We start from the raw sequence: 60,948 nt of genomic DNA, 5'->3' as shown, positions 1-60,948 counted from the left end.
CCACCTAACTCACAGGATGAACCAGAGCGGTATCTGCACATAACAGACAATATAGAAAATATTTTTTTGTAAATGTTACTAGCAGCTTTTTGCAAAAACTCATCAATTGTTCATATTTGTTTTATTTTCATTCAAAAAATGCCAAAGATAACACAGTTTAAGAGGCAAATAATAATATTTTTCCACCAACAAAGTGAGTCTAAACTTATCTTCCAATGGTGTGCTGTGTGTCCTTATAAATTCTCTGGCATTTTCATCCTTGTTTCACTAAATTGTTGCAACTATTTCCATTTTCCTAGCAAAATGGAAAGAAATTAATGTGGCTCAAGATCTTTGCACAGTACAGTATATACAAACGTCCAAGCAGTACTAAAAAAAGAAAAGAAAAAAAAGGCTGTGTCTTCAGCTCTCAGGCTGAAGACACAGCCTTCTGTGGAACAGCTTCCAGTTTAGATTTGTGAGACAGACACTATTTCTACTTTTCAGATTAGACTCAAAACTTTCCTTTTTGATAAAAGATACCGTTAGGGCTGGATCAGGTGACCCTGAATGCTCCATTAGCCCCTTAGGCTGCTGGGGGATTCCCATGATGTACTGACTTTTTTTTTTCTTCAGTCACCTTTTTCACCCATTACCTTACCTTACAATATAAACAACCTTGAGTCATTTGTTGGTGCTGTATGAATAAAACAGAATTGAATAGAAAGGTGTATCTCTGCTAATCTGTTAAATCGTTGCTATTCTGCAGGTACCCTCAGAATGAATAAGAGTGGAAACAAGAATAAGGTCAGAAACTCACATTCATTGTACAAAGTCTTCAAGAAGCTATTTATTGTTCTTTACAAACAGTAAATACAAACACTGATTTATCTACAGGATTTATTAGATGTTTCTGAAGAAAACTACACAATGAAACACAGTCAACGAGAAGATGAAATACTACTCAGAAGACTCAACCTTCAAGACAAACATCAGCAGAAGATGTCAACAGCAGACTTTCTTAAAATAGGCCCTCCTGTGAAACAGGGCCATGACACATCTGAGAAAGATTTAGCTCTTGCTTTTCTTCACAGGTTGTTGATGTTAGACTATAGAGCCAGATACATTCCTGTAAGACAAGACAATCCTGCTGTGGGCCATTCACAGTCTGTGCAAATGTCTGACAGTGAAGACACAGATGATGATGACTTTGATGCACTATTTAGTGAAAGTGTAGACTCTGATGAATCAAAACAGTTTCATTTGCATCCAATGGATGTTCAGATGGCAGTATTTCACTGCTCAGACAGTTTTCTGAAGCAGAACCTGGTTACAAAGCTATCCCAGTGTCAGTACGCCTTACCTTTGCTTGTTGCTGACCCAGTCACAAAGGATATTGAATGTCCTTTGTGGACATTCAGGCAGATACAAAAAACATGGAAGAAAACTCAAATCAAGGATAATTCACATGCCATGACCATGAAGACAATGCCCATCTGCAAAGCCGAGACACCCATGGTGTCATTCTTCCGCCTGGGTTCACTTCCAGTGTCAAAATCTCAGCTCATGAACACTTTGATCAATGACCGTCACAGCACCTTCTTCCATAGAAATTGTCCAGGTAGCACCAAATGTCGCCTGCTGATGGATGGTGTGGCAGAGATTGCCTGGTACTGCCCTGCTGGAAAACCCAATGACTCCTTCACTGACTGCATTGCCTTTTGTAATCTTCATGGTGATGCTCTGTCATTTGAAAAACAGCGTGAGATACTGACAGAAAAATCATCAGTCACTGTTGTTCTTGTGCCAACTCTGGAAAAAGGCCAGAAAAGTACCACAGTAATCCAAGACCTTTTCAAGTCACCAAATCCTTTGATTATTCTCATTGCTGATAATGATTGTGGTGCTCTCCAAGTGAAAAAGAGAAGATACAAAATGGGTCTGAAAGACAGAAGCCAGTCAGATGTTTCTGAAGAACTGAAAGGAATTATCATAAAGATTTTACATGAACCTCACACATCCTTCCAGCTTGAATCCTTGGCTGAGGTCTTTGGAGTCACAGTGGATGAAGATGATGAAGTCTGTCAAAAAGGGAAATCAGCTGCAATGAAAACAGTTAATATACTTCAAGGGATGGAAATTTCAAAGATCAAAGTTACATTTCTACCTTGTCAAGGCGACCTGTGGCATGAGTGGTGCAGAATAAATAAAGAGCTGTATAAACTTAAAGGAAACACCGAGCAGGAAAAAAGTCAGAAACAGCAGCAACTGATGCAAATAAGACAAAATCAGTGCCAAGCTTCATGTAGTGAACTGATGAAGTCATTCACAGAAAGCCTCTTGTCATCAAAAGAGACATCAAAACAGAAGGAGTACTTCCTGAAATGGACTCAGATCTTAACAGATGCCCTATCCACAGATGATCTTTCTTTGATTCTTCAAAGCTATGATGAAAAGTGGACTGAGCTCTTGACTCTGAAAAAGAAACACGACAAATCTGATCTGTTAACAAGCAAACAAACAGAGCTTGAAGAAATCTCCAAAACACTGCAGTCTGCAACCTTTGGCCTGGAACACATCTTCAGAGAAATGGGACAGATCTATGAAGCCCACAGAGCAGTACAAGCAGAGAGTAAACACACTGACTGGTCTAAATACCCTGAACTGGCTGCAGATCTGATGATTTCAGGACACCCAGTGGAGCTGATGGATGGTGATGCAGGTCATGTGCCTCTAACATGGATCTCCAGTCTTTTAGATGAAGTTATCAAGAAACTAGGCGACCAGAGAGTTTTTGTGTTGTCAGTTTTGGGCGTACAAAGCAGTGGAAAGTCAACAATGCTGAATGCCATGTTTGGATTGCAGTTTGCAGTGAGTGCAGGCAGGTGCACCAAAGGTGCCTTCATGCAGCTGGTCAAAGTGTCAGAGGAAATCAAGAAAGACTTCCAGTTTGACTATTTTCTAGTGGTGGACACTGAAGGACTGCGAGCTCTTGAGCTGGAAAGTAATGATACTCTTCATCACGACAATGAATTAGCAACATTTACCGTTGGTCTGGGAAACATGACACTGATCAACATCTTTGGTGAGAATCCAGCTGACATGCAGGATGTCCTGCAGATTGTTGTTCAGGCTTTCATGAGGATGAAGAAAGTTAAACTTTCTCCGAGTTGTGTGTTTGTTCACCAGAATGTGACAGATATCGCAGCTGCTGAGAAAAACATGGATGGGAAAAGACGCCTGCAAGAAAAACTGGACCAGATGGCTCAGCTAGCTGCTAAAGAGGAATCATGTGATGCTGAGTGCTTCAGTGACGTCATTGCCTTTGATGTGCAAACAGATGTGAAATACTTTGCTCAGTTATGGGAGGGAAGTCCACCGATGGCTCCTCCAAATCCAGGCTACAGCGAGAGCATCCAAGAGCTGAAGAACATCATCCTGTCTAAGGCTAAACAGTCCACTGGGATCACTCTCTCACATTTCAAAATCAAAATTCATGACTTGTGGAAAGCCCTGATGAACGAACACTTTGTTTTCAGCTTCAAAAACACATTAGAAATTGCAATTTACAGAAAACTTGAGGTCGAATATGGGAACTGGACCTGGGCCCTGAGGAGCAACATGCTGACTATTGAAAACCAGCTTCACACCAGAATTGAAAATGGAGAACTTGAGAAAGTTGAACGCAGTGATCTTTTTAAAGAGATGAGCAAATCATATGAAGCAATTAAAAATGACTTGGTGACATACTTTGAGGATGATGGAGACAAAGAAATACTGGTTCAGTGGAGAGGCCAATTTGAAAACAAAATAAAGGAGTTCCAAGAGGATCTGGTGAGAGGAGCGATAAAAAAACTGGATGAAATTATTCAGCAGAAGAAAGCGTGTAAAAAGCTGGATGATAAGAAAAAAGACTTTGAGAGCAAACTGCTGCTAAAGAGCAAAGAGCTCGCTCATCAGTTAACACACAACGCAAAAGATGAAGAGGAACTTCAAAAACAGTTTAACAGTTTTTGGAGTGATTGGGTTAAAAAATTAACTGCAGATACACAACCCATTGAGGACATTAATCTGGAAGACGATGAAGCAAACATTCTTAATAACCTTGGTTTTGAATGGGATCTTATAATTAGCTGCAAAAGCAACGGCAAATACAAAACCATATCCAACGTTGGTGATTATTCTGAATATATTTTGTTCAGCAAGCAGCAAGACACAAAAGAGAAAATGAAAGTCAAAAAACTACTTCAATTTTTTGAAGATTGTGCTACAAAAGAATCTTTTCGATTTGAAGATAAACAATTAATCAGAGCCCTCATAAGAAATGTTGAAAAACAATCACTTGATATAATCAAGAGCAAACCTGTAACAACAAGAGGCTACAGTCCAACTTACTTACAAGAAGCGGCCAAAAATGTTCTGGAGAAAGTGACAGAGTTCAAATCAAACAAGAAATATGATTTCAAAAAGGAGTTCACCGTTGATCTCTTACTGTATGTGTTTGACAGGGCAGCCATTTGGCTTTCACAGTCTCACAAAAAATTCAAAACAAGCAATGATGCACACACTTACCTGGAGAGTAAAAAACCACAATACTACAACATTTTCAGCAGCTTCTGCAAAGGAAACTCATCTGCTGTTGTGTTTGGAGAAATGATCTGTGAAAAACTGAAGGTTTCTATTGTTGAGGCTGTTTGTAACAAGACTGCCATTGATCTCGCTGGAGAGATGAGGTGCACTTTCCCAGCATTCAATGGGAACAGACTGAACTTAGAGAAACATTTGTTGAAGTCACTTGCAGAGAACGAGGACTTTGATGCTTTCATCAACTACATCCAAAATCCGAGGAAGCAAGTCGAGGCTTTTATTGAAGAGAAAGTAAATGAACATATGTCAGGAGAACACAAAAGTAAAGCACTCAAAATACTCGGGAAAAATGCAGGTAACATGCATGAGTTTGCCTATCAAGCTTTATTTGATGCAACAAATAACGTCAAAACACAAAGAGGAGACATCGACATGTGGGCAAAGGAATTTTCCAGTTTCCTTAAAGATAAACTGACTCTTGAATCTATCTCTTGTCAAAACTTCATGGACATAAACAATTTCGAATTTCTTAAAGAAGAGATTGAGAAAGGTCTTATATCCATCAAAGAGGAGCTGAATCAGCTTTCCTTGGATAAGATGAAGGAATTCAGACTTAGACCTGATGAAATCCTCATTGATCAGCTGTGTAACTGCTGCTGGGAAACCTGCCCGTTCTGTGCAGCTGTTTGTACCAACACTGTTAAAGATCACAGTCCTGAAGACCACAGTGTCCCCTTTCATCGATCTTTAGCAGTTAAGGGCGCACAGTATCATAACAGTGAGGAAATGTGTATTGAGTTCTGCACGACAAAGGTTGCAAGTGATGGAAATTTTTATGCTGGAAAAAATACAACAAAACGAATTCCTTTTAAACAGTATCGGAGTGCTGGACCACCATATGCAAACTGGAGCATAACCTCAGATGAGTCTAAGCTGAAGTACTGGAAATGGTTTGTGTGGCAATTTCAGGAGGAACTTGAAGACTACTATGCTTTAAAATTTACAGGACATGGTGAGATTCCCAGCGAGTGGAACACACACACTAAAGAAGATGCTATTCAAAGTCTGGATGAAATGTTCAGTACACACTATGAATAAATCAGCACAGTTCCAACTCTGCTGAAAATCACAGCAGCTATGTTCATGCGGCATTTTTACAAATTAAACTGTGTAAAATGACAGTTACATAATCTTAGTGATTTAAATTTATAATGTGGGCAGTGAATAGGTGATTAGACCAATACACAGAAACCTGCTTTACTGAAAGGAATGCTTATACAGACCAAAACGGTCGTTTTGAGAATTTACAGTAGAAGAGAAATAAAGGTAAATATATCAAGGTTACTAAAACGATATCACTACCAAAGGATTTCTGGAAGAGGAAACAGTTTTAATAAAGGAGAATTTAGTTTATTTATTATTTTTAAAGAAAAGTGACAATTATGTGTTTGAATGATTTTATATTTTATGATATGAAGCATAGATAATATAGAAAAGAGCTGCTATGTGATGTATCTTGTCAAAATTGACATTTTGATGAACTGGTGAATGTCTGCCTATAGTCTGAATCTCTCTTAGATGATCTTGTCTTATTCATGCTACTGACCTGTTGTCAGTTAACCTAATTCGTTGCAAAATGTTTATTTTGACTACCAATTAATTTTAAACCCTTTGTTGCCCCATTCCCAAATTTTGTGAGACATGTTATTGCCATAAAAGGTAAAAAAAGCCAATCGTTTTCTTAAAATGCAACATTTTGTCAGTTTAGTAGTTCTGCAAATGATTGCATTGTTTTTCTTTACATTCACATTTATTGAATTGTCAATCAGTGACAACACGAAATTTTATTCTTGTGTTATTAATGATAGTAAAGAGGTTTAATAATCTAACTGCTTAATACATGAATTTTTTTTATTTTATTTATTTGTTCAGTTTGGGGGGGGGGGGGGGGGGTGTCTGTATTTCCAGCTCCCTACGTTGTTTACCACCTTCTGATTTCTAGTCTTTATGTATTGTTAATGTACCTTTCCTCAGTTCCATGTTATTTTTAGTCTGCGTCTCTGTCGCGCATTTTTTATTTTACTTTGACAGCCAGTGTATTGAGTTTTGCGTCCTCGTGTCTCGTCATGTCAGATTCGTCCCGGCTGTATTCTCACCTGTTCCCCATCCTCTTTTTTTTCTACTTGTGTATTTAAGCCCTGCGTCTTCCTTGTTCATTGCTGGTTTGTCTATTTCTCATCCTGCGTCTCCCCCTCTCGGTGCTCATGTCTCAGGCCCGTCATTCCCTGCCCTGTGTTCTGCCTTCCTGCCTGTTTTTCATGTACATTCCAAATTTAGTTTTGTATTTCCTGATGTTCAGCAATAAAGCTGCCTTTTGAGTTTATGTTTTGCCTCCTTGAGTCTGCGTTTGGGTCCTCTCTTGCCTGCTTCACATGGCCAGCATATGACATGTTCATTTAATCTAAATTTAATTTAGCTATTTTCTCACAGAACAGCAGACAGTGTAGCAGTCCTTTCCACTCATCCATCATGTTTAACTCTAACCACTGTTCTCTGGCAGCCTCTTGACAGTCACTAAAGTGGAGTAGGAGGATAGTAAGCTTTGCACTGACTCTTTTTGAAAGGAAGAGAGTACTTAGTCTGAGAGTACTCACATCTTAAGGACAGGAGAAGGAAAAATTCCCGTTCTGCGTCACATGATACCTCCATCAATTCAGACCACCACCAACTTAGTCTGGAGGAAACTTTTAGACGCTTACTAGGTCATTTTGTTTAGTTTCTGTGTTTTTCATGATGCAAAAGGTATCTGAAGCATTAGTAATTTGTACTTACTCCCACAGTATTTTTCTTTATATTAAAATTGTAGTAAAACGAAAGCATGGTCAGTATATTTACTTCTACTTTACTGAGAGTTAAAAGTACAAACAGTAGAAAGTACTTAGTTCATAGCTCAGTGCAGCATAATAGCAAGTTCTCTTTGAATTTACCAGCACAAGCCAGTCCAAGGGTCAATTTGATACAAATCTTTGGAATGCATTCTATTGTTTTGTAATCTACTTTCACCCTGCTATTGTAGCACAGTACAGCTCATACATCACACAGAGAATTAGAAAGCTGTGTTATTTTAAAACACATGAATTACCTGTCAACACTTTTAACATATTCACTTTGATATGATTCAAAGACAGTGTGGCACACTTAAAAAGTTGCACTTCTGTCTTAACACTTCTTCAGTAGGGGTGGGTTTAAAAAATTGATTTCCCTATTCAAATCAGTTTCTTAAAATATAAATGTATATTGCCAGGAATGCCAAAATTTCAGGTTAAAGCTCACGAAATGTGACGTCGGACCCCTCCCAAGAACGCACAACACTCGCCAGGCACACCTGTTCACCCGGCCTCCACGCCACCCTGGGAGCTCACTGTGCCACCCATCCTCAGCAGCAGGCCAGAGACCCCCCGCCCCCGGTCCTCTGTTCGAGGCAACTGTCTGCAGGAGAAAAGGAAGGGAGAAGTTAGGCGTGAACAGCAGCGGCTCCCCACAGAGAGTCCATTTTACCTGCACAAACGCCGCATTGGCACTGCTTCGTCCACTGGACCAGGTCCGGGGCACCTTTCCGGGTGAAATCAGTTAAGGGGTTGGTGAGGTCCTCAACACAAACCGGCAACAGTAGCCGGCCAGCTTGGGCACCCCAAATGGTACCCCAAATACTATACGTCCAACTGCACACTTCTTGAGGTTGGCCGTGAGCCCTGCCTGCCTCAGAGACTCCAGGATCGCAGCCACCCACCACACATGCTCCGCCCACATGTCACTGTAGATGATTACATCATCTAGGTAGGCGGCAGCATATGGCCGCAGCACCCGGTCCATGAAACGCTAGAAGGTGGCAGGGGCCCCGAACAAGCCGAACGAAAGTGTAACGAATTGGTACAAACTGTAAAGAGTGGAGAAGGCCGTTTTTTCCTTGGACTGCAGACAAGGGAATCTGCCAGTAGCCACTGATCAAATCTAGTGTCGTGAAAAAGCGAGCAGTGCCCAACTCGTCCAGCGGCTCATCGACCCTGGGCATTGGGTACGCATCAAAACGTGACACCTCGTTCACCTTGTGATAATCGACACAGAACAGTATAGAACCATCCTCCTTCACGACCAGAACAATGGGCCTACACCACGCACTGTGCAACTCGTCTATTACTCACAACTTCAGCATTTCGCTCTATTCCCACTGAACTACTTGTCTTTTATGTTCAGGCAGCCTGTAGGGCCATGAATGCACCATCACACCAGGCTGCATATCAAAATGGTGCTCCATGAGAGACGTACGGCCGGGTAGGGGGTAGAACACATCAGCAAAGCACTGTTGCAATGCAGCAACATCCACAATGGAGGGAGGCGGGAATGTTGGATTTTGGAACCAATGTGATCTCGGACCCTCCCAAGGACGCACAACACGGTCCATGTGGTGACAGCGCTTTTATTGTTACAATAATCCAACTGTGGTTTCAGCACACTGGCATGGGACACAGACACTCCCGTTCAGCCATCACGCACACACCACTGCCTCGTCGAATGTCACTGCAAAAGTTAATCACCTCGCCAGGCACACCTGTTCACCCCGCCTCTGCAGCAGGCCGGAGACCACATGTCTGCCACACAAAACTATATCAACAACCGCCAAACAGCTAAAACAGTAAATGATAGTATGTAAAAAGATTCCACAAAAACATGTAAACACAAGTACTGTAACCCCCCCCCCCCCCCCCCCACAAGACAGCTCGAACGCAGTCAAGCTTTGTTTTTATACATAGATATAAAAATATGGATATGTGCAGATAAATGATCATAATTATAATATTTCTGACTGAGTCAAAAGTGAATTAAATTGAATCAGAAATCGAATCAAATCGGGACCTTGTAAATCAGTTATAGGAATCAGTGATGATACCCAGCCCTATTCTTCAGTACCTTAAGAAAACCCACACACATTTTGTTCATTTCCAACAAACAAAAGGTTATGCAAAGAATGTTTATTTGTCAAGCTCACAGATTGATGCAGCAAGAGAAAAGTAAACACATGCATATGTCTTTAAGAAAGTCAGCTCTATGGCATGTTTTCTACAGGAAAAGAACTGTGTTGAGCACTCTGTAAGCCATTGAGAAGGTGACCAGCATGCCCACGACCCAGGACAGAGCCCTGCTCGGCTGAGGCAGAGCGCCAATGTAGGCAATGGTGTGGAAGATCCGAGCGCCAGCGAAAATGCGAAAGTGAAGAAGAGCGACAGAAAGCTCGGGTCCAGTCAGAGCATAAAGGAGGCCGACAATCACGAAGGGAATAATGTTCTCCAGGTCATTCTGGTGACACCTAGAGGACAAAACAAACAGAGGTTTAGAAACTGCGATGGCCACATTATTAGTAACAGTAGGCACGACTAATTTACACAATTTATTATACACATTTATGTTTTTTGGTAGTGTCTGTCCAAAGAATATCAAACACGCCCTAAAACCCTAAAACAACCCCCCCCCCCAAAAAAAAAACCCCAAACAAACAAACATGATATTTTCTTAACTTCTTTAGATCAACCGTTGTTCTAAAGCAGGGGCGTCGAACTCCAGGCCTCGAGGGCTGGTGTCCTGATTAGTTCATTACCTCTGGAGAACTTCAAGACATGTTGAGGAGGTCATTTAGCCATGTAAATCAGCTGTGATGGATCAAGGACACATCTAAAACCTGCAGGATACTGGCCCTCGAGTCCTGGAGTTCGACACCTGTGTTCTAAAGACACATCAGGATTCTGTAGTATTTGAATTTTAGGGCCAGATTATCTCACCTTCGAACTCGTTCTACATCTGGGTGAGTTTTCAGCAGCTTCTTCTTTTCCTCTGCAGACTTTCTGGCTACATCCTCTTCATTAGAGAAAGACTTTAAAAAATAGAGAATACAAGTGTTTGTTTCTACCAGGACTTATCACAATAATATATCAGGTTGAAAGGATCAACACTGAGAAGTGAGGATGGTTCGGGAGCAGTTATGCATTTCTTTATTCTTTAGTTATGTAATTCTTTATTTTTCTTAAACCAACATGACTCTTGTAAATTCTGAACTTGCAGTTTTATAAAACCAGGACAAAAAAGCAACTAAGCTAATCTTACAGAGAAATACCCAAAATGTAGAACATGCTGGCATTTGAACTCACCCCTCTGGTGAAGCGGTAGTATCCAGTCATTGGCCCCATCAGTAGCATCTTCACAACAACAATAACTGCATATGTACTGAAAGCCCTCACTACCTCATTTTCCATCAGCTCTGCCATCTCTGCTTATTTACAGCTGAAGAATGAAGAAAAGAAGGAAGTTTGTTTACCTTCCTATTAAAGCAAGTTTACTTCAAATTTAAATCTATTTGTAGTTTCTGTGTTTTTTAGAGGGTGTATACCCAACACAAAGTACCACTGTGAAAATAATTCAATCCAAAATAGTAAAATATTTAATGCTAAACTATTCATACACCATTTAAGCATCAAATAGGACCGACTGCACTCATAACCATAATATAAAGCATATAAGACAGTGCTATCAGTAAGACTACAAACTTACTAAAATGCACAAGGACCAACTGAAGTGGCAAATATGAAAGGATGAGTAGTAGCACAGCAGCAGAGCAAACGCACCAAAACCAGTTTCAGCTTGACACTGTTTGTTGATTCAAAGCACACATGTTAACACAGCGCTCATAGAAATTTGTCATTGTCAAATAATGAACTATTTGACAATGACAAAATAATTTTTATACAGTTTACTTTGGAGTTTTAGGTAGTTTATCAGGTTTACTTACTTTGCGCGGTGACTCTGCAGAAAACAAGCAAGTCTGGATCTGTTGCACAAGAAGAATCTCAACTGTTACCCAGTTATCTCTGGGGGCAGGGCAAGTACAAAGGTGCTGTCATAGTTTGCAGCAAGAAACATGACCCAAATGCAAAACGCAAAGTTCAGATGAGATAAAGAAAAAATAAAATATTTTTGTTAGGCAGTAGGCAGCAGTTCAAGTGTAATGCAACTAAACTCAAAAGCCACAAAGTTCATGCAGAAAAGTTCACTTTCTATATGTCTGTGAAGGTTCAGAAAGAAAAGTGTCTGGACCTAAAAGAAGTCTAGATGCTTTTCTTTCCGAGCTCCTTAGACTAGATGTTCTATACTTGAGTCTAATCTGCTGCCAAATCTCTTTTATTCTGCTGGAACTGCAGCTATTAGAACACCAAACACACACCAAGAATGTTTAATCATTCAAATTAATTTGACATTGAACTGCCAGCAAATGAAAGAGACTTCCACATCTAATTTATTTGGCTGTTCAACACTAAGATTTAATGTTTAAATGTCACCAGTTGAAAGTTTTCAGACCTCAAATATGCAGCAATCACCCTGTTTGTTGTTGGTTTTACACATGTAAATACTTTTTTTTTAACATAAATATCTTCAGAAATAAGACTTCATGTAAATTTAAAGCTACAATAACTGTATTTTAATTTACTGTCCAACAGAATTTTTTGAATTAAGGAAAAAGTAAATTTCCATTATTTTAGAGTATTCCTCCGGTGCAACTAACTAAATTAAAGACTAACTTCAAGTTGCCAAAACCACAGTAACTGCAAAAACTACATCATAACATTGCAGTCCTTTATTTTATAAATAAGCATATGACTTTGTAATGGGTGTGAAATCGTATTGAAAGTGAACAAATGGTAAATGGTGTCTTGACATGTATTTCCTCTTATAGAGGAGTGGCTTTAAGCCTCCATGAGTTTTGGCAGAGAGCCAACAGGAAACAGTGACTTCTTTATTCGTTTTAACCTGATGGTGTAAGCTAATGTGACAAAGTGGTTAGGCATGAACTCATTTACTACTTGTCCCTTAACCATATTGATAATTTATTTCCTTGTTATTTTACCTTCAGCCATAATGCTTTAATTTAGACATTGCTGGTGTAACTGTCATTTGAATTTTCTCCTGTTCACAGGCAAATGTCTGGTAAATTATGTTTCTTTATGTTACTTTGGTTATACTTACCATGTTTGTCCATTTATTCAGGTCCTATATTTAAGACAGGTATATGGGAAGGGCCGCCCCAGTACTTCCTGTTTATATAGAGTCATGAGGTCATTGATTGCATCACTGGGTGTAACCAAATGAAGGGTTTTCATTTTGTATAGTATTGTTTATTTTCTTTAAAGTTGCCTTTTTAGTTATATTGTATGCAATGTTTTACTTTTCAAACCATTTAGCTTTGTTTAGAATTGTATTGTTTGGTCTGACCTATTTGTTTCAATGGTAGCGACTAACGAGGTTCAGGTGTGGGTAAAGTCCTGTATAAAGCAAGTGGGATTTTTGGCTACCAGGTTGATTGTTTTACGGTAGAATGGCGATGCCAAAAATAAAGTATACTTAAAAGAAACTTAAATAGTCTGCTGGTGCTGTTTACTTATAACCTTCCTTGGTGCTTATGTTATGCTACCTCACAGCTACCCGCTTTTAGCCTTCATAACTGCCTTAGTTATGTATAGCAGGGATTCAGCAAATAGCTTTTCCAGTTTGGGTACATACTGAGAGCATCACTCAGTTGCTGAAAAATTATGGCTAACACTTGAAATCTGGTAATTGTCCCAGGGTGCCCAACCCTAAATCTACCCCAAGGCAATCAGAACATGAAACTTTAAATTTTATTAAATTATCTCCTATAAACCTTAGCAGATGATTTCTTGTGAGAGAGACGCTCTTATTTTCATGTCATCCTGTTGCTGGCAGTCCTCGGCCTGTTTATTCACACTGTATGATGGTCGGGAACAAAATCATGAAGTTTGATGAGTGCTACAGATCACGTTCCCAAACTACAATTAATATAAACATTTTGAGTACAATGAATTTTATTAAGTAGCAATATGTAATATGCATGCAGAGTTTCACATATTGGACTCTTCACATCCCATCAGATCTATTAAAGACATGGGAGGAATTTGTTGGTGCTGAGAGTTAAAAAGGACGTCAGCTCTTGGGTTAGACAGATGAAAAAAAACAACAAAAAGTGAGTTCATGTTACAGGGCTTCCAGTTTTAAATGAGTATTTTCACCAAGTTATTATTGTTAAGCTGCATTTATTTAATGGCACACCTTCTCACATGTGTGAGATAAAACCTAGAATTTAGCAATTCAGAGCCTGCTACAAGAAATCTATTTATTATAAATAGTATAATAATAGCATAAATTAATAATATAAATTAAGCTTTTAAACTTTTTCAGCTTTACAGTGTGTTTCTATCTGTCTGTCAATGACTGTCATGGTCTGACAGCCCTCGCTGGTCAGCTTGCCTGTTTCGTCTATGTGTTTGGATGTGTGTGTATCCAGAAGGCTAGTTTCCAAGTGCCATCAGGCTGGGAAGAGTTCCCGCGCTGAAGTCAGCCACACCTGCTGCTCTTCAACCATCACCAGCTGCAGCTGATCATCATCACGGGCAGTTTGCTGCTGTTCTGAGTTTCCGTCAACGCTGGATCGTTGAGTTTAGACTTTGTGTGTGTGTTGCTTGCCAGACTAATCTATGCATCTTGTCCTGCCAGGATTTGGGAATGGAGTGATCCATGGGAATGGAGCCATTGTACAGTTTGAGACTTGGAGTTTCACGATTCATGCCACGGACAAATAAAAAAAAAATCTCTGTAAAATAAAACTTTTGGGAAAGGATCTTTTCTTTATGTAATGACAGTTGTGACTCATGAGCCAGGTGAAAATGTGAAAGTGCAATGACAGATTTGAAAGTTAAGAAATGTTTTGCTGAAAACAACAACACACGTAAACAATTAGTATGATGTATGAAGAGAGACAATAGCTTTGTTAGAAAAGATAGACACCATTGTCTCTGAAAACAGTCCGACTGCTACACTAGACTGAAGTGTGATAAAGACAAAGTGATGAAAGAGAATGTGAACCAAAACTCCTTCAAAGAACTGATGGGAGCGACTCTTCAGTTTCACAAGATAAGATTTTTTGGACAGAAAAAAAATTCTTATATATCAGTGTTTTGTTTTTCTAAAAAATTAAGAAAAATTGTCATTTCACTGCATCCCAGAGACAGAATTTTGCTATGTTATGCAAAATAACAATCTATGTGAGAATTCAGTGCTGTGCATCTGACAGAACTACTCTAGCTCCCCTTTCCTGCAGCATCTGGACACAGTACAGAGGGTTGATCCAGGAGTTTGGACTGGAGTGAAACTGCCTCCAGATCAGTGCTGGTGAACCACCAGTGAACATCCACGCACCAACTCCTGTGTCTCTGTCATAGAGGGGAGTGACTGAATGTTTGTCCCAGTATTAAAAAGTCAGTTTGATCACAAATGAATGGCAGGAGCCAATGAGCCAGAAAAGCTGATTGCTCACAGGTGAGGTGAGAGAGCAGCAGAGATAGATTAACATCTCCAGATGTCAAGGAGGTGAACACTAACACAGTTATATGTTTATGTACCGAGGTTGTAACCCATTTTGTCAGTGGATGGTGGTGTTGTACTACTGGGGAACCACTAGAGACATGCACAGCTCAGAAATACATGAGCTCTGACCTGGGAAAGATGCTAACTTTGGTGTCCTCTCTATTTATCTACAGGTACTGAAAAACTTACATTTATATCACTAAAGTAATGTAAGTTTGATAACAACTGTTCTGTCATTTTTGTGATGACTTTGAGATGTTGTTTTGTTTTTTCTTATGTGTTAACAACAGTGCCAAATTATTTTGAGTTATGACCATTATATAAGTTATCCTTTAACTATGAGTGTTTTTGTTTAATTTATGTGTATAGGAATATGTCAAACTCATTTCAGTTGGCTACACAACCCTTGGAGTTGAAGTATGAAATACCTACCTGTCTCACTTAAGATGGTCCACCTTGCCTGTAGGTCCTCTCTGGAGCACTCAACTCATTTACCCACCTGCCTGCTCACCTTCCTTTTCTCCTGTGAAAACGCAAGCCAGTGGCTTCTCCCTCAGAAAGTACTCTTAGTGCCCCTAAGTAAGTAATCGCATCACCACTCACCAACGGGACTTTCCATGCGTTATCTTTCTGTTTGGACTAACTAACTATACTCTAGCTAGTTAGTTTAGTTAGAGTAACCCAGATCTCCTTAGAATCCTCTTTAACTGCTACTTTTCTTGCTTGTGCAAAATAAAGACTATTAAAAATTATAATTGAATCCACTTGACTCCTGCATTTGAGTCTACCATCATTTATCAGCCTATGTGGCCTGAAACACAGACAGGGAAAGATTGTTTACTTGTGCTTCAAGGCTGTAGATCTATATCAAATGCACTGCAAGTGACACTGGCAAGCACAACATTCCTCAGGTGGCAGTGCAGAGGGCAGCACTGAAGGGCCAACAACATCCTCTACCCATGTCCACTGGCATCATCCTTCACTCTGGGTAATATTTTAAGGCCCCATCGCTTGCGTCACTTCTGTGTCATTAACTATTCAAACAGCGACGTCATAGCCCCACCCCACATATGTAGTAAAACAGCATACTGATGGTCAGCTTTCATACTTCCACAGACTGATTTCACCATTTTTATCGTGGAACGGTCAGGCCCCAGTGGTGGAGAAAGTAATGTACTTGGGAATTTTGGCAATGTTTCTGAAACATTCACAGAAAATCCTGTGAAGATAAAATGTTTTGGTATTGTGGAATTTTGTCTTCTGTTTTTTCTGATATCTAGACACAGGTGAAAAGTGTTCTTCCAAAACCAGCAAAAAGATCTCAAAACTGTTGACTGCATTGTAACAAGAGACTTGAGAAGAAAGACGTGGGAGTCCCTTCTAAGTGCAGTGCACTGCAAACAGTTGTAAAGAACTGTTGGATCCACTTGGATCAATGGCAATATTACAGACAAATTGCAAGATCCATAGACAGCTGCTGACCTGACAAACAAGCCCAATATGAGAGCCAGAAAGATTAGAAGACAAAGTTAAGCATTCTACTCCAACAGAAGTACAACAAGCCACACCAAATGGTGTGCTACGCCACCTACAGGCAGAGGTGAGATTGTTAATTCCCACTACTACTTGATATCCTGGTTATAAGGAGTGCTGATTGGAGTTACCCTGCACTGTGCAGTGATGTTGGACTAAGCTGGTCACAGCTCAAGAGAATTTATAGTTTGAGCTCTTAATATAGAAAAATTTCTATTGTAGAACAATAGAGAACTAAACCTGACTGCCTTTATGCCAAAAGCCATCACAGTGTACCTGTAAGTGTGTGTTTATGACAGGGTGAGGAATAGAGCTGCTATTTCTTTACATCAGGTCTTTTTGCTGGTGTTGGAAGAGCCCCTTTCACCTGACTGGTGAGAGGGGGAGGGACCTTATTTTATTATATTTATTGTTTTAATTTACAATTAGAAATGAAAATATGTGTCTGCCCACAAGGTAGAAATGTCTAAAACTACAGCTTACACCCTGCAGTAACATACAGTACATCTGAGTTGTTGTAAATTGTCTGACTGCTAGGATCATTTAAATCCCTCATACACAATTTGAAATGCGTCACCTCCAAAATTATGTAGAAGGTCATCACTTCCCAAAAGAACCAACCAAACCAGATTAAAACCACACAAACAAAACAACCCCCAGAAATGTTAGGTCAGTTTAACCCAGCCCCCTGCTTTGTCCATATCTGACCAGCCGCATTACTAAAATAACAAAATTTGGATCTTTTGTAACAAAGCATTTCCCACACTATTTAGTCCCTCAGCTCTAGACTGTACTGCTGATATTTAAGGGTGTTGTCTTCTTCCTGCTTAGTTTTACCGTATCTCTACCTTGTACAGCAAGTTCAGCAAACTTAATTGATCTTAATTGGCCTTTCATGTCCACAGAGTTATATTTATAGCTTGTAGAGCATAGCTGCTGGGATTTTGTTGGGTGTTCCATTTATAAGAAACATTCTATAATAGAAAAATAAAAAAACAAAAAACTATCTTTAACAGTTTGAACCACAAACTCAGTTACACTGTTTTTGAGTCTATAGGCAACAGACAATATACCACGGTCAGCTAGACACTTACAGTATGTGTTGGGGTTTTAAAGTGTGTTGCATTGTGTATTATTAAGATCTCTATGTTTAGAAAGTGAACAATAAACTGTGCCCATCTGTCTGTGATAATATTAGCATTACTGGCCCTGAGAAGCTGCGAGCTGTTAAAAGCAAAAGCAAAACGTTTCAATGCATCACTTAAAGTAGTGTCATGCATCTAGTTTGTTGTAACCTACTTTTGGGAAAACCCCTGCTGTCATAATTTTCCAGTTTGAAGGACTCAAAAGCTGGCTTGAAGGAAAGCAAACACTAAAGATATTGACAACTGAAACGATTCAGAACACAACACAGGGTATTTTGGAGACTATAGACTGAGAAGTCTTTAAATATACAGGAATGTTGATGAGGAAACTGCATGGAGGTGTGCAATTCAACTTTTAGCCTGGGAATAGCTGAGAACTAAGAAACAAAAGCATGAGAGTGTGACTTACCAGTGCCCAAAGCATGCACACAACCTCCACTTAGAGTTCCCCTGCTGTCTAGCAGAAAACCTAAATACATAACTCACACTATTCTTTCTTTGGCTTGGTTTCACATATTTACACTTTTAAAGCTCACTGGCTTGGGAAAAGGAGCTGGGTAATCACACAGCCTGTGACTATAACAGATGCAATCCATTTAAATAATTCTGAGACTTTTCTCATTTAATCAAAAGTCCTCTTTTAATGTCCCTGATTGCTGCTGTTGCTCAGCTCTGTGTCAGTGTGTTCCCCTTTGAGCCATCAAACTCTTTGTGCCCAAAGAGTTCAAAGTAAAATTTCCAATTTTGGTTCATACTGACATGAAAGCATAACAGAGTTGCCCAAAAAAACTTGCAAGTAACACTTTCATGATGTGATTATTATATTCTACCATTTTCCATAGTTGCCCTGTTGAAGGATCCAGTGAAGCCTCAAACCATTTAACCCTCTGAGGTCTAAATCATCACTCGTGATGACTCCAGCCCTAAGACTAAGTCTAACCCTAGATAATATGAATATATAATTTTTTATTTTTTTTAGATATTATTCGCCCAAGTTTTTTCAAGTAGGAAATAAAGAAAACCACCAATATTACTGGCACACATCAAAGCCTATTCACTTTTTTTCCCAAAAAGTCAGTTTTGCCTTTCACTAGAATATACGTTTATCGCAGGGTTTGGGTTATCGCCTATGTCTGTGAAGGTTCTCAGTCATCCAGGTCATCGTAGTCTAAGGAGCTTGGAAAGAAAAGCGACTTCTTTAAGTTGCTTGAAGACGTTTCACCTCTCATCCGAGAAGCTTCTTCAGTTCTAAGGTCAAATGGTGGAGAGTCCCAGATATAAACCTAGTGGGAGTATCCCCCCACAGAGGGACAAAAGGACCCCCTGATGATCCTCTAATCGCCTGAGCCAAGGTGTGAAAATGGGTGGGGGTCCCAATCAGCCAGGGTTTCGGGTGAGCTCATTGTGAAACCTGGCCCCACCCTATCATGTGATTTCCTGAGATCAGATGGCCCAGGATGTGAGTGGGCGTTAAGGTGTCTGGGGAGGGATCTCAAAACTGGATTATAGATGGCAGAGAGTTGGTGTCGTAAACCACCGCCTCTGTTCAAAGATGGTTGCTCACAGTGGACATAGATGGCTTCTTTCACTCCTCTTTCAAACCATCTGTCCTCTCTGTCCAAAATGTGAACATTGGCATCCTCGAAAGAGTGACCTTTATCCTTAAGATGCAGATGGACTGCTGAGGTCACTCTTTCGACCTCAGCAGTCTGGGCCATTTTTATTATTTTGCATAGTCTATTGTTGTTTTCTGAGTCTTTTCCCTTTTGCCCCTTTATGTCGAGTTTGTATGTTTGAATACATCTTCACTGAAATGTCGCTTCATTACCTAACCTATTCATTGTTTTAATCTATTCTTGTCCTTTATCATGTTGTCCCACATTGCTGTGTTTTTCTTAGTCTTCCCCAGTATTCCTTGTGGCTCTTGGAGTTTTGAGTTCTGTGTATGGACTGTATTTTAGCAAGTGGTGCTGAATCAGTCTTTTAGAGAAAAGTGGTGTAGCGAGTGATCATAATTATCCATGGTGGATAACAGCTTGTTGAATGACCTCCTCCACACCTTCAAATTTCAAAAGTAGAATGGGTGTCTTTCTTCTGAATCCAAACTTGGAGCTGATTTGTCAAAAGAAGGGCCTTTTAAATATTATAAGAACAAGTTAGCCCACAGTCTGATACCTGATTATTCAAGTTATTGTTTGTGGGAGAAGGATTTTAAATTTGAGTCTGGATTTAAGAGAATACAGGAGAAATACACTCTCTCTTTCGAGTCAGTGTCAATATTTTTGCTACAGCATTTTGGATCAGCTGAAGGCAATACTGCAATCTAAGAGTAATAAATGCATGAACTAGTTTTTCAGTGTCAAAGGTGTTCAGTATGCAGCCAAACACAGAGCCAGCCTTCCTACACAGTTTATTCAGTCTGTTGTCTGCAGCATCAATACTGATCCTCCAGTAGATCACGGAAAAGAACAAAATCAGTTTAACGCTCAACATGTTGTGCATCCAGAGACTCTTTGTGCAAACCCACATTTATGACAAGTTATTTTAGTCATAGTTGTTGGGTATTTATTTATTTTTTGTTAGCCATTCTTATCTCTGCAATTAAAAATGCATTTTTCATTTGAAATGTAGAAAATGTGCTTTGCTTTTAGGCTATTCTTTGTCAAATGTGAAACAGTGAAAAGATCCAAATAGATCAGTAAGTGCTGAAATACCAGCTGCTTCCCACCAACAACCTTGCCATATTCTAAGTCACTCTCAGCATGTTTCTTATCCATTATGTAGATGAAACCTAAATTCAGTGAGCTTTTGCCTGTCACATGATTTACTCACAATATTTACTTTAAATGACCAATTGAAAGGGGTACATCAGTGAGCATGAATAAATGTAGAACTTCATGATCACTGATATGCCAATTTTAGTATTCTAAAAATTACTGTGTTGCGTGTAAACATGTAACTGAAGCCAAACTTTTGTCTTGTAGAATAGTGTAAAGCATCGCTTTAGTTATCCTAACTACACTGTGCATTAGACATTTTGTTTTTCATTTTCATGTCATCATATTGCTGGCAGTGAACATTTTATCTATTCACTCTTTAAACTGTTTAGCTCAGAATCATGAAGCATCCAGAAGTCAGTTAATTGCATCGTAACAAGTCTGACCAGCCTTACAGGTCTCATTATTACAATCACAATTGATTTTCTGTAAGTCGGAAGTCTCAAATAATTTTTCTTTTACTTTCTCTTTTACTTTTATAATTATTGATTTGGTAGTGATATGAATGCAGAGAGCTTCACAGCCTGTTGGATGTTTCTCACCACGCTAGATCTGTTAAAAACAAGTGGGAGGGGTTAGTTGGTGTTGAGAGTTATATATGGCCTTGGATCTACGATCCAGGAGATGAGAAGAAGCAAACAACAAAAGGTAAGTTTATTTTATTATTTTGTTTGTGGATTATGATCATCTTGATTTTCCCCTCAAATCAATTGCCCCTTCCACTGCTACCTCTTCTTTATCTGTCTTCCTCTTGTTGGTCTACTGACCATTTCCTTTGTACTTTTAGTTTGGGGAGTTTTTTAAACTTTTGAATTCTTTTACCTTTTTTTGCTTTTTATCAAATTAAATGACCAGCTTTTGGAATCAAACTCTCTTTTCATTTTATAACTCTGTCTGCATTTGGGTCTGCAACATTAACTAATATTATATAAGCTGGATATGGATGTCTTCTTTAGTCCAGACCAAGAGTTATCCTACCAGTCTCTTCTGGACTCATTCCCTCACTAACAAACCAACTGTTCTTTTACTTCTCTCTCAGTGTGATCCAGTGAATACTCAAGGAGCTCATGGAGCTTGAAACTGGTATTAAGACTGGCAGAGGTAATATGTTAAATAGTAACATTGTAACATTTGTTTATTTTTTTAATTTCAGAGAATGTTTAACAACTTTGAATATTCCATTTTAACTAATATGACCTGTTGATGTTTGGTTTCTTTCAGAATCACCCAAGCTCACCATTGTGTTAACTGGTGATACAAATACTATTGAGATTGGGCCAAAAAACATCTTACTTGATCATGATGACAAAACCAATGTTAAAACGTTTTCGTCCAGGCTGTATGATATGTGTGGTCGGCATATCACTGTCATTAACATGCTTGGTTTCCAAAAGACTGATGAAATCCCACTAAACCAGGGAATTCATGCCATTCTCTTACTGTTACCATATGGTCAGCATAACCACCATTACAGCTTAGGGATTCAATGGTTAGAAAAAGCTTTTGGGAAAAAATGTTTGTCTTTTGTCATGACAGTTGTGACTCATGACTCAAGTGAAAAATGTGAAAGTGCACTGGCAGACCTGAAAGCTAACTGCACCTTTGCTGAAAAAAGATACCACACATGCACAAGAAGCATGATGGATGCAAATGAGATAATAAATCTGTTAGAGAAAATCAATGTCATGGTCTCTGAAAACAGTCCCCACTGTGCCATTAAAGTGGTGGGTGATGAAGATGAGAGAGAGCATTTGGATCAAAATGCCAACAGAGAGGAGGAAATTGGGATCAATTCTTCTGTTTTTCTGAAAAATCAAAAAGGTAAGATTTTATTGTGAGTAGATCCTAAATTCTTCTAAAAAGTTTAGTCTGAACTTTTTTTTATTTTAGGACAAATCACTGAATGCTGTTGTCACAGAGAATATGGGAAATACAAACTTTGTTTTTTATTCCTTTAATTTGTCACTAGTTTCTTTGTGACTCGCTCATTGTTGTTAGTCAGAAAAATATGTTTTATTGAATTTACATGTGTTTTTGTTTAGTTTTTTCCAAGTTTGCTTTAACTGCATTGGCAATATATTTGGGAATATTAATTTGTCCTCTCTCCTCCAGAATGATTATCATTTTAGGCATCATGCTTTTGCATGATGTACTAAGATTATTTCTGGGTCATCTCTAAGATGAGAACATAGTAAGGTCCTGAAAAATTAGACTTTCTTAGTTTGAAGTGAATTACTCAAGTTCAAGGTCGATTGAAAGGTTTGTTAAACTTGCTTCCCAAAAAAGAGACATAGGTTAACAGCAGGAGTTTAAGTAGGATTTGGGCGGTAAGGGAACCCTTGTTCTAGTTCTAGTGTAATGGGGAAGCAGGGGGAAATCACTGATAATAATTTGTATTGTCAGCTGCAGTAAATTTTTGTGGTCAGCTGGACTGCCCTGCAGCTGGTTCCAAAGTCACATATATGCCGTTATGGCCGATTGTAGAAGATAGTCCTGTTAATCAGCAACTATACTGAAGCACATCTGAGCACTTATTTATACAATTATTTGATTGTTTCTGTTGCTTGCAAATGGTGTCACATTTGCAAGCAATCAAAAAGCATTTGTCCTCTTCCTGACTTCCTATTTTTTGTATGCTTGTCACACTTAAATGTTTCAGATTATCAAACAAATTTAAATATGAAGCAAATGTAACACAAGTAACCACTGTGTGAAAAAGTGATCAATCCCCAGTCTAACATAAAGTGACTGTGGAGTATTAGATCTTCAAAAAGTTCGATTTCACAAGCCAGACCCAAGCATGATTACTTCCACACCTGTTCTCATGAGTTCCAAGATGAAAACACCTGCTCATCTCAGTTTTGCTCGAAATCATCTTGATGATCTTAAAGACTTTTGGGAAAATACTCTGTGGACTGACAAGACAAAAGTTTAACTTTTTGAAAGGTGTAACCTATTACGTCATATTACATCTGGCATAAAAGTAACACAGCATTTCAGAAAAGGAACATCATACCAAAAGTTCATACTCCTCCAAATCTAACTGTGGTTGCCCACATGAATGTTGAAGTTCCCCAGCAGAATAATAGAACCCCTGGGAATAGAGCACTCCTTAGCACCCCATCCAGTGGCTCTAAGAAGGCAGGATGGAGCATTGCGGCTACCACAGTCAGGAGGCTCATGTACCGTGCTTCAACATAATATTACCGTATTGTGTACGAGAATCCCAAAATGGCACCTGTTAAGAGACATGCTCATGAAGCAGAGTTCAAACTCTATCAGTCACGCAGTCGAATATGGGCATAGAGCAGCTGCAAGAGAATTCAACATTAATGAATCAATGGTACAGAAGTGGAGGGAGCAAGAAGAATGAGTTGAGTAAAATTGACCTATCTGACTATTTGGTTTCGCTAAATGCACTTTATAATCCGGTGCGCTTTATGGTCCAAAAAATATGGTAACTTATCTTTCTTGTAGAAATGTGCTCCAAATAAAGAACATTGTGTTGACAAGATTGTCAGTTAATCATTTATAAATCAATATTGTCTGTCTGGGTAGAAGTGTTGAGTGATGTGGTTGAAACATTTGCGTGCACCTCACTTTTGCACTGGTGCACCTAAGAAAAAAAGTTAGGCGCACCAGTGCACCCATGGCAAAAAGTAAGTGTAGAGCCCTGCACTGGGGAGAACTCCAGGTACTCGTAACATACTGGGGGGATACAAGTATACCCGCTCCTTCCTGTTGTCTCCTCACCGAGGGCAACACCAGAGTTGAACAATGTCCCATTCCTCTCCAGGGTTACCCAGGGTACACTGGACCCTTGATTGTCATACTACATAGGAGTTATCTCGGTCGCTCTTTATCTGGCATCTCACCCAGCGGAAACCCTACCAAGGAAAAATTGCTCACAGGTTCACTGGAACACAAAAACCCCCTGATAAGGTGGCAATTGATGGAGGTGAACATGAAATAAATCATAAAGAAACAAAAAAAAAACTGCTTTTAGTGCTGCTTTGAACAAAAAAAGTTTCAAATAAGACTTTTCTTTACTTTTGAACTGTCCACTTTACTAAACTGTTACATCATTGCTGTTCTGCAGGTGTCTCCGGTATAGGTATGAGTGGAAACAAGGATAAGGTAATATATTCTAATTAATTTTACAAAATCCTAAATGTTTAGTTTTGTAATTTTTGCATACACTAACTGGTGATTCATTTATTGTTATAGCAGCCAATAGATATCTCTGAAGAAAGCATCAAAGAGAAATGCCAAACAGAAACTGAAAGACTTCTGAGCAGACTTAACCTTCAGGACAAACAAACACAGAAAATGTCACCAGCAGACTTTCTTAAAATAGGCCCTCCTGTGAATCAGAGCCACGAGACATCTGAAAAAGATTTAGCTTGTACTTTTCTTCAGAGGATGATGATGTTAGACTACAGAGCAAGATATATCCCTGTAAGGCAAGACAATCCTGATGTAACTCCTTCAAAGTCTGTTCCAGTGTTCAACAATGATGACTTTGATGCTCTATTTAGTGCAAAGGTAGACTCTAATAAATCAAAATCTCACATTCACCCAATGGATGTTCAGATGGCAGTATTTCATTGTTCAGACAGCTTCCTTAAGCAGAACCTGGTTACAAAGCTATCACAGTGTCAGTACGCCTTACCGTTGCTTGTCCCTGACTCAGTCACTATGGATATTGAATGTCCTCTGTGGACATTCAGGCAGATAACTAAAACATGGAAGAAAACTCACATCAAGGATAATTCACATGCCATCGCCATGAAGACAATGCCCATCTGCAAAGCTGAGACACCCATGGTGTTTTCCTTCCGCCTGGGTTCACTTCCAGTGTCAAAATCTCAGCTCATGAACACTTTGATCAATGACCGTCACAGCACCTTCTTCCATAGAAATTGTCCAGGTAGCACCAAATCTCGCCTGCTGATGGATGGTGTGGCAGAGATTGCCTGGTACTGCCCTGATGGAAAACCCAGTGACTCCTTCAGTGACTGCATTGCCTTTTGTAATCTTCATGGTGATGCTCTGTCATTTGAAAAACAGCGTGAGATACTGACAGAAAAATCATCAGTTAATGTTGTTCTTTTGCCAACTCTGGAAAAAGGCCATAAAAGTACTACAGTAATCCAAGACCTTTACAAGTTACCAAAGCCTCTCATTATTCTCATTGCTGATGATGAAAGTGATGCACTTCATGTTAAAAATGGAAAATACAAAATGGGTGTGAAAGACAGAAATCAATCAGAAGTTTCTGATGAACTGAAAGGAATAATTAAAGAAATTTTATCTGGACCTCATAGATCCTTCCAGCTTGAATCAATGGCTGAGGTTTCTGGAGTCACAGTGGATGAAGATCATGTAGTCTACCAAAAAGGGAAAGCTGCTGCACTGAAAACAGTTAAAATGCTTCAAGGGATGGAAATTTCTAAGCTCAAAGAAAAATTTCTCCCCTGTCAAGCCAAGCTGTGGCATGAGTGGTGTAAAATAAATAAAGAGCTGTATCACCTTAAAGGAAACATTGAGAAGGAAAAAAGTCAGAAACGACAGCAGCTGATGCAAATAAGACAAAATCAGTGCAAAGCTTCATGTAGTGAACTGATGAAGTCATTCACAGAAAGCCTCTTGTCTTTGCCATCAAAAGAGAAGGAGTACTTCCTGAAATGGACTCAGATCTTAATAGATGCCCTATCCACAGACGAGATATCTTCAATTCTCACAAGCTCTGATGAAAAGTGGACTGAGGTCTTAACTCTGAAAAAGAAACATGACAAATCTGATCTGTTAACAAGCAAACAAACAGAACTTGAACAAATCTCCAAAACACTGCAGTCTGCAACCTTTGGCCTGGAGCACATCTTCAGAGAAATGGGACAGATCTATGAAGCCCATAGAGCAGTACAAGCAGCGAGTAGTCACACTGAGTGGGTTAAATATCCTGAACTGGCTGCAGATCTGATGATTTCAGGACACCCAGTGGAGCTGATGGATGGTGATGCAGGTCATGTGCCTCTAACATGGATCTCTAGTCTTTTAGATGAAGTCATCCAGAAACTAGGCAACCAGAGAGTTTTTGTGTTGTCAGTTTTGGGCGTACAAAGCAGTGGAAAGTCAACAATGCTGAATGCCATGTTTGGATTGCAGTTTGCAGTGAGTGCAGGCAGGTGCACCAAAGGTGCCTTCATGCAGCTGGTCAAAGTGTCAGAGGAAATCAAGAAAGACTTCCAGTTTGAATATGTTCTAGTGGTGGACACTGAAGGACTAAAGGCATGTGATACCACTCTTCATCATGACAATGAATTGGCAACATTTGTTGTTGGTCTGGGAAACATGACACTGATCAACATGCCTGGTGAGAATCCAGCTGACATGCAGGATGTCCTGCACATTGTTGTTCAGGCTTTCATGAGGATGAAGAAGGTTAAACTTTCTCCAAGTTGTGTATTTGTTCACCAGAATATTACAGACATTGGAGCTGCTGAGAAAAACATGAATGAGAGAAGATGCCTGCAAGAAAAACTGGACCAGATGGCTCAGCTAGCTGCTAAACAGGAATCATGTGATGCTGAGTGCTTCAATGATGTCATTGCCTTTGATGTGCAAACAGATGTGAAATACTTTGCTCAGCTATTGGAGGGAAGTCCACCGATGGCTCCTCCAAATCCAGGCTACAGCGAGAGCATCCAAGAGCTGAAGAACCTCATCCTGTCTAAGGCCAAACAGTCTGCCGGCGTAAAACTATCTCATTTCAGAATAAAAATTCATGACTTGTGGAATGCTCTAATTAATGAGCAATTTGTTTTTAGCTTCAAAAACTCACTAGAAATTGCAGTTTACAGAAAACTTGAGGTTGAATATGGGAACTGGACCTGGGCCCTGAGGAGCAACATGCTGACCATTGAAAACCAGCTTCACAACAAAATTGAAAATGGAGACACTGACAAAATTGAGCGTAGTTATATTTTTAAAGAAATGAGCAAAACATTTGAAAAAATCAAAAAAGATATGTCAAAGTACTTTGAGGATGACAGAGACAAAGATATGTTGGTTCAGTGGAGAGGCCGATTTGACAACAAAATAAAGGAGTTCCAAGAGGAGCTGGTGACAGGAGTGCAAAGAAAACTGGAGGAAGTTATGCAACAGAAGAAAGCTTGTAAAAAGCTGGAGGATAAGAAGCCAGAGTTTGAGAACAAGCTGCTGCAAAAGAGCAAAGAGCTCGCTCATCAGTTAAAAGACAAACCAAAAGATGAAGAGGAACTTCAAAAACTGTTTGACACTGTTTGGAGTGACTGGGTAAAGGATTTAATTGCAGATACAAAACCCATTGAGGACATCAACCTGGAAGAGGATCAGGAAACTATCCTTCAAGATGTTGGGATTGAACAAAATATTATAAATGATTCCAAAAGCAGTGGAAAATACAAAAATATGTCTGAGTTTGATGACTACACGGGTTATATCGTCCACAAGCAACAAAAAGGACAGGGCATTGTAGCCCAAGTTTTTTCATTGATTGAAGATCACATTTGGGGACCTATGGAGTATGAGGACCAGGAACAGATCAGATCACTAATAATCAGCATTGACAAAGAGTCTCTTGATGCAGTCAAGAGTAAACCTGTAGCAACAAGAGGCTACAGTTCAGCTTACTTACAAGAAGCGGCCAAAAATGTTCAAGACACAGTGACAGAGTTTGAATCGAACAAGAAATATGATTTCAAAAAGGAGTTCACAGTTGATCTCTTACTGTACATATTTGACAGGGCAGCCATTTGGCTTTCACAGTCTCACAAAAAATTCAAAACAAGCAATGATGCACTCACTTACTTGGAGAGTAAAAAACCACAATACTACAACATTTTCAGCAGCTTCTGCAATGGAAACTCATCTGCTGTTGTGTTTGGAGAAATGATCTGTGAAAAACTGAAGGTTTCCATTGTTGAAGCTGTTTGTAACGAGACTGCCATTGATCTCGCTGGAGAGATGAGGTGCACTTTCCCAGCATTCAATGGAAACCGACTGAACTTAGAGAAACATTTGTTGACATCACTTGCAGAGAAAGAGGACTTTGATGCTTTCATCACCTACATCCAAAATCCAAGGAAGCAAGTAGCAGCCTTTATCAAAGAGAAAGTAAACACGTACATGTTCACAGAATACAAAGAAAAAGCTCAAAACATACTCAGGAAAAATGTGGATGAGATGCACAAGTTTGTCTCTCAAGCTTTGTTTGATGCAACAAATAATGTCAAAACACAAAGAGGAGACACAAACATGTGGGTAAAGGAATTTTCCAGTTTCCTTAAAGATAAATTGACGCTTGAATCTATCTCTTGTCAAAACTTCGGGGACATAAACTATTTCGAATTTCTTAAAGAAGAGATTGAGAAAGGTCTTATATCCATCAAAGAGGAGATGAATCGGCTTTCCTTGGATAAGATGAAGGAATTCAGACTGAGACCTGATGAAATCCTCATCGATCAGCTGTGTAACTGCTGCTGGGAAACCTGCCCGTTCTGTGCAGCTGTTTGTACCAACACTGTTAAAGATCACAGTCCTGAAGATCACAGTGTCCCCTTTCATCGACCTTCTGCACTCAGTGGTGGACACTACAAGAACAGTGATGAAATGAGTGTCGAGTTCTGCACGACAAAAGTTGCAAGTGATATACGTTTTTACCCTAATCTAAGGTTAGATCCCATTCCTTTTAAAAAGTACCGCAAAGCCGGACCACCATATAAAAACTGGAGAATCACCCCTGATGAATCTAAGCTGAAGTACTGGACATGGTTTGTGTGTCGGTTTCAGAAGGAAATGGAAAAGCACTATCGTTTTAAATTCACAGGGAGTGGTCAGATTCCCAGAGAGTGGAAAACACACACTAAAGAAGATGCTATTGAAAGTCTGGATGAAATGTGCAAACTGTGAGTGAGTCACCACAGCTCAACAATTATTCAAAAATGAAACCACATAAAATGATAACATTGCATTAAAATATGGACTTTTAGTAGATTGTTCGAATGGTACATAGAAACCTGCTTTATTGAAATGAAATTTTACAAAGGAGAGCAAATAGGAACAATATCAATTTAAAAATGATAGTTCGAAATACTATCATTTTTAAATTGATATTGTATAAATTATTGTATGCTTATTTTAGCATTTGCATTTTAAAGAAAAAAAATGAAAAGAAACATGCACATTTAACTTTTAAAAATTTTTTTAATGATCAACATTTTTTTTTATCATTATAATTTCATTGTATTCAGCATTTTGAGCTATAAAGTAAAGAGCGCTTAATAATGTTTTCATTCATTGAGCTGTTAATCAGTGACAACACATATTTTCACTTTGACCTCTTGTGTTACTAATGGATGGTTACAAAGAGTTGTAATGAACTTAATTTCTTCATACTAGGGTTCTTTTCACTTCTGAAAAATGTTGTCTTTGTAGATTAAAGTATCCGTAGAAACCCTGCCAAAACATGGAATGTCACATGTATTAATATCATATCTTCCTGAAAACCAGCCTCTTCATTGATGTCTTCTGAAAAGGATATTTGGTCTATAGCTTTTGACTTATTTGAGCTAGTGACCTACTAAGTCCTGATGTAATAATAGAAGACATCCTGTTCTTTTCATTCCATCTCATGCGTCTCATGTCATTTAGCTCCAAAAAGAGGAAATCACAAAAAAAACAGTTTAATGGGAAGAATCTTTTTTCCTTGGGTTCCATGAAGATATACACTATGTTATTTAAGTATCTGCATTTTGAAATAAAGGAAATGGTTAAAACATGATTAAAAACTTGAGTGCTATATGTGTGCGGTTCATCTACATCAAATGTTCCTCTTCCTCTCTCACGGTTCTAATTCCTGGCCAACTCCTGTCATAACTCAATTCAATTCTCACATCACCTGGCCAGTAGTTCAGTTTACCGAGCTCGAATGCTCAACCCAGTCACTCTGTCTAATCATTCCAACAGTTCGCCCTTTAACCCACATGGCCAAAGATATTCAAAAATATTTATTTTCAAAGTTCATTATCTAATGAATTGTGTCTCGACCCTGTGTGCAAAAGGTGATAACTGAATCCCCTTCAGCTCAGTTTTAGTTTCTGCTGTAGACCAAATGAGCTGGAAGAGCAGCTAACTTGAGGCATTCAGCTCAAGTCACTTTGCGAATCCAAAGAACCCCACAAAAAGCATATACAAAACCCTATGTATATTAAAAAAATATATACGCTTAGGTTACTCATAGAAAAATCTAGACACAGTTCTAAAGTTGCAAAAATATCATAGTAATTGAGGCAAAGCAGGAGACAAACAACAGAAACAAATTTTTCAGGTGTAGAAGCGGACTCACCACACACTGGAACAGTTAACGTGAGCTCAAAAGTTTAAATTGCTCACTAAGAGTAATTAAACTGAACTCGCTCAACTCATCCCTTATTTGGTTTTTCTTACATTTAAACAATGGCATTAACTTGTGGATGGGCATCCCCAACAGTAGCAGGGGATGAAACATTCCAGGATGCCAAGTTTGAAGTTTTGACCAGTGGCTAAGGAGTACAAGGACATGAGATGTCAGGCTTGGTAAAGCTAAACAAAGGTTTTTCAGATTAGATTTTTCTCTGTCTTTTAACAGCAACAGTATTTTGTCTATATCCGCCTTTGTATAAATTCCTTTCATGTAAACAATAACGTGGCGCACAGCGTGACGTCAAAAAAGGCACACACCTTTCACTTTGCCTGACTAAATCTCCGTTTTCAACAATCTCTGCCCCGGCAGGAGTTTTTAAGAATCTCCACAGAAAAAGCTGCGTTTTCAAAAATACCTGTGTACATGTGGACGTAGACATAAACATTCTGCTTTGGTTACTAATTTATCTGATTGTGAACTTCTCTGTACCTGCCTATTCTGTTGATGAAGAGCAAGTTCATTCAGATGCTATTTTGGCATCCCTCATCACTTCTGTAAGGATATGTGTTTTTGAAGTACAGGACAAATAAACTGAAATGTAATCAAATTTTTATTTTTTCTGACGATGTAGAACGGACAACAAAAATTGCAAATGACAGAAAAGCATAGTGACAATATCTGTGTATGGTCTACCTGTGTTCCCAAGCACTTTAATTTCAGAGAAGGGTAGATGGTACAAATGCATAATCTGTCAAAAATGTGGGAACATTTTCAAAATAACTATTTTTTTAATCCACTGTACAATCCTGGCTTACAATCTTGATTCTTCAAGAAAATGTTGAATCTGATAAGCATTTGTAATTATTTAAGGCAGTATAGAAAAAAATTATAGATAATCTGTATGTCACATTTTGGCAAATGCACAAACTCCTTTTCAAAAAGATAAAGAGCATATTACAATCACAAGTTAACAAAAAAAAAAAAGGTAGTAAAGGTTTTGGAAGTATTACATAAAAATTCAGAAAGCTAATCAAGGAATCGAGGACTTACTGTTACAAGATGGTGTTTATAGGCCACATTTCACACAGGATACATCAGCTTATACAATTTCTAAACAGAATTTCATCATTAACCTCCTAATGTTGATTTAATAGAAGGACTCAAACGCAGACTTAGATGCAGGGAGTGAGTTTTATTTAACGTAGGTGATGCACATAACAGGAACGAGTATGGCATGAACAAAACGTTGCTATTTGGGCTGATTGGGACCTGATGAATGTAAAAACAAAGAATTCATTGATTTTTTTTTTTTTTTACCTGATTTTTGTTTCTGAGAAAAATCAGATCCACATATGAGGACATTAGTTTTAAATTTCGATTGAACAGTGGGAGTATAATGTCCTTGTAAGTAGATATCAGGCCTTGTAAAGCAAAATTTAATATTTTGGTCTAGACAACCCAAAATGTGATGTCCACATATGTGGACGCCAGGTCCTTGGAGGTTAACTATCAATCACCTTTTTTTCAACCAAAATAAAATCAGTGGTGTCCTCTTCAGCTGACCTGTTTTTCATGGGTTCCTTGGCTGTTATACCACAAGGCAAGCACCATCTAGTTTCATTAGATTTACCAGAAGGAAGATATTTCTACAGCTGATATCTCCCAAAACTGGGCAACTCACACCAAAACAATCTAGATGGATAAACAGCAGGTCAAAGGAAAATGTGTTAGTGCTAGTATTAGTATAGTTGTAGTGTTAGACATTTATAGACCACGTTACTAAAAATTGTTTTGTGAAGTAAGGTGTTACGTCCCCCCCACCATGGCGGAGGCAAAGGTAGGAAGGAGACAGCAACACTGGACAACCACAATCAATGAAGGAGGAAGACCACAGAACAGTTAAGTATCAGGCAGGATTTATTGGGTGCTTGCCTGGATAGTCAAACTTAACAACAGTAAAGAGGTGGGGGAGGAGGACTGGGCGGTTGATCCAAATCAAAGAAAGTAATAAAACAAAAAGAGGTCGGTAGCTTCCAGGGCCTAGCCTAACTGAAAGAAAAATGCAAAACAAAAGGCCTACCTAGCTACTCGATAAAAGTCAGTGAAAACATACAAGGGTGGCATCAACCGCATAACCTAGTGTGACTAACAGAGTAAAATCTACAACCAGTGTATAGGGTACCCCGGCTTACCTGTCCAGCCTCCCACCACACACAACATAAAGATGCCTGTTCGCAAATGTTTGTCAAAGCAGAAGCCAGCAGCCACCAGCTGGCCAGGGAGCGGCTCATTTGTAGTGTTCCTTGGAGTGTGATTGGCCAACTGAGCCCAGACCAGCCAATAGACACCTGCCAATCAACTTCGAACTGGCCAATCAGAGGAGGCCTGACGCCTGAAAGATAAGCCACACCCCTTGGCACGTAACAAAGGTATGAGTAAGGTAAGTTCAAGTATTTCGTGCCATGGCGTCCACATTACCATGGTAACAACTTTATATATATATACACCTAGTACTTGTATACATGTGTGCATAAATAAGTAGATGTCATACAGAAGTTGGAAGCTGTGGCTCTGGGGCCTAGCTGCGGACAGCTCCTCTCTCTCTAGTGTGACAAAGTGGCTAGGACAGAATTCATTTGCCATTTGTCACTTGCATATATTGTTATTTTGTGTTCTGTTATTTTACAGTCAGCCATAATGCTTTAATTTAGACATTGCTGGTGTAACTTCTCTTAACACACACTATCCCGGGTTTTGTTTGTGGTAGCAGTAGTTACATCCTTTACATCCATGCATGTGTTTTAAAGCAAACACTACTAACCATCAGATCATCTGAATTTTCTTCTGATTACAGGCACATGTCTGGTAAATTATGTTTCTTTATGTTGCTTTGGTTATACTTACCATGGTGTCCATGTTGTGCATTCAGGTCCTATATGTGAGACAGGTGTATGGGAAGGGCCGCCCACTACTTCCTGTTTATATAGGGTCATGAGGTCAATGATTGCATCACTGGGTGTAACCAAATGGAGGGTTTTTCATTTTGTATAGTATTGTTTGTTTTCTTTAAAGTAGCCTTTTGAGTTATATTGTATGCAGTGTTTTACTTTACAAACTATTTAGTTGAGTAAATGAGTTTGTCAGTTTCATGCATGACTTTATTCCTGTTCTTTGTTTAGAATTGTATTATTTGGTTTGACCTATTTTGTTTCAATGGTAGCAACTAACGAGGTCAGGTGTGGGCAAAGTATTGTATAAAGCCAGTGGGATTTTTGCATGCCTGATTGATTGTTTTATGGTAAAAGGGAGATGCTAGGAATAAAATATGCTTAAAAGAACTTCAATCGTCTGCTAATGCTATTTACTTATCACCTTCCTTGCTGCTTAAGTTATGCTACATCACAAATGATGGCAGCAGTGGCTCCAGGCCAATAGGTTATAGCAATTCCGAAATCAGCCAAGTCAAGGAAACCTCAAGGGCCAACAGATTTTCCCCCAGAGGAGGCCCAAGATGATGGCAACCTGCCAGAAGCTACGGGTGAGCACAGCACGGAAGCACAAAGTCTCTCAGAGCTCTCAACTTTATTAAAAGGCCTGATGCAACAGCATGCTGACCGTGAGGCAAAATGGGAGCAGGACAGACAACGCCAGGATGAACGGTGGCGTAGAATGCAACACCAGTTCAGCCAACTGCAGCAGGAAGTCCAGTCGGAGCGCCAGGAGCATCAGATGCTGTGGGAAGGTGCAGTAGCCGATTCCGGAGTGCCTCCGAGTTCCTCAGTGCGGCAAAAGGTGCAGCAACCTGTTCAACAGCGAGGAAACCCCCCCTGAATCTTCCGCAGCACCACATTCATCCAATCTGGGCAGAGTAAGCGGTTGGAAAGGCCCGAAGATGCAGCCCTATGGTGAGGATGAAGACATTGAACATTATTTAACCACTTTTGAGAGGATTGCAACAGGATGTCAGTGGCCACAAGAAGAATGGGCACTGCATCTGGCTCCACTTCTTAGTGGTAAAGCACGTGCGGCATATGTTGCTATGGACACTGAAGAGACAATGGACTATGATAAGGTAAAAACCGCCGTTCTTGAAAAATTTGAAATAAGCGCTGAGACTTACCGAACCAGATTCCGCAACATGACGTGGAGGACGATGAGACACCCAAAGAGCTGCGAACCCGCCTTAAAGACCTATATGAAAAGTGGATGCTTCCAAAGGAGAAGACAAAGGACCAAGTAGGAGATGTCATAGTGATGGAACAGTTTCTCAGAGTTCTTAACCCAGAGCTGAGGACCTGGGTGAAAATAATTGAATGCACTAGCATGAGCATAAGTGCACTTTCTTGGTAATACATTGCACACTTAATATTAAGAAGAAAAGAAGAAAACTGCTGTCAGCACAGTATAAAGGTTATGTTAACTATGTATCATATGACTGTGCAGTATTGGTCAAGTTACTTGAAAAGAGTAATTACTTATTAATTACCAATTACTTCTACAAGAAAGTAATCCTGTTACCTTACTGATTACTTATTTTCAAAAGTAATTAGTTAATTTATCACCCAGTTACTTTTTAAAAACATTCATTCATTTCATTTATTTATTCATTTTCAGGCACAACAAACACCTATATTGAACATAAAATACACAAAACAAAAAACAAAAATTGCCTGAAAAAGGAGTGGGACGAAGAAAACTTATTAAATCCCACCCCTATACTCACTCATCAACAAAAAAAAAACAATAAACTTCCCGCAGCTACGCCCATCATTGCATACAGACCCATCAACAGCTCCGGGCACATACAAGCATCTAAGCGGCAGCTCGCAACCAACAATTAGAGCCTTCATAACTGAATACAGAATATATAAATTATAAATTGCATTACCACAGGTAACAGGTAGTAATAACTACAAGTAACAAACACACATACATATACATACATATATATCTACACACACAAGTACATATATGTACATACATACGCACACTTTATTTATTTATTTTTTTTATTTTGGAATCCATACCAGCAATGGTAAGAGGACAGACATTACAGAGCACACTAAAACCCATCATTGAGTATACTGTGACCAGACCAACTGTTTGTAGAGAAATTTAAATCTATGAATATTTTTGCATTGTTTCAGTTGTAAACTCAGACTGTTCCAGATTTTCACACCACATACAGACACACAAAAGCCTTTACGGGTTGTTCGAGTTCTGGGTAATTTGAATTCTCCAAAGCCTCTCACATTATAAACCTTTTCTCGAATTTCAAATCTAGTTTGTAAATTTGCCGGTAAAAGTTTAGTAAAAGCTTTATACAAAATTATGGATGTATTGTAATTAACCAGATCCTGGAATTTAAGTAACTTTGCCTGAAGAAAGAATTTGTGAGTATGATCTAGATAACCAGCCTTGTGAATAATACGCAGTGCTCGTTTCTGTACTGTGACTAATGGATTAGTTGTATTTTTATATGTATTTCCCCACACTTCCACACAATATGTAAGATATGGAAGAACCAGGGTACAGTACAGAGTACGAAGTGCATCTTTATCAAGGAATTGTTTCACTTTGTTCAAAACTGCGAGGCTTCTGGAAATTTTGGTTTTTATGTGTCTGACGTGGGGTTTCCATGAAATTTTGTTATCAATTATAACTCCCAAAAATTTGTTTTCACTCACATTATCAATTGGTACACCTTCAATGATAATTGGTAATTCTATATTATATTTTAAATTACCAAAAAACATTGCGTTAGTTTTATTTATATTTAATGATAATTTATTTATGTCCATCCATTTTTTTATTAATTTTAGCTCCCTGTTTACGGTCATTACAAGATCAGTATAATCATCGCTACTGAAAAATATGTTGGTGTCATCTGCGAACAGTATGAGTTTAAGTACTTGAGAAACATCAAAAATATCATTTATGTATACATTGAAAAGTTTTGGTCCCAACACTGACCCTTGGGGAACACCACATGTAATACCAAGTTTCTCTGAATGGTAATGCCCTATGCTAACATATTGTTCCCGACCCGTTAGGTAACTTTTTAACCAGTTACCAGCTTTCCCTCGAATACCATATCTTTCCAATTTATCCAGTAAAATTGAGTGATTGATTGTGTCGAAGGCCTTTTTGAGATCAACAAAAATACCAACTGCATATTTATTTTTATCCAGTGTATCAGTAATTTCTTCTACTGCCTCAATTATCGCCATTGAAGTGGTTCTTTGCGTTCTGAAACCATACTGACCAACATTTATTATTTGATGTTTTTCAAGGAATTTTTCTAATCTTGAATACGTGATAACATGATACAAAACCTGATTACATAATAAAGCAACAGACCTTTCAGCCCAATTCTATATTTTCTGCATAATCCATCATATAAAATTGATTCAAAAGTGTATTTTTAAAAACGGTTTTATTAGTTTTAATCTTTTAACTTTATGCACATTGCATCAAGCAAAAATGAAATTCTATGCAACAGTCTTTGACTTGAAGACATTTGTTTAACATTTAAACCTATTTTCTGCATATTCCAGCATATAAAATAATGTTTTGTGTTTACACTCACTCTTTCAAATAGATGCAAGTAAAACACAGCAAAAAATAAATGAAATCAAAGATTCAACTGCACTAAGTCCTGTCCCTCTTAAGTCTATTGTCACCTGTTTAGCAGGAGTGGGGCCGGTGGAGGTTTGCCCGGTCATGTGGGGGGGGGGGTCCTGGGGTTTCTCTGTGAATTTCACATTCCCGTGACAGCTTGCTAGGTACTTGCTCAGATTTTAAGTTTCATTTTTTGCTTTAGAAAGAAGTTTACTTCCCACACAGAGTGTACAGCGGACACTAATGTTTTGTCACAGTCCTGGGTCATTTGATGCACCGTTTTGTGTTTATGTATTATTATTATTATTATTATTATTATTATTATTTTGTTGTTGTTATTATGATCCTTTGTTCTAGTTTATGCTGATTGTGTGTTTGGGTTTACACCCTTTGGTTCCTAGAGGTTTGGTTTTGCGCTCACTCTGTTTTGTGTCTACCCATGTGTTCCCTCTGTTCTGTCTGTACCGCATCTCTGAGTCCAGTCTCTGCATTTCCTGTTTTATTTTGAAGGTCTGTCTTTTGTCAGTGTGTTCTGTTTGTGCTCTCCCTGTCTCGTCAGTGTAATCAGTGTAATCATCTCCCAGCTGTTTCCTCTTTGTTCTGTTCACCTCTTGTATTTAGGTGTCTTCCCCTGCTCGTTGTCGCATCGTACAATCAACCGTCACTGTGTGTTCCATTAACCTGTTTGCCTGCCTGTTAGTTTGTTTTCCCAGTATAGTTGCCTCCTGTTCAATCTGCAACTGGCAATAAAGCTGTTTGTTTTGAGTTTCACCCTTGCCTCTGTGAATCCACATTTTGGGTCCTTTTCCCTGCCTGCCTGCACACAGCCATGACAACTTTTTACAGAGTCAAACTAAAAGTAAGGTCAGTACTTTCACACTTTAAATGCTACATGGTCGTACTTGCTCCCGCATGCCACATTGTTGATCTACACACGTCTGTTGTTGCCATGGACGTCGCGCGCACGTAAGTCATGGTCATGAGACACTCTGACAAACATAGTAAGGCTGGATGCTTATGGGAAAGTAACAGTAATCTAATAACTTTTTTGCAATCAACAATTTGTAATCCCTTTCTTTCCTCGTTACTTGAAAAAAGTAATCGGATTATGCGTTACTGCGCATCTCTGATCAAATGTCAGTCTTTTTTCTTATTATAGCAAACACTTTAGTGTTTTTAATGGATATTTATATTTTTAATACATTTATTTCATGTGTCTGTTTCACTTTTACTAGTACCTCATTCATTCATTGTGTGAATTTCTAATAAAATAAATAGTGTGTCACAGTTTTTCTGTGTCTTTTCCCCACTTTTATCCTTGTATACAGTGCTCACTGTAGTGTGTAATCTTGCTCACTCAGAGAGAACATTATACATATACAGTCATCCCACCAACACAAAGGGGATAGAACCAGTTGGCTTAAATTTTAAAGATCAATCTTACTAGTACTGCAGATTGCAGAAACAAATATGTAAATAAAGCAAATTCAATGAGTTTTAAACTTTAAGACTTCTTAAAAAGAGCAGACCAATCAGAAGCTTAATATATTGAAGTTTAATATTCTTGACAATCCCAGGGAGTTGGGTATCCAGAGTCCAGAAAATCCTCTTCCATGGTGCTGACAGAGAGTCTGTGTTAGGACAGAGAAAAAAAGAGGAAATGTTAGAGACTTGGACACGTAAATGCATTAGAAGATGAGATGGGCTTTATTACAAAACGTAAGTTCTGAAAATGTACCATATTTTTTAGATTATAAGACACATTAAGCAAAACAAAACAGTAAGATAAGTCAAACTTTACTCAACTCATTCTTTTTGCTTCCCCCACTTCTGTACCATTGATTCATTAATGTTGAATTCTTTCGCAGCTGCTCTATTCCCATGTTGTTGCAGTATATTAATGATTAACCTCATATTGTAGATGGATTATCTCAGTAGTTCTCCTGACTGAAGTTTGGACCATTTACAGAATCCTGCCATGCGATTGCATCAGGAACCCTTACATTAACTTTTATCGAGTTGAAAAAAGTTAGCGTTCACCCTCCAGCTTCACTGTGCTTATGTTATGCTAACATACCTGTGTCGCTAGCGACCACATAGCACATCATTATATAACATCTAGTGCAACTTCAGTAACCCTACAAACGTCACTGCTGTTTAGTTTTCTGACTTTATTTATGTTGCAAGTGATAGCAGAGCTGTATGTTTTATTTTTTTCAGAAATCCCTCAGTCAGATCATGTTTAAGTGGAAACTAGCGAGCTAACATCCTGCTAACTTCTAACTCTGTTAAATTTGAATAAATTCTGGTTTCATGGATGCCTGGATGTTAAACTTAATTGTTACACCTGGTAAAGCAGCAACACTGATCCTGACTACGGTAGCCGTAATGCTCTGACAATCCATCAAGCAGTGCGGCTTCGTAGCTTACCAAAGTCGTATTAAAACATTCTTTAACAGATTTGAGCGCCGTGTACCACATAAAATCGGTCCAAGGTCAGTAAGCACAACCAGAATTCAAACATAAGGCACACCGGATTATAATGTGCACTGTCGATTTTTGAGAAAATTAAAGAATTTAAAGTGTGCCTTATAGTGCGAAAAATACGGTAATTACAAATTCATAAGTTCATAAGTTACTATGAATTTGTATTAATAGTATACACTAACAGAGTTATATTGTTGTTGTATATAATACAGTTGTACACAACTTTAAGTATTTATGGCCTTGTGATTTTATTTTCAAAGCTAGGGGCATATTTTAAACTATTATATTATCATAGTCCCAAGTGGTCATACTTGTTAAAAAAGGCCAAAAAGCTGCAATCCATGATTTGCTACCATTAAACACCATCAAATGAGCAACAGCTCATTCACAATGTTGGATAAAGTAACATTAAGATAACAAAATTTGCAGCTAATTGGTGTACTGTATCTCACCCTCTGGTAGCTGGGATAGGTTCCCCCCCCCCCCCCCCCCCCCCCCAACCCTGACAAAGATAAGCAGAAGAGAATGGATGGATGGGTGTGCTGTAGATGTTAATGGGTAGTATTATTTGTTTGCTAACAGCATTACTTCAGCCCAAAGATGTCTTTTTTTTTTACATCACAGCCCTACGGAGCCCTGCAAGGGACATGGGAGAAAAAAAAAATAAGATGAACTTTTGCGAGATCTCACAAAACTTTTGCAAGGTCTTGCAAAAGTAACTCAGGATCTCGCAAAGGTTTAAAGTCCATACAACTCCAGGTCAGCACTGAAACCTTAGGAACAATCACAGTGATGATGGACACACACCCATGTGAGAGACTATAAAGACATTAAAACAGTGCTTGGCGGTAAACACAGTTTTAATATAAGTGAGAGACATCTGAAGCAAGCCCTTAGCGCAAGGGGGCAATCTTGGAACTGAAAATGGCCATGTTAGAGGCTTTCAGCGTTTCCTTGTGCCCGTGGCTCCTAACGACACCCTTAAGAGTAACTTGGAGGGAGCAAGTACTGCCAATGAAAGAATTGAATAGTGGTGGCGTTTTCTTCGCAGCCAGTGTTTGGAGTCCTGGTTGTCCTTATTTACAGACATCAAAGACAATGGGTACTTTGATGGTGGGTTTCTGGACAAAAACCTCCTTCAGTTTTGTTGCATGGGACTTATCCAGGTGAGTTAATAAATTATGTTTTGTTGCGTGTATGGATCATGCGTGTGTGAGTGAGAGATAAAGATATAGTGAGAGATGAGATCTGGACCAGGTTGACGGAATGGAGAGACTTGCAGGAATAAAGATACAAGAGAGGGAGAAGAGGTGGAAAGGAGCAGGGAGTAAATGAAATGATATATAAATAATATGAAAAACATGTGGACAGTACTAAATAATATTGTAAATAAAGGAACTAAAGGATTGGAATATCCAAATAACTTAATATCAGTGACATAAAACAAATTGCAAATGGTTTTAATGACTTTTTTCTTGATGTTGATCCTGGCTTGGCTAAAGAAATTGTAAAAAGTGGACAACCTCCTAAAACTAAAACTATTAATGTAGCAAACTCAATATTTATGAGGGGAGTAGATGATCCACGCCAGTAGTAAGGACTAATGTAAAATATCACAGCATTACAGTAACAGGAGTTAGTGTGTGGAACACTAATACAGATGAAATTAGGAAAAGTACATGAATACAAAAAATACATACGATCGTTTGGGTCTGCCGTGGTGGTTTACAGTTATCTATCTATCTATCTTAAAAAGTGCAGGCAAACCAATAAACAAATTAAAACAAGTACTGTTGAGAAACTATAATACAAAAATTATAATTAAACAATAAAACAACAACTAGTGAAAAAATATAAATAATATGTAAACAACTTAACAACCCCCAAAGCATCTAAGTCACGTCACAGCGCAACATCTAAACACAAGAGGGGGGAGGGGGAGCAAAGTGTGCCTACTCTGCGCTGACACAGGAGCGGCGAGTCCGACATCCTGGCTGTTTCGTCTTTGCCAAAAACCACAGCATTGCAAACAAGAGCGGAACTTCAAGTAAAGAATCGATCTCAGCAGGCTAGTATCCATCCAATACCGATGCCGACTTGGTATCGGTACAATTGATATTTGGATCGATCTGCCCACCACTAATGGGCATCCCCAACAGTAGCAGGGGATCAAAGATTCAAGGATGCCCAAAAGAGAAAGTCCTTGAGGTTTTAGCCAGTGGTTAAGGAGTACAGGGTCATAAGATGTAAAGCTTGGTTAATTTATATAAAGATTTTTCAGATTAACACTGGCGGCTGCTGTCCACACAGGGCACCTAGATGTAGGAAGAAAAACAACAAAAAGCATAGAGTACAAGACAAAAGATGTCCCCCTCTTCTCATCTCTGTCCATGAGAAGAAAGAATAACAATCCAGGAATACATTAGGCCCACCAACTGGAGTGTTATGAACAGCATATGGCAATTACCACTTAAATACATCCCAGCAAAGACTTGAATAACATTCAAGACCATGTTGTTGCCTCATTAGGTTAAAATACACCCAGCTTTTGGGAAGTCTGACCACAACACCATCTTCCTCATTCCCCAGTATAAACAAAACATACGGAGGGAAGAAGTAACCAGTGTGTTAAGTAACAGCTGTGTTAAGGACCAAAAAGCTCTTCAGAGAGTGATCTGTACAGCAGAACGCTGCTGCAGGATTACTCTCCCCCCGCTTCAGGACACCTACACCAGGAGATGCCGGACTAGAGCAGCGCAGATACCGAAGGACCCGTCCCATCCTGGCAACAAACTGTTCCAACTTCTGCAATCCGGTAAGAAGGTTCCGCATCTTCCAGGCAAGGACAGAGAGACTCAAGAGGAGCTTCTATCCCCAAGCCATCCGGGCCCTAAAATACATGTCAATGCTTTTGTATTATTTCGGAAATGTAGCTGGGTAATTATGTCATTGGCATCGGTGAGCCACTGTCAATATGTGACATATTGAAATCGCGTTTGAATTTGAGCTTGTTTTTTGCTTTCACTTTGCAATCGCGCGAACTGTGTATAGAGAGCGACAGCACTGATTGGTGAGTGACGATCATTTGCGCACCAATTCCTCTGACATCGTCTTATCAATCATTAGCTTAGTATGCAAACATGACAAGTGAAATCTCCCGCAGCAAGCTTAAACATGTGAGAGGTTGATCGCGCAGAGAATCGCTGAGCATTATGTGAGTGCGTGTGTAAAAGCAGCAGGATATATATTTTAGTTCTGCTGAGCCAAATAAGACAGGTCAGGGTGAAGAAGTGACAGCCAAAGAAAAGCTTACCACAAAACGGAAAAGTTATGACAAATCAGACTATAAGGCAAAAAGAAAGTGCAGCTTTATGGTTTCATGGACAAAAGAATTTCTGTGGCTGCGATATGACAAGCTATATAACCGGGGCTGCACATAAGTGGTCCGCAGGTGCGCATTCGCTGTCAAAATAAAAAACGCGCACAAGATAAGAAGTTGCAACGCGTGTTTGCGTACATAAGATTTTCTGGAGGAGGACAGACATTTGTTTAGAACTCTTAAAGATGTCGAAGAAGCTCCTTTAAGCAATTACTTTGGTGTTCCTCCACCTCCAAAGAAATGTCAAAAGGAGTCCGAACCACAAAAGAAGCACGTATTCTCGGAAAAGTGGTTGCAGGAGGTGAGCTGGCTTCAAACAAATGATGAACGCACAGAGATGTGGTGCGGAATGTGCCGTGAAAATCCCACTCTAGCGGACAAAAACAGTGCTTTTTATATGGACGCAAACGCGCGTTGCAACTTCTTATCTGGTGCGAGTCTTTTATTTTGACAGCGAATGCGCACATGCGGACCACTTATGTGACTGTGCACCCGTGTAAATAACATAATGTTCTGCTGGGTGTGTTGTTGGTTTTCTCTCGATTTCTGAGTCGACAAGCGCCTTTGTTACTGGTACCAGTCATTTTAAGAAAGGCCCCCATTAGAACCCATGAGAAATGCAAGAAATGCATTATTGCTCAGTCTGCAATATCTTTCCCAGAACAAACACCAATTGTAAATAACATACTAAAAATAAACCTGAAAATCTGTTTAGAACAGCGTACTATGTTGCAAAGAGTGAACTACCACTGGCACAATTTAGCAGTCTATGCAAACTTCAAAAAGCAAATGGCCTAGATCTTGGTTCCACTTGTCTCTTACCCGTGACTTCAGTGGAAATTTCAAATTCAGGATCTGACACAGACGGATTCATGTCCTACACAGTTCTTACAAGTTCATAGAAATTTCTGTTCAATTAGAACCAAGTATTTGAGTTGATGATTGTAATTTTTATACAATGTTGTAATTTGTGTTTCAACAATTTTTTGATTAATGTTTTGTTTCCGTCACAATATTATACTTTAATGTATAATATTGTAAAGGAAACAAAACAGGAAACAAAACATCAATCAAAAAATTGCTCTCTTTTTTATTCGAACTACTTACATTTATTTTGGGCTACCAAAAACTGAAGAGTCCCTGCCCTACCAGGGATTTTGAAATTTTGCGAGCCCTGTTGTCTATTCTATTGTCTATTAGGTAAATTATATTATATACATAATTATATGGAGCGTGTCAGGCTACATTTCACTGTGTGTTATACTTGTATAACTATGCATGTGACGAATAAAGAACCTTGAACAGCTCCTTAAGAGGTGTTTGCTACAAGCTCTCCAGTGTTAAAGATCGTACTTGAATGAGTGAGTACGTGAATGAAATGTTTGTTAAGATGTTACCTTTTTTTCCTTTGTGCGAAATGGCAGAAGCTTGAGTTCACCCTCTCCTCCTGCTCTCGTCATTTTTCTTTGAGTATATGTGTCTCAAGTTAATCTGACTGTAGGCTATGGCACATGGCCACAGGTGGCGCTAGTTGAGTCGACTCCATTTGAGTGTACACAAAGTAAACTACAGACTTTAGTTGTGAAGCGAAAACGCTGAAACCGGAGTAATAAAACGTACGAGGGGAACGATAACGAAGACGAGATTTTGCAGATCGTTTACTCTTGCTGTCCGGTGAACAGCATCGGCGTGGTGATGTTTATTTGTTTGCCGTTTTCGCGATCGCTTCTTGCATGAGAATATCACCAGGTAGACTCGCGACATTTTTAAATATTTCGTTGTTCAACAGCAACAAGACTCAAAAATGTCACAGATGAAATATTTGGTGTTTATTTGCTGGTTTGTCGGTAGCGGCTCCTTAAAAGCAAGTCTACCACCCATCTTCTGACCAACGCCAGCTGATCTGCGACGCCAGTTAATCTGGAACACCGGTGCATGTAAAAAAAAAAAAAAAAAAAAAAAAAAAAAAAACCACACTGCTTCAGAAGCGAGGCTTGATTCGTTTGGCCAGAGTGACGTGCTCGGTGACATCCGAGGCTTCATTTAGAACGTAACTGCTTTGGTACCTGTTTTAATGGGTTATAAGGAAGTGAATTATTTGCGGGATTTGATCATTCCACTGAAATTTCTATTGTGAGAAATAGAGCCAGCAAGGAGAATCTGTCACGTTGGAGTATTTTGAGTTAAGTTTGGTCAGTCGGGTGGGTTTTCCAGCTTTCTGTTCTTGTCGTTTGCTTTTGTTTTGTGTGTGTTTATTTTATCTAAAAACGTCCAAAACTTAAAACAACAAAACAAAAATCTGCTTTTCATAATATAAATATCATTAAATAGTTTTAGAAAGACTTCCATTTGACTCTTTAAATGTAATATAATAAAAAAAAAAAATTTTTTCCAAAATAATCTTAAAATGTTAATCTACAAAATGTGTAGCAATTTAATTTGTTTATTCTTTTTAGGTGATAGTCTGTGGCACCCAGGAAGAGCATATGCCTGCATCTCTACCAACAGTGTTGAACCACACATCTGTTCGACCAACACCCGGGCCCTATTTCAGGAAGCCGGTTTTGAAAACTCAGAGTGAAAAACGATACTCAGGGTTGAGTAACCCCGAACTGTCCAACTCGGAATATTCGGTTTCAGAAAGGCTGATAACAATTAGTTCAGTCAACGCGGAGTTGCTTTAACCCCAAGTTAAGTGCGCGCACGAGGATACATAAAGCCCTGATTAGTGGAGCACAGAATAAGCGAGTCACCATGGAGACGGAGGGAAAGAAGGCGCGGTCAATGTATTTTACAGCGCTTGAGGCCGAAATTCTGATGGCAGCATATGCCGATAACATGCAAATTTTGCGGAAAAAAAGTAACACAGCCACAGCTGCAAAAGAAAGGGAGCATGCATGGCAAAACATAGCCGACAGAGTCAATGCGTGAGTGTTAATTTAAACATTGATCGAGGGATTTCCACCCATTTAACACGTTATTTTATTTTATTTTATTTTTCATTTTATACATTTGATTTCGTGATGTGATGTGAGCGCAGGTGCAACCCAACAGGCCCCAAACGTTCCTGGCAGCAAGTAAAAATGAAATATAAAAATATAGTCCAAACAGGTGAGGTGTAATTGTATTATGAGCCATAGTGCTTGGTCTGTTTGTCCCATGTAAATCAATTGCAGTTAGAGGCTACATTAATTTTCTTTCTGTAAGCACTCATTGAAATTATCTGAGCACATTACAAGTACATATTTGCTTACTCTGTATGCTCAAATGTGACCCGTTATAGCCAACAGAAAAAAGCGGAGGCCCGAAAAACAGGTGGGGGTCCTCCACCACCACCACTCACAGAGGCTGAGCAGTTGGCCCTCAGCCAAAACAGTGGGCGCCCTGTGGCCGAAGGCATCTCTGCGGGGACATCCTCTGAGTCAATAACCCCACAAGACACAAGTGCCTACATAGGGGGTAAATTCAAAATAATACATGATGTGCATACATCCGTTCTTCACAGTCACCTTTGCAGTGCTGCTCATTCATCTGATAAACTCTTTACCATAATGGATTATTTTGTAGTGAAGTAATTTTCCGACTGATTTTGCCGTCCCTCAGTCTTGGTTGTCTTTGAGAGCATAATGACAATGAAGTGTAAGGTGATTGGTATGTTTGTTAATTGCCATTTGGTCCCTTGTAAGTTATAAGTGTCCTGTATAAACCTCATATTCTATCAGTTGATGGTGGTGGTGTACTGCATCTGGTGCAGCCTCCTGTTGAGCCAGACCAACATGCAGTTGTGAGTAATACTCCACAGATTATATGAGTTTACAGTAGAACAGCAATGTTGTTAATTTCTTTACTGCAGGAAAATAATGAAGAAACATTGACAGCTGTTACGGAGGAGGAAGCAACAGAGACACTTTATGAGGTGTACATCTTTTAATACTTTGTGTACAGGACAGAGCCTGGCCACTTGGCTTCCACATTTGTGATAATGTTGGCAGCATCACATATGATCTTCACAGTGCAGAGAACACAAATTAGCATCCATTACTATAATGAAATGATTTGTTAGTTTGAAATGCTACAGGGAACTATGTACCTGTACATTAATGCTGTGGAAAGACTTCCTGTTCACATAGTCTCCTTCATTTACTGAAGGAGCAATGATTGGAATGTGAGTGCCATCTATACAGCCAATCACGCCTGGGAACCGTGAGAATAAATGTACAATTTAAGTAGTAGTCCAAGTATCACCACATCATACATTAAGTTTTGTTCATCCTGCTACCTGCAATTTTGTGGCATCCCTCTTTGATGAATCTTGTGGGTCTATGACCGGGGAACACCACAAACGAGTACAGGAGACGTTTCAGTGCAACTGTAACATTCCTGACTGCCCGACAGACGGTAGCCTTGGAAACGTGCTCAGCGTCACCAATATTATACAGAAAGCTCCCGTTTGCAAGAAACCGAAGTGCAATACAAATAATATGTAATGAACTGAGAGCATGTCCGCGATGTGTCACATGCGTAATATATGGCCTGAGGATGTTATCCAAATAACTTAGAGATTGTGCTGAGAAACAGTAACGTTCGCACAGAAAATCATCAGGAAATGATAAAATGTCCAAACGCGCTCTGATCACTCTCTCCCGGCGGAGAGCTCTGCGGAGAATTTGGGCTTCACGATCTACTGGCTCTTCAAGGAAGTGGCACGCCATGTCTGACACTTCCTACTGTCAGGTTTCCGACAAAGAGGCGGGGACAGTCAGGGTTAGTTGTAGTAAACCTGCTAGGGGGCAGGTTAGCTTCACGGCGTGTGTCGTCATAGTGACTCACTCAGGCTTCAGCTGAACTCGCTTTGTGAAACCGAAAACCCAGAGTTTTCGTTAACTCAGGGTATACTTACTCAGTTTTTCCACTAAACCGGCTTCCTGAAATAGGGCCCAGTTGATCAGCAACGCCAGTTAATCTGGAACACTGGAGCGTCAACTTCAAGCAGGCAATGACTACTTTTTAGTGTAATTCAACATGGCGAAGACCTGTTTCTTACAATAGACAATCTGGCAATCGAGCTAAGGATATATTCCCATAGATCCTCTGTTTTCAACCTAGAACCGCTGGAATATTATATCAAATCTTGCTGTGGCCAACTGTTCACGATGGAAAAGAGAAAGCACAAAGACGGAGCTGCTACAAACTTTACGCTGTGACCGACCCAGACAGAAATCAACGTGTATTCCAAAGGTCAGTGACACACTCATTTCTACAGGGCAAAAACTGTCCACGCAAGCCGAGCCCTCGAATAGTAATCTCCTTCCACTCAGTAGACCTTTTTTAAACACTAGTGGCAGATCATGAACTCTCCCTATCTAACTATCTGTAGACTTATATCAGCACAGAATTTTCTGATGCATTTTTATAAAGTTTTTTTATTTTATTTTTTAAATCAAGATTAATGTAGATTTTGGATATGTTATTTTCATGCCTGATTAGGCTAGCATACGTGGAACAACTAATTCATTGTAATTATTATATTCTCTTTTTTTTTTATCTTAATGTTATTTGATCCAACATTATGAAATCAGAAATAGGCTTCAAAGCATTACTCTTTTGCTTGAGTGACCAAATGAAATATAAGCCAAATATAACATTATGTCAGATCGGTCTAAATAAATCCGTCTGTTATTACGTAGTACAGTGGTTCACAAACTTTTCACAATGAGTACCACCTCATAAAATATATGGCTCTTGAAGTACCACCCTTATGACCGACATTAAAGTACAGTAGTTTAGGCCTATTTAACACCGCATACAGTTTACACGAGACAATTTTATTTTCTATCTGAATGTTATTTATTTTAACTCTCAAGCACAGGATGTGACAAGTGACAATAATAGCAACTATACTGCATTAAAACATTCACAGCAGGTGGTATGTCCAATCTTTAAGTGATGACGTGATGAATCCTGCTTCCGGGTCCAAACTACTCTGCATTTATTAAGGCTGTTGTGTTTTTAGCATGTTTTAATGATTTGTATTTTGTTCTATTTAATCTGAACAAGCCCCTAAAAAAGTCAGTGATCACTGTCGCCTCTCTGGGTTCAATACTCTCCAAATATCGTTCAAGTTCAAAATTTTGGTAAAGATACCCAAGGCCTCAGACGACATCGCTTGAGTTGCTGATATGGTATGGTAGGATCTGTCCAGGTGCAGGTCTAAAAAGGTATTCATGTTAGCTTCGATGATCAGAGTGTAATCACTCAAGCTGAGCAGTTCTTTAGTCAACAATGGAAAGAAGTTTGCTTCATAGATGGTTGGACCATAGATACCATACAACTGCAATTTTTCCCCCTATAAAGTAACACAACAGTATGCCCACTTCCCCAATAAGCTAGAACTTTCTCAACTTGTATATTAGTGTTACGCTTCATCAATATCATAACCCCTTTAGTTTTAGACCCATCACCTGAGGCTACAATGGGCATATAATTATTTTGCATTCTTCCCATGTCCAGTGGTCTGAGGTGGGTCTCCTGTAATAGTGCTATGTCCACTTTCTATCTATGCAAGAAATCAAGGATGCTGCATTTTTAAAGGCAGAATTCAGCCCTTTAACATTAAGGGATACTACTGTTAACTTAGCCATAGATTTTAGGTTAAATAAAAGGTCGATGCAAGTACACAGAGGTAACCATGCAAACCCAACTCTGATGAAAAGGAGAACAAGTACTGAGCGTTGTCATTATCTATCTCTAAGGTTATGGTTTCACTCAGAATGTCTACAGCATAGTTTATGTGTTGGTTCTTGTGTGGCAGTGGCCAAACACCATTTCCTCCCCTAAACCCCTTGGTAGTTAACGTCGATGACATCCACAAAGCTAGGTCTGATAATATTGAACCTGTGCCTGCGTCCTTTCTGTGGATTGCAAAGCAATGACTAAACCTTGTGTATGAAGAACATTAATATAGAACAACCAATCACCATATAGAAAGTTGCATTAATGGAACAAAGAAAAAACCTCTCAGCAAACTCAAACAAAATACTAGGCTGCATCATTCAGCATTTGAGTAACAAGGAAAAACATCAAATGATGAAAGTTACCCATCCCTCAGTCGTCTAAGGCACCTTCAGGTTTCCATACAAGCGGCCACCAGAGTCTCTCTAGTTGTAGTATCCTTGATGCCTGCAACACTGTCAGAATCCAGGTCGTTCAGAAAGCATTCAGCCTGCTTGACAGTCTCAAAAGTCTTTTGCCCGCCTGCTACCTTAACTCTCAGCATAGCAGGGTAAATCAAGAAGTTAACGATTCCTTTCTGTCGAAAGCGGGTGCTTACCTCTTTGTAGGTGCTCCTCCATTGTGTTATGCCTACGCTGTAGTCGGCATAAAATTCCAGTCGAGTGCCATCAGCAAGAGATGGTTTAGCTTTCCTGGCTCCTTGTAGAATGGCCTGTCGATCTGCATACTTGACGAGTCAGAGGATGATATTAGCTTTGCAGGATCTAGGAGAGTAGATTCATTGAGGCCTTTCTATCTCCAGTGGGTGTGCAGCTGATCAGGATGTCGCGAGCATCATCCCCTTCGATTTCCACTGATAGGTTAATGATTCTAATCTTGTTTCTCCATTCTCGACCTAACTCACTGATCTTGAGTGTGAGCTTGCCCATTTCAGTTACACAATTGTTAGCATCTTTTTTGACTTGGCCCTGTAGGTTGTCGACCTTGACCGATAGCATGTCCACTTTAGCCGCCTGCATGTTTAAGTCGTCTTGGACCGACCACAGTAAAGTTCCATTTTGAGAAATACTTGCACTGAGTGGTGATAGAGCTTTTTCCAAGGCCTCTGCTAACATGTTTTTCACCAGGCTTTGCAGTGGTTCTCTTTTGGCTTCACCTCCTCACTGTCACAGTTCTGGGTCTTTGTGACCCAGCATTTTGAGTTCTTGTATTGTAAGTCCTTGGTTGTACTGATGTGAATTTTAGCCACATTGTCCAAGGCTCCACTGGTAGGCAAAAAAAAAAAAAAACAGCAGCTGACAGCGCTGTATCAGGGATGGTTTATGGTAGACTGGTGCATAATAAGCAAGCGAATAATGTGGAAAAAAGAGATTTGAAATGGGAGACTGTTCTTGAAGTACCCTGAGAGAGAGAAAGAGCTGTGCAGGAAGTTTTTCTTTCTTTCTTTCTTTTTTGTATCGTGGTGGAAGCAAAACAGCAAAGGTGGGAGGGAATTAATGACAATATTTATCAAATGTGAAGCTTGGCTTTTATATTCTTTTGCTGCTGGTTCAGTGAATTTTGGTCAGAGAGTGACAAAACCTGCAGATTCATATTCTGTGCTTTCAGCCCCAACGGCGTGTTTGTGTACGTGCCGTGGGGTGAGGAAGCAGACGTTGGGATGCGTTGGGTCTGTGCTTTGTGTTTGTGTCTTTGTGTGGAATCCGTTTATCTGCTCTCATTTGCTGTTTTAGTTGTTTGGTGGTTGTTGAAATGACAGCTTTAACCTGAGATTCTGATTGTTTCTGGCAAAATACATTTATATTTAAAAATCGATTCAGGATTTAATGAATTGATATTGCATTATTCAAGCTAAAATCAATTTTAACGGGAAAATTGATAATTGAAATCCACCCCTAGATCATATATGTCATGGTCCGGGTGAGTGCTGGGCCTTCCCACAGGGCCGGCATTTCCACCCCTGGGCGGAGCCGTCACATCATGCTGACAGGCTGCACCTGAGCGTAATTGGGATTGCCGGCTTCTTAAGACCAGCGCTCAGACTCGCCAGATCGTCTGCAAACCTTTAGGACCTCCGGACGTTGTCAAGCCGCTGCCGTCACCTGTTAGGATTTCAGCGCTGGTCTGTTCACAGTTTCTCCGTGCCTGCCTGCCTCCCTGCCCAGCGCTCAGGATAATCATCTCCCCTCACCCGGACCACCTCCCCTCGAAGCTTTACCTCTGCCTGCGCATGATGACTAAACCCTTACCTCTGCCCCCCCCCTCCTCGGGAGTTCCTGCACTGACAGATTTCCCAGTGTCGGGTTCTCCATTGAATCCACGACAGCCCCACGGCTTCCCCACGGACACTTCTAGTGCTCCTTCTAGTTTTGTTTCATAGAAATGCCAAGTCGGCCATGTGTGTTTCAAAGTAAAGGATTGTGAATTTCTGAGTTAGAACTGTGTGACTCCAAGCGGAGTATTATGAATCATAGTGTGCCTCTAAGCTAATGTTATATTTAAATTCATGCTCCAGAGTAGAGTTTCTAGTGTGAGTTAAGTTTATTTAGGTTGCCGCTAGCCCTCGGTTTCTCATGAGTGTTGTTGAGTTATTCCTTGTTTACGTTGAGCAATTCTAAGTTATGGTAAGCACTTTAAGCACCTCTCACCGTCGTTCGCTGTTTACATTAATTGCACCACTGTAAATAAAGCTTTGTCACCCTCAGTCCCAGCGCCTCCGAGTGTTGTCTGCCTTAGCGTCCGTTTCCCTACTGGCCTCAGGCCGTGACAATATATCCATATTTTTATATCTATGTAGGCTATAAAAACAAAGCTTAACACTTGTGAGATTTCATCAGAGGTGTAAGCATCACTGCAGATGCTGTTGTGTCAAAGTAACTGAAAATAAAATACATTCTAGCTTCAGCAGATAAAAACTGAAGAAAATGATAAATCAACATATAAACATTACCTGATGCTGCTGAAGTGGAACAGAGCAAAGTTAAAGAGGTTTTATCAGAGACAGAGGTAATCAATTTTAGCATAATTTGTAAAAGTTTAAATTTCTTCGGTATTGAACAACAGAAATTGGGCTTTCTTGTCGGAGGTCATTTTTGAAAGAAACCAAAAAAAAAAACCAAAGCTGTACACAACTCTAGACTGGTGCGTAATAAGCAAGCAAATAATGCAGAAAACAGATTTTTTTTTTTATGGTAAACTGGTCTTGAAGTACACTGAGAGAGAGCTGTGCAGGATATGTGATTTTTATCGTGGTGGAAGCAAAACAGCAAAAGTAAGAGGGAATTGATGACAGTGTTTTTCAAACGTGAAGCGTAGATTTGATCTTCTTTTGTTGGTGGTTCAATAACAAAACCTGCACCTTGTTAGAAATACGTTTTTTTTTGATAAAGTTTATTTTTAACATTAATTGCAGTGTATGCTCATAATAGAGTTGGTACACTCCTCATTTAAAGGATACAAGCATTAACCCCACGGTGTGAAGGGTTAACTAAGGGGGATAAACAGAATTGAGTGTTGAAGATAAATTACTACACGCTTACACAACACACTTTCAGACAGGACAGGCTGCTTGGCCTTAGGTGTATGACAACAGCGTGCTCTAGTCAACAAGAAATAGAGACTTTATTGTGTCGCTTAAAGCTGATATAAGATGGGGGGTATTTTTTCACACAGGACAAGATCCCTAACTGGAGGTTAATGACCGTTGCCATGCAGAAGGACCTCAAGGAGAACAAATTAGGAGGCGCACAAATCAGTCTAAACCACGGCATCTCCCCATCAATAGCCAAATATTTCCTGTTTTTATGTGTCTAATATATACTTTGAATTATGAATTGTGCAGCACTTAAGAAGTCCACAGCTGTGCAAGCTGACTCTTAGACTGCTTGATAATAAAATAGTGTGAACTGCTAGATTGTCTACTGAACTTCTTTCAGTAAAAATACAATGCCACAAGCTTCAGAATCTGTGAGATGTCTGCTTTTACACAGACATGCCGTCGGGTAAACGGGGGGGATCCGCGCTTTGTGTTTAAATGTTTTTACAGAATCTGTTTACCTGCTCTTTAATTGTTTGTTGTTTTAGCTTTTTGGCAGTTGTTGAAATAGTTTTGTGAGCCTTAACCTACATTCTGCAGTTTCTGACAAAATACATACATTTAAAATCAATTCAGGATTTAATGAATCAATATCGCATTATTCAAACTAAAATTGATTTAAATTGGGGAAATCGATTTTTTTTTAAACCAACCCCTACTGACCACACGTAAAACTATTTTTACAAATATGCCCATCCAATCTGAATAAAACCCATAATTTATGCACAATTTATTTAAGTTCAGTTTCACAAATCCAATAATTTTCCTTTTCAAAAACCTCTGTGGGTGGAAAAATGTCTAAAACTACAGATATCATCTCTCTCGCTTGCTCACAAACTTTGAATGCATGTGCACCAATCACCTGATTCACGCAGATCACATCACATGTCCAAAAGCTATCCTGTTCATTAGTTTACAACACCTATTCCATGTAACAGATCACTTAGGATTACAGCTTAGGTCAGTCTTTCTCAAACTGTGGTACGCAGGCTCCCAGGTGGTACACGGGAATTCTCCTTTTTTTTTTTTTTTTAAAGATTAAATAAAATACCACTGTGGAGGTATGCAAAGACGACACGAGAGTTCTCGAGGTTCTTCTGAGAGCTGGAGTCAACCAGATAACGTCTCTCCGAAGCGTGAATCATCTATGAAGAGCAGCCATCCTTATCACCAGCGGTTGCAGCCGCTACAGAGCGCTGGCGGGCTTGTTTCCCTGGGCCTTAAAACTGCAAAGGCGGCACGGCGCTGTCACGGTGATGGTAAAAACACAGCCCTTTTCCACGGTGCCTCGTGCCACAATCCTCGCCACCATCAATGTGTCGGAGGCCCCCGGGAGAATCGGTGAGGGCGCGGGAGATGCCATCGGTGAGTCGGGAATTATTGTTTGAATGCTGAAGCACCTGGTAGCCAGGAGAATGTGATCCGCTTCTTCTGCTAGTGAGCAGTAATCCTTCGCGGCGCGGAGTTGGCGAGTCCAGCTCACACTGGCAACTGTTGGAGGAAGACTGTGTTTGATGAGGAATCCACCGTCATCTGTTCCTAGCAAGGACTGCGTGCTCTCCATGAGCTTGAGAGCAGTACCATCACCCAGGCCCGAGAGAGAGGAGTTTCTCGGTCCACTCTGCATCGCAGAGGGAGTAGCGCCGCAGCAGCAGCACCTTGAGAGCGGTGTATTTCCCTTGGAGGGGGGGATCCTGGAGGAGGGTCATCACACGGTGGGTGGACAACAGATCCAGTGAGGCCACCATATGATGGTATTTCATGTTGTCGGCTGAAACGGCACGAAGAGCAAACTGAGCTTGGACGTGCACGAACGACGAAAGAGGGTCATGAAGCCCAAAATCCGTCAGTTTAACCGCGACAGCAAAAATTTAAACGTACAGCTCTGCTATCGCTTCCGACATGAATAAAGACAGAAAACTAAACAGCAGTGACGTTTGTAGGGTGACTGAAGTTGGGCTAGCAGGTATATAATGATGTGCTATGTAATCGCTAGCGACACAGCTGTGGTTAGCATAAAATAAACACAGTGAAGCTTGAGGATGAATGCTAACTTTTTTCCACTTGATAAAAGTTAATGTGAGGGTCCCGGAAGGTTAGGGACAAATGCAGTCGCATGGCAATATGCTGTAAACCAGAGGTGTGGACTCGAGTCACATGACTTGGACTCGAGTCAGACTCGAGTCATTAATTTTATGACTTTAGACTTGACTTGGAAAAAGGTTGTAAGACTTGTGACTTGACTTGGACTTTTACACCAGTGACTTGGGACTTGAATTGGACTTGAACCGGTTTACTTGAAAAGACTTGATATTTTACCCAAATCTAAAATTTAACATGCATATTATATAAAAAAGTGTGGACCATTAATTCACTTTATTCATTCATTCATTCTCAATCTCGCGGCTGATGTCACCATACTCCGTATGTATGTGAGCGCCAGCTGTAGCACAGCCAATCAAATTAACCAGATTAAAAAAACAAAAAAACGCTCGTGCCAAAAATGCTCCCAAGAGTAATTTCTTTCGGCTACATAAACTACGAAGTAGTCAACAAAAAACGAAATGCAACATGCAAGAAGAGAATTACAGACGGAGATGGAACAATTTCCAACTTTGTCCGACATTTGAAGTTGCATAAAGAACGGTAGGTGCTGCCTTTTTTTGCTACGATGAGATAGCGACTTAGCTAACTTCATCTTATTAGCAAATGTTCTTCAGGCTACGTTGATGATACTGTTTGGCTTTAACAGGTATGATATGTTTGTCATGCTATTTTAAATCTGGTGCTACAAGCGCATCCAAGAATAATATGCAACTTGTTAGCTCAGAATTGTCGGTGAATGGTGAGCAGGGTCCGTTTCAGAAAGTGGGTTCTGTAGCTGTACTCAGGGAAGAGAGTTTCTCTCCGTCTCCTCCCCATCATTAACTCCGTAGATTTAACCCAGTTTAGACCGACAAATATTTATTTTACCATCACATCACAATTCAAAATCACTGTTTAATTTGCAATTAGTGTATGGTCGTGTTTAACTTTTGCATGTCTGAGCGAGGGAAATTTTTTTTTTTGGTTAGAAAATCTGGCCCACCTTAGTGTGTTATTGAGTAGTCCTGCTATATATGGCCCTTTTCTTCTGTCATTTATGTCAATACATCAAATAAAATACTTTGATCTTATGTTATTAGCTGTTGTTTATTTGCAAAGGTCAGTTATTCTTAACAGGGATGCAAAACATTGCTTATTAGAACTGTATGCAGAGTTTTGAGAAAAGTGTTTTAACAAATATTGTTTATATATTTTTTATTTATATTTTTATTGTCTGAAAACTATGAGGGTTTAAGTGTTAATAGTTATTTAGGATTATTAGGATCAACTTAAAGTCAAATGCAATTCATGAATGGCTGAAATGGAATTTCTGACATGAGTCTAATATGCTTACCTCTATCAGATTTGAAGAATACCAGATGAAAAAGAGGATCACAAATGAACCTCAACAGCCTTCCATATCACAGTTTATGGACACTTGTGCCGGACATGACAGCATGACTCATCCACAGCAGAAAGCTATCATGAATGCATTATTAAGTGACTTGATTATTGGTTGCAACCTGCCCCTTTCTATTGTGGAAAACAAGAATTTTCGGCTCTTTCTGACGGTAGTTGACAGAAAATACAGCCCAGTATGTCGCAGAACAATTATATCAAAAACAGAGAACCTCGCTGCTGAGAAACGTTCAATGTTAAAAACTCAGTTGAGCGAGACTGATCATGTTTCAGTCACTGTGGACATTTGGTCAGACCGAAGGATGAGGGGTTTCCTTGGTATCACTGTGTACTGGATACAGAAAGAGACAGAGAGAATGCAGCTAAAATCCAAACTGCTGGCCTTTGACCGCTTCAAAGGATTACACACTGGTGAAAGAATCTGTGAGAAATTTGAAGCTATATGTGACGAATACAACATCAAAGATAAACTAGACTATATTATTAGTGACAATGCTGCCAATATGCGGAAAGCATTCACTGTGTGGTTTCCCACTGAGCAAGGTGAGGAACATGATGATGATGATGGTGATCATCTTGACGACCCAGAGCTCTGGCATGACTTAACCTTGGAAGATCAGGAAACAGTAGGTGCTGCTATGGCAAAGACACAGCGCCTGCAGTGTTTTGCGCACACACTTCAGCTGGTAGTGAAAGATGGTTTGTCAGAGACCAAAGTGGCATCTCCTTCACTTTCAAAGTTATGTAAGCTCAGCTCTCTATTGCACACAAGCACAACATTCAAAGATGTGTTTGAAGCTGAATTTGGTGAACAGAAAGCGATCCCTGCAGCTGTAATCACAAGATGGAATTCAGCACTGAGACAAGTGAAGGCAGTTATCCAATGTGAACATCTAAAACTCTGTGCTGTTCTTGAAATGGCTGGGCACAGGGAGTTATTATTCACAACACGAGAGTGGAACCTGTTGAAGGAGATGGTGGACATCTTGAAGCCTTTTGGAGAAGCAACAGATTTGACACAAGGTGAGAAAATAGTCACGATCAGTGCTGTTGTTCCATCCGTGCTGTCCCTCAATCACCACCTTGAGAAAGTGAAGCCTCAAGTCCGTTTCCTGAATGGTCTGGTCAGGAGCCTCCAAGCATCTTTGAACAAAAGATTTCTTGGAATCTTTATCAATGTGCGAATGGCTAGAGCAGAAGATGGGATCACTGCCCCCTTTTCAGATCCAGTGTACCTTAAAGCAGCTGCTTTGGATCCAGCATTTTCTCTGTTGTGGGTGGAACACCATATGTTGGGCAGTTGTGACATAAAGACAGAGGTGACACAAAAAGTTAAAGGTAAAGACTGAATATAGTTTATATTTTTTCTGTATTTTTTTTGTCTAAAATTGTAATAAAGGCTCTTTTGCTGTTGTTAATTTGTTTTGCCAGATCTGATCCTGCAAGATGCGGCAGATCCTGCAAAGTCAGAGCAACCTGTGACTCCTGGTGAGGAACACCAAGAGGACTGTGAAGATGGAGGACTCTTTGCTGCTTACTGTAAGAGGCAGAAGAAGGATGTGGGGAAGAGTCCAGCTCTATAGCTAAGTCACTACCTGGATATTGCTGATGGACAGAACGCCCTCTTGCTCTGGGCAATGAACATGCAGACTCTTCCTTCTCTGTTTCATGTGGCCACCAGAGTTTTGGCAGTACCTGCATGTAGTGCTCCTGTGGAGCGAGTTTTCAGCTATGGTGGCATCATTCTACGGCCTCATCGTGCACAAATGACTGACAGACTTTTGGCCAATTTGGTCTTTTGCAAATGCAATGCAGAATAGTTAATAGTTAACTGAAATAACTTAAAGTGCACATTCTTGTTCATTGTTCATATATATATCTAATATATATATATATATATATATATATATATATATATATCTATATATATATATCGATATATATATATCGATATATATATATATATATATATATATATATATATATATATAGATATAGATATATAGATATAGATATATAGATATATATTAGATGACAGAGAGAGAGGACAAGCTTATCACACTGCACTAAATTTACTGCGATGGTTCATTGTTTTGTACATAAGGTAATCTCAGCACTTTTTGTTTCAACAGGAAGTTCTGCTTTTGCATTTTTCACTGAATGTTTATTCTGTGAATTTGTAATTTAGAGGGAGACTATTCTTGCAGCAAAGTTTAATTGAGCTGTACAAGGTGCAATTTCAGAATTAGTTTGTGCATATTTTGTGAGTTACTTGTTTCATCAGGTGATGAGATAAATACAGATTTTAAAAAAAGAACACATGGTCTATTATTTACACCTAACATATAACTGCAACATTGTTTTAAAAAAAAAAGACTTGAAAGGACTTGAAATTCAAAGTTTCGGACTTGGGACTTGACTTGAAAGTTGTCTGTCTTGACTTACGACTTGACTCTGACTTGCTTGACTTTACTTGAGACTTGACTTGTGACTTGAGGATAAAGACTTGAGACTTACTTGAGACTTGCAAAACAATGACTTGGTCCCACCTCTGCTGTAAACGGACCAAACTTCAGTCGGGAGAACAACTGAAACAATCCATCCACAGTATAAGGTTAGTCATTAATATACTGCTGCATGGGCTGGGCTGTAGTTACATCGTAAGGATTTAAAAACCAAGCTTTAAAATGAACAGGGATGATAAAAACCGAGAGAGGCCGACAGTGATCACTGACTTTTTTAGGGGCTTGTTCAGATTAAATAGAACAAGATACAAATCATTAAAACATGCTTAAAAACACAACAGCCTTAATAAATGCAGAGTAGTTTGGACCTGGAAGCAGGTTTTATCACGTCATCACTGAAGGATTGGACATTCCACCTGCTGTGAATGTTTTAATGCAGTACAGTTGTTATTATTGTCACTCATCTCATCCTATTTATGACAGTTAAAATAAATAACATTCATATAAGAAATAAAATTGTCTGTCTAAACTGTATGTGGTGTTAAATAGGCCTAAACTACTGTACTTTAATGTCGGTCATAAGAGTGGTACTTCAAGAGCCATATATTTTATGAGGTGGTACTCATTGTGAAAAGTTTGAGAACCACTGGCTTAGATTATATGAAATTGGTCAATTGCTTTATTTGAAAGTATTAAAAAAGAAATGCAAACAGATCCAGCAGAGTGCGCTTCTGTTATCAGTCCTTATTTTGCTGAAATTTTGTTGTATGCATGATAAAACTGGAAAGTCATTCTGAAAAATTTTCATATTAACAATTAAAAAACAGCAGGTGGCTAATTAGCAGCTAGAGCTAGTGACACTGATCAGGCATAACATTATGACCATGTGTTTAATATATTTTTTTACAAATACAAAAAAATATGTTAATAATTACGGTAGGTGTGTGTGTGTGTGTGTGTGTGTGTGTGTCTGTTTTAATTGTAATATGTAAATATCTGGTTTGATCTGTAAAAAGTAAATAAACATTTGTATTCAAATATGTTAATGATTGTACATCAATTAATTAGTAGATTTTTGACATATTATTGGATGCCAGATTAGGGTGCCAAACACATAACCAGGAACAACTAAATAATTGTAAATTATTTTATCTTAATGTTATTTCATCCAATGTTATGAAATCAGAAAAATAATAGTAAAGGAAAACTAGAGGTAAG

The 60,948-nt window shown here is 39.3% G+C and overlaps 3 protein-coding genes across 4 annotated transcripts; 2 read left to right on the top strand and 1 right to left on the bottom strand.

The window, feature by feature from the left end:
• The first annotated feature begins 821 nt into the window (after positions 1–821).
• Positions 822–5,822, top strand: LOC113017609 (interferon-induced very large GTPase 1-like). Its single transcript, XM_080300428.1, has one exon. The coding sequence runs from the start codon at positions 910–912 to the stop codon at positions 5,662–5,664; it is 4,755 nt and encodes a 1,584-aa protein (XP_080156554.1). The 5' UTR covers positions 822–909; the 3' UTR covers positions 5,665–5,822.
• Positions 5,823–9,581: 3,759 nt separating this feature from the next.
• On the bottom strand, positions 9,582–11,483 carry mgst1.2 (microsomal glutathione S-transferase 1.2). Of its 2 annotated transcripts, XM_026163730.2 has the most exons (5): positions 11,405–11,478; positions 11,167–11,262; positions 10,767–10,899; positions 10,401–10,492; positions 9,582–9,931 (listed from the first exon to the last, which is right to left on the bottom strand). In XM_026163730.2, exons 3-5 carry the CDS (start codon positions 10,881–10,883, stop codon positions 9,685–9,687), a joined length of 456 nt encoding a protein of 151 aa, XP_026019515.1. In that variant the 5' UTR covers positions 10,884–10,899; positions 11,167–11,262; positions 11,405–11,478; the 3' UTR covers positions 9,582–9,684. The 2 variants fall into 2 exon arrangements, with proteins under 2 accessions (XP_026019515.1, XP_026019513.1); XM_026163728.2 differs by lacking the exon at positions 11,167–11,262 and having other exon boundaries at positions 11,405–11,483.
• Positions 11,484–21,570: 10,087 nt separating this feature from the next.
• On the top strand, positions 21,571–29,455 carry LOC113021571 (interferon-induced very large GTPase 1-like). The gene is made up of 4 exons (XM_080300684.1): positions 21,571–21,604; positions 21,725–22,324; positions 24,603–24,640; positions 24,731–29,455. Exons 1-4 carry the CDS (start codon positions 21,571–21,573, stop codon positions 29,453–29,455), a joined length of 5,397 nt encoding a protein of 1,798 aa, XP_080156810.1.
• Positions 29,456–60,948: the final 31,493 nt, after the last annotated feature.

This window comes from Astatotilapia calliptera, chromosome 4 (assembly GCF_964374335.1).
Source record: "Astatotilapia calliptera chromosome 4, fAstCal68.1, whole genome shotgun sequence".
NCBI classification, from domain to species: domain Eukaryota; kingdom Metazoa; phylum Chordata; class Actinopteri; order Cichliformes; family Cichlidae; genus Astatotilapia; species Astatotilapia calliptera.
Note: the sequence above shows the minus strand (reverse complement) of the source record. Positions and strands in the feature narration are given on the sequence as shown.

Excerpts from the sequence above, each read along its gene's own strand:
- mgst1.2 (XM_026163728.2), bottom strand. The coding sequence starts at position 10,883 with ATGGCAGAGCTGATGGAAAATGAGGTAGTGAGGGCTTTCAGTACATAT. Across the intron at positions 10,493-10,766 it reads ACTACCGCTTCACCAGAGGG|TCTTTCTCTAATGAAGAGGA; the intron begins GTGAGTTCAAAT and ends TATTTTTTAAAG. Across the intron at positions 9,932-10,400 it reads GATGTAGAACGAGTTCGAAG|GTGTCACCAGAATGACCTGG; the intron begins GTGAGATAATCT and ends TTTGTCCTCTAG.
- LOC113017609 (XM_080300428.1), top strand. The coding sequence starts at position 910 with ATGAAACACAGTCAACGAGAAGATGAAATACTACTCAGAAGACTCAAC.
- LOC113021571 (XM_080300684.1), top strand. The coding sequence starts at position 21,571 with ATGGAGCTTGAAACTGGTATTAAGACTGGCAGAG. Across the intron at positions 22,325-24,602 it reads TTTTCTGAAAAATCAAAAAG|GTGTCTCCGGTATAGGTATG; the intron begins GTAAGATTTTAT and ends GCTGTTCTGCAG. Across the intron at positions 24,641-24,730 it reads TGAGTGGAAACAAGGATAAG|CAGCCAATAGATATCTCTGA; the intron begins GTAATATATTCT and ends TTATTGTTATAG.